This window comes from Lepidochelys olivacea (genome assembly GCF_965140295.1).
Source record: "Lepidochelys olivacea isolate rLepOli2 genome assembly, chromosome: 2".
NCBI lineage: Eukaryota > Metazoa > Chordata > Testudines > Cheloniidae > Lepidochelys > Lepidochelys olivacea.
Genome location: NC_140412.1, coordinates 5,478,435 through 5,549,353, shown reverse-complemented (window position 1 = coordinate 5,549,353; position 70,919 = coordinate 5,478,435). Strand labels below are relative to the sequence as shown.

The window sequence follows — 70,919 nt, the reverse complement described above, 5'->3', positions numbered from 1 at the left end:
GATGACTTCCTGAGGTCCCTTCCAACCCTGATATTCTATGATTCTAAGGATGTGGAAAAATTGGAAAGAGTCCAGCAGAGGGCAACAAAAATTGCAGTGTGGGAGGTTTAGGCTGGATATCAGAAAAAACTTTTTCACTAGGAGTGTGGTGAAGCACTGGAATGTGTTACCTAGGGAGGTGGTGGAATCTCCTTCCTTAGAGGTTTTTAAGGTCAGGCTTGACAAAGCCCTGGCTGGGATGATTTAGTTGGGGATTGGTCCTGCTTTGAGCAGGGGGTTGGACTAGATGACCTCCTAAGGTCCCTTCCAACCCTGATATTCTATGATTCTATGAAAGTTTAATCACAGCATGAAGGCTGTATTGTCCCCTGGAGCTCTGTGCAGTTCTCTACTGATATCAGGGGAGTGCGAAGGGGTGTGACCAGCCCTGCTCCCTATTGGAGTGGGGATGCTGTGGACTGAGGGGAGCATGAAGTCCTGAATGTATAGCCTGGGCCTTAGTCTAAGTTCAAACATGGGCACCAGCCAAATGAACGTGATGCCCTAGACTTACACAGTAAGTTACTAGTTCAAATCCTGGGCTTATCTGTAGCAATGCTAGGTGAGAATGAGTTTTTATTATTATTTAAGCTGATTATTATAGTGCCACAAGGCCGCAAATTTTTATCAGGGCCTCATTGTGCTAATTGCTACATAAATGTATACAGATGCACTCCCTGATCCAAAGAGCTGAGGATTGTCAGGCAAAAATGGAACGAGCTGGAGTTAAGGTTGTTAATGTACATTGACATCCAGGGTGCAAATACCCTGAAATGCAGTTCTGCTCTAAAAAGTGTCCCTGTAAAAACAGCATCATGGGTTTGTCTCCCGGTGATGCCTAGTCAAACTTAGTATACAAACCAAAAACAGATGCTTATTTCTAATTGCAAACTCGGCCTGAGATCTGAGAGTCAAGCTGTGCTCTTGTCCTTTTTATGCATCATCATCAGTAACAATGGTATCTGGGCCAAATCCTAGCCTCAGTGACACCCGTGCAGCCCCTTCCTCTTCAGATTCTGCTCTGTTACTCCCGTGCCTTAGTAATGTTGTTATAATTATTCTATTATAGTGGCATCCTGAGGCCTCCATTGAGATCAGGGCCCCACTGTGCTTGGCGCTCCACAGGCACTAGGGACAGTGCCTGCCCCAAATAATCTAAGTAGAAAAGGGATAGGAAGGGGACTGGAGGTACAGCAAGGTAAAGCTACTTGCCAAGGCCACGGGCAGAGCCAGGAATAGAACCTACATCTCCTGAGTCCCAGTCTGGTGCTTTATCCACTAAATAACACTGCTTCTCAATAACCTGGCCATCATTGCCTTGAAAGCTTGGCTCCGGCTCATCCTCAGGTTGCCACTTCTGACTTACCAACCTCCCCCGAAAAAACTAACCCAGCCCCGCTTCCAAGCCTTACCACCTTGCTCAAGCCACATGCTTGACTACGGCTGGTGCCCAGAGCTAGGGTCCTCCTGGTTTTGTGGAAGGCAGCAGCACTAGGACAGAAGGAGAGGTGTTCGCGCTCTCTCGTCTGTGATGTGTTCTGCTCCTCCAATCTGCACCTGGCCAGAAAACTCTGTATCATGAAGCCGGTGCAAGCTCATTCGATGCGTAGCACTTTGGAAGTTGAATTTGGAACTTGTCTAACCCTACTAGCTTAGCCAACACTGGAGTCTCAACCTCTACAGATCTCAAATCACGAGCCTCTACCATTTGAACTAACAGAGTAACTCCGCTAGCTGGAAGCAGTAAGAGACTCATAAACCTCTCAAATAGACTAGCTGCTAGCAAGGATCAAAGACCACTCTCCCCTGATGTGTGTGACACTTGCACTGCCGTGGCCCATGCTGTCACTGTTCTAAGGACGTGAGGGCCTGATTCTGATCTAACAATGGTGGCATGACTCCACTGGGCTGAAACTGATGTCAGAAAGAACAGAAGCAGGCCCTCGTTCTCCAGCAGCATTAAATGAATTGCTCCTCAAAAACTCATCAAAGACAAGATTGGGGACTTATTCCACATTGCAGATCTGTCCTAGGAGTCTGACACTGGCAATGAAAAGGAGGCTCGAGCATAGAGGTGGCCTATATAGCATGATTATCACCATGTAGTAATGATTCCTGCAGAGACCTGTCTACACTAGGGGCTCTCATTGAAGCAGCTGAATTGCAAGTAGCATCCTGGTGGGAGTTTTTTCCCCCCAATTCCCTAGTGCAGATGCAACCCTGATTTCCTCTCCTATGTTTCAGAATAGCAGCCGTGTTAGTCTGTATTCGCAGAAAGAAAAGGAGGACTTGTGGCACCTTAGAGACTAACCAATTTATTTGCGCATACGCTTTCATGAGCTACAGCTCACTTCATCTGATGCATAAAAGTGGAAAATGCAGTGAGGATGTTTTTATACACACAGACCATGAAAAAATGGGTGTTTATCACTTCAAAAGGTTTTCTCCCCCACCCCACTCTCCTGCTGCTAATAGCTTATCTAAAGTGATCACTCTCCTTACAATGTGTATGATAATCAAGGTGGGCCATTTCTAGCACAAATCCAGGGTTTAACAAGAACGTCTGAGGAAGGGGGGGGTGTAAGAAAAAACAAGGGGAAATAGGTTACCTATGTTTCAAGCCTTCCACAGTTTCCTCCTTGCAGACTTGCAGTGATAAGGGAAGAGCTCTGGTGGAAACCTGCCCAGAGTTTAATGTGACTTCATTATTTGCTATGTGAAAAAGCAGGTTAATATTTACATTGGTAGGGATGCTCCCTTTGAGAGGGCACTTATATGAGCTTTTGATTGAGGAAGTGACAGAGGCTCCCTGAGACTTATAAATAGCAACTGGCAAGCATTTTTGCAGATCCAATGTTTTTTTTAGTTGTACCAATGGGAATTAATCTGTTTGTCTCTGGGAACTTTTCGTTAGAGCTCATAAACCCCAGTGATGGGTATAGTAGACGAACTAAGATTGATCGATCTGATAGATGAATGGAGGATAGAAAGACAACACGGGAGAGATACCCATCATTTGTTCCCCATCTTGTCCTCCAAAGCCCTGGTGAGCCGCACCCTTCAGAGACTTTGGAACACAGCTCGATACCAACCTGGGAACGACTGAGCCTTTTCCCAAGTGGTTGACGATGGTGCTGCCCCGTGACGCCAGTCTGGGGGCGTCCTACAAATGGCAGTGAGTCACCATGCCCTGCCAGCCTAGCCCAATACCGTCTATTCTGCACGTAATTAGACAACATCAAATGTGTGTGTATTTGAAAAGAACAGCAAGAAGCCACTTCAAATGTCTTGCATCATCAGCTTAGCTCCCATCCCGGCCCATCCTCTCCACTCCTGGCATCTAGAGAGTCCCACTCAGGTTTGCTGCAAAGGTAACCACTAAAATCACAGACAAGGTCCTCTGCAGGGAAAAGCGCCTCATGGATGCAGGAGGCTGGGCTTTTTTAGTGCTTCAGACTGAGCTATACACAACGCCAATTCGGCAAGCCCTACAGAGGCTGTCTTCTGGGACTCACTGAGCTGCACTGCTGTGAATGTGCACTTGTGCCTCCCCCCCACACCTTTGGGTACGCACATGCCATGGGTGCATACAGTTGCAGCTGCAGGGAGGCAAGCAAGCCTGCTCCCTGAAAATCAGGCTTACAACGTATATGGCAGAGCAGTGGAGTCAAACAACTTCCCTGTACTACCTCTGCTGTAGCCAACCCCTGGTAGCCCTGAAGGACTTCAAGATAGGCGCCATGATGGTTGCAGCAGCCACTCAGAACTTCAGGGCAACAACAGAGAGAGAGTTAGATCGTCTTCCTCCAGAAACTCAGGCTCCTGCCACTTGAGACAAAGGAGAGTTCCCATGAGCAGCATAGGGCCAGTGACACAAAGCTGAGCCATTCTAATTCCAGCCAGTAGAGGACAGTGGTTTTAATACTTTCTAAGGCCAGACGGGACAATTGTGATAATCTAGTCTGACCTCCTTAATAGCACAAGCCATAGAGTTGCCCCCAAAATAATTCCCAGCACAGATCTTTTAGAAAAACATCCAGTCTTGATTTAAAGATTGCCAGCAATGGACAATCCACCACAACCTTTGGTAAATTGGTCCAATGGTTACTTACCCTGATTGTTAAAATGGTACACCTTATTTCCAGTCTGAATTTGTCTTGCTTCAACATCCAGCCATTGGATTGAGTTGTATCTTTTTCTGCTAGATTGAAGAGCCCATTATTAAATATTTGTTCCCCATGTAAGTATTTATGGACTATAATCAAGTCACTCCTTAACCTTGTCTTTGTTAGACTCAAGGAGCTCAATCTATTTAGCTCATTTCTATAAAGCATGTTTTCTAATAATTCCCACGGCTCGTCTCCAATTTATCAACAACCCTCTTGAACTGTGGACACCAGAATTAGGCACAGGATTCCAGCAGCTGTTACACCAGTGCCAAATACAGGGGGTAAAACAACCTCTCTACTCCTACTTGAGATTCCCTTGTTGATGCATCCCAAGATTGCATTAGCTCTTTTGGTCACAGTGGCACCCTGGGAGCTCATGTTCAGCTGATTATCCACTACAACTCCCAAATCTTTTTCAGAGTCCCTGCTTTCCAGGATAGAGTCCCCTATCCAGTAAGTATGGCCGACATTCTTTGTTCTCAGATGTACACAGTTACATTTAGATGTATTAAATCACATATAGTTTGCTTGTGCCCAGTTTAGATTTAGATTGCTCTGAATCAGCGACCTGTCCTCTTCATTATTTACCATTCACCCAATTTTTGTGTCATCTGCAAACTTTATCAGTGATGATTTTATGTTTCCTCCCAGGTCATTGATAAAGATGTTAAATAGCTTAGGGCTAAGCATCAATCCCTGTAGGACCCCACTGGAAACAGACAGACTCAATGAGGATTCCCTGTTTAGAGTTAGTTCATTTTTAGTCCGTTTATTGTGTGCCATGTTAATTTTATATCATTCTATTTTTTTAAATCAAAATGTCAAGCGGTATCAAGTCAAGCACCTCATAGAACTGTGGTTCTCAAACTTTTCTTTTTTTTGCGGACCACTTGAAAAATTGCTGAGGGTCTCGGCAGACCACTTAATGATCTTTCCAAACATTGTTTGTACCGTTAGCTAACTATTGTAAAGCACTTTGGATAAAAGTGCTATTATAAAAATAATAATAACAATAATAATAATAATAGCTGGGAGCCGGTATCAAGCGGAGTGCCCCAGGTGTTGGTCCTGGGGCCGGTTTTGTTCAACATCTTCATTAGTGATCAGGATGATGGGATGGATTGCACCCTCAGCAAATTCACAGATGACACTAAGCTGAGGGGAAAGGTAGATAAGCTGGAGAGTAGGGTTAGGGTACAGAGTGACCTAGACAAATTGGAGGACTGGGCCAAAAGAAATCGGATGAGGTTTAACAAGGACAAGTGCAGAGTCCTGCACTTAGGAAGGAAGAATCCCATGCACCGCTACAGGCTGGGCACCCACTGGCTAAGCAGCAGTTCTGCAGAAAAGGACCTGGGGATTACAGTGGACGAGAAGCTGGATATGAGTCAACAGTGTGCCCTTGGTGCCAAGAAGGCTAACAGCATATTGGACTGCATTAATAGGAGCATTGCCAGCTGTCATAAATATAAAGGGAAGGGGAAACCCCTTTAAAATCCCTCCTGACCAGAGGAAAAACCCTTTCACCTGTAAAGGGTTAAGAAGCTAAAGGTAACCTCGCTGGCACCTGACCAAAATAACCAATGAGGAGACAAGATACTTTCAAAGCTGGGGGCGGGGAGGAAACAAAGGTTCTCTCTCTCTGTGTGATGCTTTTGCCGGGAACAGGAAAGGAATGGAGTCTTAGAACTTAGTAAGTAATCTAGCTAGATATGCGTTAGATTCTGTTTTTTTAAATGGCTGATAAAATAAGTTGTGTTGAATGGAATGAATATTCCTGTTTTTGTATCTTTTTGTAACTTAAGGTTTTGCCTAGAGGGATTCTCTCTGTTTTGAATCTAATTACCCTGTAAGGTATTTACCATCCTGATTTTACAGAGGTGATTCTTTTATTTTTTCATAGAATCATAGAATCATAGAATATCAGGGTTGGAAGGGACCCCAGAAGGTCATCTAGTCCAACCCCCTGCTCGAAGCAGGACCAATTCCCAGTTAAATCATCCCAGCCAGGGCTTTGTCAAGCCTGACCTTAAAAACCTCTAAGGAAGGAGATTCTACCACCTCCCTAGGTAACGCATTCCAGTGTTTCACCACCCTCTTAGTGAAAAAGTTTTTCCTAATATCCAATCTAAACCTCCCCCACTGCAACTTGAGACCATTACTACTCGTTCTGTCATCTGCTACCATTGAGAACAGTCTAGAGCCATCCTCTTTGGAACCCCCTTTCAGGTAGTTGAAAGCAGCTATCAAATCCCCCCTCATTCTTCTCTTCTGCAGGCTAAACAATCCCAGCTCCCTCAGCCTCTCCTCATAACTCATGTGTTCCAGTCCCCTAATCATTTTTGTTGCCCTTCGCTGGACTCTCTCCAATTTATCCACATCCTTCTTGAAGTGTGGGGCCCAAAACTGGACACAGTACTCCAGATGAGGCCTCACCAATGTCGAATAGTGAGGAACGATCACGTCCCTCGATCTGCTCGCTATGCCCCTACTTATACATCCCAAAATGCCATTGGCCTTCTTGGCAACAAGGGCACACTGCTGACTCATATCCAGCTTCTCATCCACTGTCACCCCTAGGTCCTTTTCCGCAGAACTGCTGCCTAGCCATTCGGTCCCTAGTCTGTAGCTGTGCATTGGGTTCTTCCGTCCTAAGTGCAGGACCCTGCACTTATCCTTACTGAACCTCATCAGATTTCTTTTGGCCCAATCCTCCAATTTGTCTAGGTCCTTCTGTATCCTATCCCTGCCCTCCAGCGTATCTACCACTCCTCCCAGTTTAGTATCATCCGCAAATTTGCTGAGAGTGCAATCCACACCATCCTCCAGATCATTTATGAAGATATTGAACAAAACCGGCCCCAGGACCGACCCTTGGGGCACTCCACTTGATACCGGCCATTGATCACTACCCGTTGAGCCCGACAATCTAGCCAGCTTTCTACCCACCTTATAGTGCATTCATCCAGCCCATACTTCCTTAACTTGCTGACAAGAATACTGTGGGAGACCGTGTCAAAAGATTTGCTAAAGTCAAGAAACAATACATCCACTGCTTTCCCTTCATCCACAGAACCAGTAATCTCATCATAAAAGGCGATTAGATTAGTCAGGCATGACCTTCCCTTGGTGAATCCATGCTGGCTGTTCCTGATCACTTTCCTCTCATGCAAGTGCTTCAGGATTGATTCTTTGAGGACCTGCTCCATGATTTTTCCAGGGACTGAGGTGAGGCTGACTGGCCTGTAGTTCCCAGGATTCTCCTTCTTCCCTTTTTTAAAGATTTTCTTCAATTAAAATTCTTCTTTTAAGAACCTGATTGCTTTTTCATTGTTCTCAAGGTCCAAGGGTTTGGGTCTGTGTTCACCTATGCAAATTGGTGAGGATTTTTATCAAGCCTTCCCCAGGAAAGTGGGGTGTAGGGCTTGGGGGGATTTTGGGAGGAAAGACGTTTCCAAGCGGGCTCTTTCCCTGTTATATATTTGTTAGAGATGGTGGCAGCAATAAAGTCCAACGGCAAAAGGTAAAATAGTTTGTACCTTGGGTAAGTTTTAACCTAAGCTGGTAAAAATAAGCTTAGGGGGTTTTCATGCAGGTCTCCACGTCTGTACCCTAGAGTTCAGAGTGGGGAAGGAACCTTGACACCAGCAGATAGAGGGAAGTGATTATTCCCCTCTATTCAGCACTGGTGAGGCCACATCTGGAGTATTACATCCAGTTTTGGGTTCCCCCACTACAGAAGGGATGTGGACAAATTGGAGAGAGTCCAGAGGAGGGCAACGAAAATAATTAGGGGGCTGGGGCACATGACTTATGAGGAGAAGCTGAGGGAACTGGGCTTATTCAGTCTGCAGAAGAGAAGAGTGATGGGGGATTTGACTTCAACTACCTGAAGGCGGGTTCCAAAGAGGATGGAGCTCGGCTGTTCTCAGTGGCGGCAGATGACAGATCAAGGAGCAATGGTCTCAAGTTGCAGTGGGGGAGGTCTAGGTTGGATATTAGGAAACACTATTTCACTAGGAGGGTGGTGAAGCACTGGAATGGGCTCCCTAGGGAGATGGTGGAAGCTCCATCCTTAGAGGTTTGTAAGACCCAGTTGACAAAGCCCTGGCTGGGATGATTTACTTGGTGTTGGTCCTGCTTTGAGCTGCGGGTTATACTAGATGACCTCCTGGAGTCTCTTCCTACCCTAATCTTCTATGATTCTATAATCTGTTCCTCTCTGTTAGCACAAGATAAAATATAGATTTCCCCCATGTTGGCTGCAACACTTTTTGAGTTAGGAAATTGTCATCTATAATATTTAAAAATTACTGGCACCATGAGACCTCCAGCATTTGTCACTCAGATTGAAGTCCCCCATATTCCCACACAGCTTCCCCCCCCCCCATTATAGATAGGCATGTGAAGAGGCAGTCATCCTGCTCCAAAGTGTGATTTGAGGGTCGGTATCAGACACCAACTAATACCCCATCTTGTGATTTATCTGTTAGGACATTGATCCATGGGCATTCCAGATCATTGTCTTCTGAGTTATCAGTGACTTGGAAACAGATAATGCCATTTTTTACAGTGTGTCGCTCCTTATGCCTTGTGCCCACTTGATCTTTCCTAAATAGGTTATAACTATTCACGGTAGCACTCCAGAATCATCCCACCGGGTTTCAGTAATGCCATCTAGATCAAATGTATGCTCATAAATGATCAATTCCAATCCTTCTTGTTTATTACCCAGGCTCTTAGCATTAGTGTATGGGCAATTCAAGACTTTCTTGAGTTCTGAGCTCCACTAATGCCCTATTCATCATGGAACACAATGCAAATTCCTGAATTCAAAGCAGTTAATGGATTGGGATCTAGTTACCACCAAACCTCATCCTTGTTGGCCATCCTAGACTACTACACTCAATAGAGTTAATGACAAGGTCCTGTGCAAGATGATGTGGATCTGGTCCGATTTGGAGGGTGGGGCCGGTCTTTTGGGGGCACAGCTGGTCCTGCTCCTAGTCTCTGCCTCTCTGCCTGCAGGGAAGGCCAAGCAAGACGAGTATGAATAATGATGCAGTAAATAAAATGTAATAATGCTTTTCATATTTTTTTTTAATTTTTAAAATGCTTTAAATCCTCCCCAATTTCATACAAAAATGTAATTCAGGCCCTGGTGTCATAAATATAAAGGGAAGGGTAAACCCCTTTGAAATCCCTCCTGGCCAAGGGAAAGCTCCTCTCACCTGTAAAGGGTTAAGAAGCTAAAGGTAACCTCGCTGGCACCTGACCAAAATGACCAATGAGGAGACAAGATACTTTCAAAAGCTGGGAGGAGGGAGAGAAACAAAGGGTCTGTGTGTCTGTCTATATTCTGTCTTTGCCGGGGATAGACCAGGAATGGGGTCTTAGAACTTTTAGTAAGTAATCTAGCTAGGTACGTGTTAGATTATGATTTCTTTAAATGGCTGAGAAAAGAACTGTGCTGAATAGAATAACTATTTCTGTCTGTGTATCTTTTTTGTAACTTAAGGTTTTGCCTAGAAGGGTTCTCTATGTTTTGAATCTAATTACCCTGTAAGGTATCTACCATCCTGATTTTACAGGGGGGATTTCTTTATTTCTATTTACTTCTATTTTTATTAAAAGTCTTCTTGTAAGAAAACTGAATGCTTTTTCATTGTTCTCAGATCCAAGGGTTTGGGTCTGTGGTCACCTATGCAAATTGGTGAGGCTTTTTATCCAACATTTCCCAGGAAAGGGGGGGTGCAAGTGTTGGGAGGATTGTTCATTGTTCTTCAGATCCAAGGGTCTGGGTCTGTAGTCACCTAGGCAAATTGGTGAGGCTTTTTACCAAACCTTGTCCAGGAAGTGGGGTGCAAGGTTTTGGGAAGTATTTTGGGGGGAAAGATGCGTCCAAACAGCTCTTCCCCAGTAACCAGTATTAGTTTGGTGGTGGTAGCGGCCAATCCAAGGAGAAAGGGTGGAATATTTTGTACCTTGGGGAAGTTTTGACCTAAGCTGGTAAAGATAAGCTTAGGAGGTTTTTCATGCAGGTCCCCACATCTGTACCCTAGAGTTCAGAGTGGGGGAGGAAACTTGACACCTGGTAGTTCCTATAAGAAATGTGAAGGGTGAGAGAGTGTGATGGCTCCCTTTTGGTGGGAGCAGCACATGGCTGGTGTTTTGGTCAGCGTTGGCTTGTGTGATCTGGTTTTACCCACTGTGTTTTATTTTGTATTTTTCCTTCGTGTATTTGATGTACACGGGCGTGTGTTCTTTTTGCCCTAGAGCTTCCAGTGCAGGTGCTCCAGTCACAGCCGCCTCCCTCTGCAACTTAACCTTGTAAAGTCTGTAAATATAACCTGCGCAGCTGTGTGCTGTGTCAAAGACAACTTCCGTGTCAGTCGCCTGTCTTTCACAATCGTTTCCCATAGAGGCCCACAAATACGTTTGGTGCCAGGCTCACAAAAGGTTAATCCGGCCCTACTATGCAAACGGAGTTATCTTTAAAAAGATACAACAGCTCCCAGAGCCTCACAAATGAGTCACACCCAAGCTGTATTGCTCCTTTGCCATCAGGGCATTTTTTCCATGCCTGACGCCTGCCTCTAGTTTACCCTTAGCAAACCGTCCCATGAGTTTTGTTGCCAACCACATGAAGGATGGATTGTGACACTTCATTATTTTTCTTGCTGTCAGGTGTGAAGCGGGGGACACGGTGCTGTCCTCAGGTTTATTACCAAATCGCTGAAATAGAGGGGTTGTGTTTTTATTATGTCCACAAGTACTAGGCAGCTAATTCAGGATAGGCTGTCAGGCGTAACTGTTGTGCATTTGTTGATTAAAAACAACGTCGAGGCATGCTGAGATAAAACTTGTACCATAGTGACTTTGCTTCCCTCTCCCCCATCCTGTCTGTTTATTGTTGTCACAGACTCTAGTTCTGCAATGAGCTCAGGGATCTGCCAATATGGGATGTCCTTGCAGGATCAAGGCTCTAGATTGTACAAGAGGCAGGAAGCATGTTTCTACAGCACCCAGCGCAATGAGGCATCAGTCCTGATGGGGACATCTGAGTGTAACCGTCATGCAAATATTATATAATGGCCCAGATCACCCCATCCCAAGTGAAACCCATAGGATGGGAGGGGGAGCTATTGCAAAGATTCCCTCATGGAGATCCCTGCAGATTGCCCCATTGAGGAGTGATGTTTACCCGTCCCAGATACACATTCAAAAAGGGATACAGGGCCCAGCTAGACCCCAAAGCTGGTGGATGACCAGGGATCTGTGGAAGGCCAAGGTTATCGATGCTGAAGCTCCATCCTGTGGCACATCTCTGGCCCCCAGCAGGGACCTTTGCTCTCTGGCTGTGGCTGCCCCTGGGGCCCAGGTAGGGAAGAATTTCCAACCCAACTGTGGCCCTTGGGGGTGGCAAAGGATTGAAAACAACCCTTTCCCTGCCCCAGTTTGTGTGAGGGTCACCCCTCTCTGTGGTACAAAAATACCGGATATCCGGGATGATCCTGAGCCTGTACAAAGGTATACTGAGCATCCTGACAGACACCCCAGGGCAGCTACCTCAGAAAATGGATGCTCCTGGGAAAACCTGGACAGATGGCAATCCTAATTCAAGCCCTGCTGACCCCATGTCAATTTGCAGACATGATATAAACCCTCAGGAGCAGCCTACCCAACCTGCTCTATCTGGAGCCTAGGGTTCTAATCGCCGAGTCCTTCCCCAAACTGAACTGACTTTTGCTTCCCTTTCCAGACTCCTCACAGTTATTTGCCCATCTCCTGATGTCAAAACACTGTCCAGACACAAACAAACTTGGCCTCAGTCACAGGCTTCCCCATGAAGCAGTTAAGGACCATTATCCTCATTTAACTGAGGAGATTAAATGGCTTTTCCAAGGTTACCTAGGGAATCGGGTGCAGAAAACTGAACGCTGGTCTCTTGAACTTCAGACCTGTGATTTAAATGGCAGACTTCCTGCTGTCCATACAGATAGGCCCCCTTCATAACCGTACCTGGCCCTTACCAGGATTGCACCCTGCCTTTTCCTTTGCAGCTCGGGATAACCTTTGGAAGTCCAATACATATGCCGGGCACAATGTGTAAAATTCTGCACCCAGTGACGTCAAGGTGTGGTTTGCCATTGACTTCAATGAAGTCAGAATTCCACCCAGTGAGTCTTAGAAATCTATACATGGAGGAAGTGGAGAGGCTGGCCAGGTAGGATGCAAAGTCAACTGCTTACAAAAAACCCCAAAACTATATGGGGATATAAATTCATTTTCCTTTTCAATTACTCCCCTCTCTTCAGTTTCATTTGTGGCCGAAACTTGAAATAATTGCTGTACTGCCCTTGACCGCAAGTACCTGAAGCAATGTTGTTTATGGTTCTCTTCCGGCTACAACTGAGCTTTACTTCGGAGCTGGTTGGGACCTGGAGTTGCTGTTCCACTGGAAATTCCAGCATTTCAGAAAAAAAGATCGCTCTGAAGCAGAACAGAAAGCTGAAATTTAGCAATTTCCTGCATAATGAAAATTCTGGAAAAAAATAATCCAGGGCCATCAAAACATTTCATTTTGACTTAATCATTTTGATTCATTTCATTTAGACGTGTACAGTGAACCAAAACATTAAATACTATATCTATTATAATAAATAAAGTATATAAGTATGACATTAAAAGTAATATAATATTTTACTGTAAGATAAAAGCTGAAATGAAATTAAGCGTTTCATAGATTCATAGATATTAAGGTCAGAAGGGACCATTATGATCATGTAGTCTGACCTCCTGCACAACGCAGGCCACAGAATCTCACCCACCGACTCCCGCAATAAACCTCTCACCTATGTCTGAGCTATTGAAGTCCTCGAATCGTGGTTTAAAGAGTTCAAGGAGCAGAGAATCCTCCAGCAAGTGACCCATGCCCCATGCTGCAGAGGAAGGCGAAAAACCTCCAGGGCCTCTTCCAATCTGCCCTGGAGGAAAATTCCTTCCTGACCCCAAATATGGTGATCAGCTGAACCCTGAGCATGTGAGCAAGATTCACCAGTCAGATACTACAGAAAATTCTTTCAATATTGTCTAATGAAACATTTAAACCTTTTCTTTCCTTTCAAAAAGTTCATCAAGGCTGACATATACCTGCAAATCATTTCAATGAAACTGCATCTTTTGATGGAAACTGATCCCTTGAAACATTTGCAATCAAGTGTAGCTATTGTGTGTGCTTGTATTTTATTCCTCTTGTCACCAGCAAAGGGACAAGCTTGGATGAATTAATACATCTTTTCCACCTCTAATTTCTATGATTCTTTAGCCTGCACATAATTATTTGGTTAAAAGTTGTGCTCCTTGGCATGGCTGACACATAGAGGCGTGGAAACCTTGCAATTACAGTCGTTTGACAAATTTCTCATTCTACAATGTTAGAACTTGAAAAAGATCATCCTGTTTCTGCTATAAAGCCATGCTCTGTGTCACTCCAAAGCTTGTCTCGCTCACCACCAGAAGTTGGTTCAATGGAAGATATTACCTCACCCACCTCGTCTCTCTCATGACCACTAGATGGCAGGAAATTCTAGGGCCTGATTCATGGGTTGCCCTTTGCACCTTATGAAGTCTTTTGCTAAAGTGCAAAGTGAGTGTAAAATGCCACCACTGTTCTTTGGTACCGTTTGACACCCACTTTGCAATGATTGCACCCTGTGCAGGGCAATGGAGAACAAAGCCTCTCGTAAAAAGAAAAGGCGTACCTGTGGCACCTTAGGCCTTGGCTACACTTACAGATGTACAGCGCTGTGAGTTAAACCCGCCTGCGTCCCGCTGAGTAGGGACAGCGCTGCAGTCTGTCCACACTGCCAGCTGACAGCGCGCTGTCGTGGCCGCATTTGCAGCATTTGCAGCTGCATTGGGAGCGGTGCATTATGGGCAGCTAGCCCAGCATTCAAGGGGCTGCAACCTGCTTTTCAAATGGGGGTGAGGTGGAGTGTGACAGGGAGCGGTGGGGGAGGGGGAGAGAGAGGGTTTTTGGGGGGCTGAGAGTGCATCAGCGTGCTGTCTTGTAAGTACAGACCCCCCCGCCCCCCGCCTCTGTCTCACTCACTGAAAGCAAAGGGCAGCTCTTTCTTTTTTTCTCATGGACGAGATAAGCAGCTGCTCGCCGAAACGGACCCCAACCCTCCCCCCCCACACCCCCTCTCTCTTCCAGCAAACACAAGCTGTCGGCACTCCAAACGGCCGGCCGTCCTCTCACTCATTCCAAGCCAACAGGAGCCGGGGTTGTTTTCTAGATAAGCAGCCCCCGAAACGGAGCTTTGGAACGGCACAGCCAAACGAGAGAGGACGCCTCAGTTAAAAGGCTTATGGGGAGTTTCCGGAGGTCAGTCACCGCGTGATCACAGTACTCCCCGTTTACCCTGGAGCTGCAGCGTCTCAGCCAACGCGCAGCAGCTGTTAATCCTCTCGGGGAGGTGGAGTACCAGCAGCGCTGTAGCCGTGGAGACACAGCGCTGGACGTGCCTTGCCAGTGTGGACGGGGAGTGAGGTGCGGCGCTCTGGGTGGCTTTACTGCGCTGTAACTCGCAAGTGTAGCCAAGGCCTCAGAGACGAACACATTTATTGGAGCAGAAGCTTTCGTGAGCTACAGCTCACTTCAGCGGATACATGCAGTGGAAAATACAGGGGGGAGATTTTATATACACAGAGAACATGAAACAATGGGTGTTACCATCCACACTGTAACCAGAGTGATCAGGTAAGGTGAGCTATTACCAGCAAGAAAGAAAAAAAACTTTTTGTAGTGATAATCAAGGTGGGCCATTTCCAGCAGTTGACAAGAAGGTGTGAGGAACAGTGGGGGGAGGGGGGGGAAATAAACATGGGGAAATAGTTTTACTTTGTGTAATGACACATCCACTCCCAGTTTCTATTCAATTAGGCTTAATTCAATTAGGTTAATTGTATCCAGTTTCTGCAAATTAATTCCAATTCAGCAGTGTCTCGGTGGAGTCTGTTTCTGAAGTTATTTTGCTGAAGAATTGCCACTTTTAGGTCTGTAATCGAGTGATCAAAGAGATTGAAGTGTTCTCCGACTGGTTTTTGAATGTTATAATTCTTGACACCTGATTTGTGTCCATTTATTCTTTTACGTAGAGACTGTCCGGTTTGGCCAATGTACAAGGCAGAGGGGCATTGCCAGCACATTATGGCATATATCACACTGGGAGATGTGCATGTGAATGAGCCTCTGATAGTGTGGCTGATGTGATTAGGCCCTATGATGGTGTCTCCTGAATAGATATGTGGACACAGTTGCCAACGGGCTTTGTTGCAAGGATAGGTTCCTGGGTTAGTGGTTCTGTTGTGTGGTATGTGGTTGCTGGTGAGTATTTGCTTCAGGTTGGGGGGCTGTCTGTAAGCAAGGACTGGCCTGTCTCCCAAGATCTGTGAGAGTGATGGGTCGTCCTTCAGGATAAGTTGTAGATCCTTGATGATGCGCTGGAGAGGTTTTAGTTGGGGGCTGAAGGTGACGGCTAGTGGCGTTCTGTTATTTTCTTTGTTGGGTCTGTCCTGTAGTAGGTGACTTCTGGGTACTCTTCTGGCTCTGTCTGGCCTCTCTCAGGGCGGGTATGTCTACACTTGCAGAGTATTTGCCCTGTCAGTTTAATCAGTGATAGGGAACCAGTGAAAGTAAAACGCTGGTTTGGGTACTCACTTCATTCCTCAGGCATCCGAGAATGTTTACATTTGCAGCACTTCCATCACCAATGAGAGCAGCGCTCTTGGGCAGCTATCCCAGAGTGCAGCTCTCTCCAGTTTGACAATTGGTCTTGTGGGAAGGGGGTCCCTGCACAGCCCCCTCTCCCCAAACACTGATCAGCTCCAGTAGCTCACCATTGCTCCAGGCAGGGGATCGTTTGCTCCATGGAGCAGCCATTGTCACTTGCGAGATGATAAATCAGCACTTGCCAAGAAAACAGGAAGGGGAGTTTCAAAGTTACACTTCAGCTAGGCAAATACAGTCTTTGGTGTGAGTTGGTCTGGAACTTGGGAGACCATCGTTTGATATTTCCTGGATGACTCTTGGCAAGTCACTTACAGCCAGTTTTTTAAGATGCTTCCACGAGGCACCATTGGAATGTCCACCTCAAGCAACCACCGCTGACTGCGATTGTAACAACCGTCATTCACATCTATTCAACCTTTCATTAAAGCCAGAAAAGACAGGGAATAAACAGTTAAAGCATTTGAGATATAAAGTGTTACCAGTAAAGGCTTTCACTGTACTAGAGATAAGGTGCAAATATTTAAGAGTGAAGAGAATTAACCACTGGGACAATGTACCAAGGGTCATATTGGATTCTCCATCACTGGCCATTTTTAAATCAAGGTTGGATGTTTTTCTAAAGGATAATCCTTAGGAATTTTTTCAAGGAACTTCTCTGGCCTGTGTTAGATGAGATGACCACAATGGTCCCTTTCCGGACTTGGACTCTATGAAACTCAGCGTTGCCAACTCTCATGAGTCTCATGATGATTATTGTTTTCCTTAAAGTCCCAGCTCCTGGACTCAGGTGGAGATGGGATGATTTACATCCTTAAAGAAAAAGCAAGTTTCTAGCCCTTGTGGCTGTGGAGAAAGTTTCAAAACGTGACCCCAGGGCACCCGAAAGGCTCCAAAGGTGGAAGGCAAATAAAGAGAACCCCAAATCTGGTAGCTTTACATCATGTCATGATTTTAAAGCCAGTCTCATGATTTTTGGTGAGCCTGACTTATGATTTTTGAGCATTTGGGGTTGGCAACACTGGGAACAACCCACGCCCCTTATTCCCTTTTCCTTGAGCTGTATGGAGCCTTTTATACAGAGAGAGGCCTCTGCTTCGCTGTCTTTTAGAGGGGGTGGTCGCTGTTCTTCCTGGGGAAAAGAGTAACAGTTAGTGTAGATGGTTTGGAGCTACTGATGCTATCAGAGTCTGATTTAGATTTGGGGGGCGGGGTTGCATTGCTCTCAGCTTGTCTTAATGGTCACAGGCTCGCAGTGGTGTTGCAAAAGGTGACGTAGATTTGGCCAGCTCAGCCAGCAGGCGAAAAGCACGGAATAAAAAAGAGAAGAGAGAAGGAGGGTCAGGAAACTAACCTTGGAGGGGGAAGGTGACAGCAGGAGCTTGAGTCTCACGTCCCTGGTGTTGTTCGGGAATTAGCTGAAGCTGGTGGAGATGGTGATGGCTCTCTGGCTCAGTCTGATCAGGAGGCCGTTCAGGATCAGGATGACGAAGGTCCAACGGTGTCTTGGTGGGTCCTGGAGCACCACGAGACGGTGGGGGTGGCTGCCTTGCAGGTGACGTTCACTTTTTCCAGTCCACCCCACTCCTCTTATGTAGTGACTCTGCCCCGCAACCTATAACTCAAAACAATCCAATTTGTACCAGTCTTTCCTAAATAATTTTACATAACCGGTTGAGCTGGACTTGTGTTACTTTGAACAACTTAGAGAACAGGCCTCTGCTCAACCAGTATCATCACCTGTATGGGGAAACTGAGGCACAGAGAGGTGAAATGACTTGCCCAAGGTCACACAAGGAGCCTGGGGCAGAGCCAGGAGCTGAACCCAAATCTTCTGAGTCCCATGCCAGTGATTTAACCACAAAATTATCCTTACTCCTCCCATCGGAGCCTCTGCCCTGGAAGACCCTCTGCCTTATACCATTGTTTCTGAGCAGTCAGGAAAGCCAGGGGTGAGTCAGAATTTCAAGGCAACTATCTTCATTAAGCTGGAGTTAAGGTTGAAAGTGCATCTCAGTATCTTAAGGGTTAAAAACTATTGCTACAATTTTGTAGTTATAATAAAACCCCCAAATATTAGAATCTCCGTAAATTCATTTATATTAAAGTTAAGAGAAACCTAAGCAAGCCATTCAGCCAGTTTGAAGCTGGGCAGTCTTGTTTCTGTAAGGTTTGTCCCTCTCGAGTACTGATATAAACCCAAATGGGCTTTTGTCCTATCATCGTGGACGCACAGAAGAGGCTCTTCACAGAATGTGCTGTTCTGTCCCCACCAGCATGACCTCAGAGACACCACATTTGCGAGGTCACACCGTTATCACTCTGCAAAATGGCATCTTCCACGTGACATGACCCTGGATGCACCGTGCGTGCGAAGTCACGCCAATGGAGGCAGGGTGGCACGTCCTGCAGAATGGCGCCCTCCATGCAGCATGACCTTGCATGCCCTGTGCACATGAGGTCACAGCAGCAGGGACGGGGTCACACCAGCAGGGGTAGTCCCATCCAACCAAGGGGATGTTCTGTATTCTGGGGGTGCCTCAGTGGCCAACTTCTAGAAACCCCAAAGTCTGCAAGGACAGCAGTGCACAAACTGCCTGACACCAGCCTCCATTTATCCCTTCTTTGTTCCTTTCCTTGCCAGGGCCCGATCCTGAAGACCCTGACTCATTCAAGGAAGGATCAGGCCCGCTATATTGTAAGATGCAAGGGGAATTGCCTCAAGGGGTGTCACGGATTTAGCTGCTCTTTACGGGGAACCAGGGCCCAGTCTGCCCCAACTGCCTGATGAAGGCCCCACCAGGGGATAATCAGCTGCCCCGAGTGGCTGATTAATAAGGGTTACCCATGCTCAGTTAGAGAGCAGTCCCAAAGGGAGTTGGGAGACTCCTGTGAAGCAGAGGGCAGCTCGCAGGAGAAACTTGAGCCAGAGGGCTGAGCAGGGCCCTCTGGGGAACCCATCAGGACAGCGAGCCTCTCAGAGGAGCTCATGGAGACGGGCACCTCCTAGATAGAGGGCGGCAGTCTGCAGGCACCCAAAAGGACCTGGTCTCAGCCAGTGGTCGCCCAGACACAGGCTGGAAGCCCGGCCTCGCATGGATCACCTGCTTTCCCTGGAGAAGGGTCCCAGTGGACGGACTTCCAAGACGCACTGGCTCCAGAGAAGGACGTTTCTCCAGCAGGGGCAAGAGGCACAACCCCAGGGCAGAGACTGGAACCAAGGGAACCCCGGGGGAAGAGCCTGGGCAGAGGAGAACATGGCACTCAGGTGGGGGACATGGACTAAAATGACTGAGTCACTCGCCGGGATGTTGGGGTGAAAGTTTTGTTGATGTTCTGCCTGGGCTTTTCTGTTAATAAATGACACCCTCCCCTAGGGGGTGCTGTTTAACATTTAACAGGCTGTTTGGACTTGCCACTACCCTGGGTGAGGGGGAAACAAAGTAAGGGCTCGCCTGCAACACCACACCTGCCCGCATGGGGGCACTCTGGAATGACGATAAGGAGTTAAAGGAGCTTGCTCTGATGGCTGTTTTTAAACACAGCCGCAGGGTTTTCTGTCACCACTCACTGACGATGGAAGGCAGGAATCGGAGAGACGCTAATAACTAACCTACAGACTGACCCCGCAGCGGTTTTGCTCCCATAGCGTTTGCTCCAGTCCCATATGATACGTCTATGGGTGACTAGACTCAGGCTTCATCCTGTCCAGCCTCAGTCATACGGACTGAATCCGAAACGGCTTTGAGGGAGTAAAACGATACAAGGCAGCATCTGGTTGGTGGGACAAATTACAGCTACCACAGCTGGGAAGAACAGGTGAATAATCAACTCAAGTGTTCGTTCATGAGGGCCCATACTGGAGGGGGTATGGGGGCAGGCATGGGAGGTAAAGGTCTGTGGTAGGATGAAAAGTGTCAAGAGAGAGGGCGCTGATGAGAACCACAGAGCCGCTGTCCCAGGGAGCAGTTGTGCTGCACCCATGAGTGGATCTTTCGGCTAAGGGCATCTCACATACCCCGTTTTTCCAGCAAACAGACACACAATACATCTGGGCTCAGGCAAGAACGGGAACGTGTTTATTCAGGTGTGATGCTCACGGTGCGAGCACTGCATTCATTTTACATAAGAAAAGTCATCCAAGGAGCAGAATAAAGAAAACAATGTAAAAAACCAGAATCCAACCAGGGGTGAATGTGTCTGAGGTCTGTTTTTGGATCATGCCTTGCCGGCAGTCAGTCTGGTGCTGAGCCTTAGCGTGACGTGGATGGGAAATGTCTCTGCAGTAGCAAGAGGCAGGGGTCTTTAAGTATTCTGCTTTGGAGGTGGTTTGGGATAAACATTTTCTGGTGAGCTCTGACCTTTTTTTTTTTTAATCAGCCCTATCAACTGGGACTACAGGTATAAAAGCAGAAACCCTGCCAACATTATCCACCATTTCCTGATGGGTCAGGAGTGCAAGCGGGCATCTCCCCAGTGGGGCAGCACTGTTTAGTTGAGCTTCCCAGGCTTCCTGCACCCAAACCCATGGGAGCAGCCATCCAGATCTGCTGAGAGGCACAGAGGGGCACCTAGTGACAGCAGCAGGATTTCCTTGTGAACGGCAAGAGGGCAGGTATTGTCTAATGGGATCTGACAGAGAGTTTGGAAGAAAGGGCACCATCGGTAACCCTAGTATAGCTTTGCACAGAGAGGGGTTTGGTGTCTTGTTGGAGAAGCCGGAGCAGGTTCTTCAGGGCATCAAGTTCTTTTTTCCTGACCTGATCACAGTCCGGCCCTGATATAGACGAAGCTGGCCAAGATCGCCATGGCCAGCACCGAGTAGCTGACTTTCACGCTGCTGGCCCCGCTGATGTTGCACAAGAATGAACTGCAGCAGGAAACAGAGGCAGCTAGTATCCCTATGTTTATCCCAAAGCTGGGGCAAACTGAAGCACACCCCTTGGAGATGCTCTGCCCAGAATGTCTGCCTGTACCGGAAAAAGAAACAAGAGAAAGAGACTCAAGATTAAAATGTTTCCCAGAGTTCGGACAGGAGCTCCTTAGCTCTCCAAAGGAGATAATTGTACCGATGTAGCTAATCAATCCTGAGATGAGGAGGCCATTTCTCAGCAGTTAATGGCCTCACAGCCTGATCTCTGCCAGTGAATGCCCAGCCGTTAGAGGTCACTACTGCTATTATATACCATGAAAACAGCACTAGTCTCTTCCTAGCAGTTACAGACCCGTACGTAATAATCTGGGAACATCCCCTTCAGATTCCTGGCCAGGACGAGGGAACAGCCAATGAACCCTGAGAATCCATTCCAGATTGTCACACTCTGCCCACTGCATGCTGGGACAGGGCTTTGGGAGTTCAGTGGGGGCTGTGGGGACGCAGCACAGAGGTGACTGAGTCCTGTCTCCTGCTCTAGAGCGTCAGTGCTTTAAAGAGCTGGTAGTAGCTAGGTCACAGCAGAGCTCGTTAAGCAGCAGACACCAATATACCCAAAAAGGCTTCAACCTGGCCTCCTTTTGTCCATGCACAACCAGCCAGGCACTGGGATTGGAGCGTGCAAATTCTCTCACTTGCACATGCCAATAGCGGAAACTTGCACCAGCACGTGAGATGTTTGGTGCTTAAACCATCGCATGGCTTCCCCGGGCGTGAAAGGAGGCCAGACTGGGAAAGCAAGGCCCATAATGTCAGTTATGCAGGGCAGTTACAGCGGCCTGCCATCCAGCTGCTCTTGTTGTGATGTATATGTTGTAACACGCGATAGGCCATATGGGCCCAGTATAAATGCTGTGTGTTTGACATGAGGGCATGAGTTGAGTGCTGGCAGCTGAAGCAAGGAGTCACGGTTATGAGCGGTCAAGAATTGTCTGCACAAAAACAACTTATGTCCGTGGGGAATAGAAAGAATTAGCAGGAAGGGAATAACACCAGCTCTGCAGTTATGCAAGAATTGGGGGAAATGGAACGTCTTGGATTATGGCGGCCTGCCCACGCCTTGTGATCGGACTGAATTTCGACTGGCCGTCGGGATGTCCTTCGGATCTTCTGATTCTGGTGTAGCGTGAAAGGATTGTGAATGTGGAGCGAGTGGGGTTTATATTGTAATCAATACAAATATTTAGAGTATTATATACCAACACTGTGTCCGGTATCTTCCTGCTCCCCCATCCTGTAGGGAGGCCTCTACCAGAGCCTAACATTCTCATCCCCGGGCGAGTTCCCTGCACAACTCAATAGCCTGCCACTACTTTTGTTAACTGAACCACATGGCAAGTAGTATCAGTGAGCCTCCCCAGGAACTGGCTACTCACAGTCCGCTCAAAATGCAGAGGCTGGCAACGACATTTACACTTGTGTATAATTGCCACTGGGTGCAATCGGGCGCAGGAGGGGCACAGCTGGGAGACGTCCTTTCCCCTGCGGTCCAGGGACAAAGGCAGCCATCTTTTCCCCCCAACAAACCGGAGGGAAAGGGGGGTGGGCTCAATGCCACAAGAATGCAGCAGAGCAGAGGAGGCTGCTTCCCTGAGAACCACTGCTGAGAAGCAGAGGATCCACTGAGCCCTTTCTAACTGCTCCCTCGCGCCGTTCAAGGCTGGCAGCCACTCAGGCAGGCAGCCTCCTTCTCTTTGACACCCATGGTAGCCCCTGCAGGGCCGCTGAGGAGCAGGTGGGAACTCAGTCCCAGCCCTCGCCCACCTCAGCTGGGGAGCACCCACTGCTGGGGAGCATCTGCAGGACTGGGCTATAAAGAGCCTCATTTCAGGACTTCAGCCAAGGCTGGAGGGGTAGATATGGAGTCCCCCCCATTGGTCGTACGGGAAGCCTGACATTGCCTGCACTGCCCTCCGAGTCACTCCCTCGGCTGCGCCTACCATTCGGTTTCAAGGAGTGATTCCCCAGTTCCACATCAGCAATGTCCCATCCTTCCAGCAGAAGGAGGAAAGAAAACCTACTGATCTGGAACGGAAGCAGCACGTCATCTGGTAAAACGCTATGGAAAGACAATAGACAGAGCATGCCCAAGCTTACCAATTCCTGCACCAAGATACGTGGTCACACAGTAGTTTGCATCACTGGGACATATAGCTGGTGCCAGACAAGCCCAGTTGGAGGACTTTTCCTTACAGGTGAAGCACACCAGCGAGTGAGCTGCAAAAGGAAAACACAGCCCATGTTAGAGGTGTGCAGGAATATGTTATTGGTTCCTGGTCGACAGTCCCCATCCCTGTCACCTGCTGCTAATGAGCATCAAAATGGACCATATCCTGATGTTCTCAGCCACTATTTCAGGCCAAACTCTCATTGAACCCCACAATAGTTTTTCCTGTGCATCGATTACGGATTCAGAATTAGACCCACACGCGGGGGGCGGGAATTTTCAAAGGCAGAAATGACAGCTGGGCACCCAACTGCTATTTATGCCTCTGAAAAGTTCCCCCAACGCCCTCCGTGACACCCATTTGTAAATACTTTCTCAGCACGTTCCTTTCCAAAGCCAGAATGTTACAGACAGGAGCATAAGGAAAAACCAGCATGGACTTCTCAAGAACAAATCATGCCAAACCCACCTAATCTCCTTCTTTGACAAGGTTACCAGCTGAGTGGATAAGGAGGAAGCAGTAGGTGTAAAATTTCATTGATTTTGAGATAGTCCTACATGACATTCTCACTTGGGACAGTACCAACATAATAGTTGCTTATTTATAATTAAGTTAGGAACCTTTTTCAATTTTAAGGATCGTAATGCATCAGTGATTGCATTTACGACGTATTTTCCATATGCAGAGGATATAATTTCCTTTCCTAAATGTTGATTCCTGTGCTGATTATTATTTAAAGCAATAAGCTGATTAATTTTATGTTGGGTTTTATTAAATAGTAGGGTTATGTCACGCATATTATAAACAGTAAACATTGCTGGTTTTGTGGATAAGTCCTGGGTTGAGTCTAATGGTCCATTTTTTTGTGTTGGTGTGTTCTGTTCTTCGTGCTCAGACAACTATGCTATCTGGCTTTATGGGATTGTAACAGTTGTGATACAGCATGGCCAGAGGGCAGCAGGAGAGTGTTTTTTGTTTTTGTTTTGTTTTTTTGAAGCAGAAAAGAATTTTATTTGTGTAACACTTACAAAGAATCACCAAAAAGGATAAAGCAAAACTATGCAACAAAACAAAAGCAAACACAAGGTATAACACAGCAGACTTCAGGAGGGAGAAGTGTTCAGGCTAGCCTGGGCCCAGAGCGGAGGGGCTTCCTCGACACATGTGGTCTTCCACCCTCCTGAGTTACCTGGTGGCCTAGAGCGGGGGGCTTCCTCGACACTCATGGTCTTCCACCCCCTCGAGTTACCTAGTGCCACGCCCAGTGTCACCGATTATTCCTCTCCTGAGAGTGCCCGACAAGATGGGCATGGCTGCGGGGTGGGCGGTTTGGGGGTGGGGGGGACGTACACCCACGTGTGATAGGACCCCTCCTAGGTGACAGTGATGATGGTATCCACAGCGGCAACGGCTGGGGCTGGGGTCTCTCGCTCTTTCCCTCAATCAAAGGGTCAGACGGAGGGAACCAGACGGGGTCACCGAGCAGAGAACCTCGGACAGCGCCCACCGCTCTTCAAAGCAGGAGAGTGTCAGAAGGGAGCCTTATTCCCTGTAGAGGGAAGAAAGTTTGCTATAAATTAATTAAAGCACCTGACGCCAATAAAAGCACCTGAAACCAGTCACATGATAAAACCCCCCTGCTTCAATCAGACAAGGAAAGGAGTTGAAGCAGAGCAGACTGGTGTTGGAGCAGAGACGGTTTGGAGGAGTTGAAGCAGAGTGGATCGGCGTTGGAGCAGAGAGCGGTTTGGAGGAGTTGAAGCAGAGGGGATCGGTGTTGGAGCAGAGATGGTTTGGAGGAGTTGAAGCAGAGTGGATCGGTGTTGGAGCAGAGAGCGGTTTGGAGGAGTTGAAGCAGAGGGGATCGGTGTTGGAGCAGAGAGCGGTTTGGAGGAGTTGAAGCAGAGTGGATTGGTGTTGGAGAAGAAAGCAGTTTGGAGGGAAGCAGAGGAGAGTTTGGAGAAGTGCTGCGGCGGGCTAAGAAGACCAAGACCCTAGGTAAAGGGACACCTGGTTTGTGCAGAGGGAGAGCAGGAAGCCCCACAAGCTGAAGGGCAGGAGAGGGAAATAGCCCAGGGGAAGGAACCACTAGTTCTAGTGGTTTACCGCTATCCCTAGGGCCCCTGAGCCAGGACCCGGAGTAGAAGGCGGGCCCGGGTCCCTCCCTCTCCACTCCCCTCCTCTAGGACACTAGTGAAAAGAAACGGTGAAAAGAAAAGAAACGGTGCCCTGTAGTCCCACCCAAGAAGAGAAAACGCGAGACCCATCATAGTAGTGCCAGCAATTTGCCACAGTTTAGTCCCAAATTTGTGATTTTTGGCTTAGTCTTACCCTTAGAGCAACGATAAGGGTGTAGTAAATTTGAAATTTCAATGTTCATTTTATGGTTGCAATTTGCTGGGCTTCAGCTGGACTTCCTGGAAACTAAATGCAAAACGGTACCGTGAAATGCGTGCCAATAATAATGTCCAAAAGCTGTTACTGATGTCAAGGACAGTAAGCCGCACAGCCTCTGGATCAAAGGACTTGATTAGATTTGGCATCTTGGCTACTGTCGGGGCACAAGTGGGTGTGACCTGATTCAGGCGTCTGTAATTAATTGTGAGACACCAAGAGCCATCTGGTTTCTTCACAGGCCAAATAGTCGTACTACCTGTGTCAATAAAGACTCGATAGTCTTTTCTCTGTATGGGTTTGCTTGTTTTGGGCTAATATATCTCCTCCTTTTACAATAGTGACTGCCATACATCCACAATCATGTTTGTGTTTAGCAAAGGCATCTGCATGCTTGCGAAGTAACGCCTGTACCTTAGGTTGGTCTGCACGATTAGCCACTATTTTGTTTCAATCATACCCCTCAGGTTCAGCGTCCTCCCCTGGAGATACCCTGCCACACTCAGGTATGATCTGAGTCATCCTTTGCCTGTTCTACAGTAAGACACAACAATTGGTTACCCAAATTAAGAACACATCCCTGTTTGTATCGGAAATCAATTCCCAATAGGCAATTTCCTTCCTTTCTTAGGTGACCTATCTGTACTTCAATGGGTGTAGAAAGTGTGGTAACAACCTGATTACTTGCAAAAGTTGCAAGTGTTTTTGTACACCCTGATGACAGAAAAGAGGATCTAAGATCCTTAACATGGATAATGCTAATTGCTGCCCTAGCATCGATAATACTGAGATACTGTGGGTCTCCTGCTTGCATCCCTGCCTACAGGAGCTAAGACTATGCTCGGGTCAATTGGCGTCATGCTTAGTAATTCATACAGTACGCAGACAAATAATCTACGGGTTTTCCTTCTGTCTTTCTGGAGGCTGTCCACCGGAGAAGAGGAAATGGGTCAACCAAGGCCACCGGACAGTTTGAGTGTGCCAGGCCTTGGCCTTCCATCATCAGTTCATTCATGCGGGCTTGGAGTTTCTGGATATCCCATCGTTGAGCTTCAAGCATCTGCTGCACTGTCTTAAACATCATTACAACTGAGTCCTCATCTTTGTGGGGACGCAGTGACTTGGGTCTCTACAGGCGTGAATTGTTCTGTGTGGTATCTGAAAAGAAAGGAAAACGGTCCCAGGCCCCTATATGGGATCCAAATGCATAATCCTGTTGAGGGGCATGCCCAGGCTTACTACATGGGTTAGGGTCATTTTGCCAACGCTGGGACCTAGGGAATTTAGGAACACCTCAGCCTAACCCTGGGGTGGGGGGTTCCTCAAACCTCACAGTGAGATTAGCTCGTGGTTCCTGAAGTATTGCAACAGGGGCTTCATGCCGACCTATTTTAGGGCCTCCCTGAGAATATGCCTTGGCCAGTAAGGCTAATGCCTCCTTTAAAGGATCTGAAGATGTGAGGATCTTCTCTCCGGATAGGGAACTGGACTTCTATCCAAGCTTGAATTTATAATTTCTATGTTTTGACTTCTTTTACCCAAATTTATATTTTCCTCATCTGAGCTATCAAAACTTTCCACTGGAAATAATCCTGGATGAGCAGGATAACTTTTCATAACCTCTACGTCCTACACTCAAGGCATTTTTACACTGACGCAGGACATCATTTAGTCTAAGATCTAGTGTAGTAGGGTGTTCTACCGGTACACCGGGTGATACCAACATACACCAAAGGGGTGTAGAGGGTCCACGAAATTCTAGGGACCTAGGCAATGTTGATGATCGCCCAAAAGCCAATAATTGTCCACCCAAAGGGGCTGGATCTCCTGATCTATACGGTGCCAATGTAACATTGGGTGGAGGAGCAGGAATTGCATCCCTTGATTGTTGTATTTCTCTTTGTTTTAACTTAGATTATTACATTACAGGCGCTAGCTACTTGTGTCACTTGTGACATCTCATCTTCCAGTCCCTGAAAAATCACAGTCTCTAAAAGCACTCCCTTTTCACTATCGGGGCAGACACTAACAGAGGAGAGGATATCTCCTCCCCCTTTGCTCTGCTCATCTCATCTTTTCATAGAATCATAAAATATCAGGGTTGGAAGGGACTTCAGGAGGTCATCTAGTCAACCCCCTGCTCAAAGCAGAGTAAAATCCCCAGCTAAATCATCCCCGCCAGGGCTTTGTCAAGCCTGACTTTAATAACTTCTAAGGAAGGAGATTCCACCACCTCCCTAGGTAACACATTCCAGTGTTTCACCACCCTCCTAGTGAAAAAGTTTTTCCTAATATCCAACCTAAACCTCCCCCACTGCAACTTGAGATCATTACTCCTCGTTCTGTCATCTGCTAACTGAGAACAGTCTAGATCCATTCTCCTTGGAACCCCTTTTCAGGTAGTTGAAAGCAGCTATCAAATTCCCCTCATTCTTCTCTTCTGCAGACTCAACAATCCCAGTTCCCTCAGCCTCTCCTCATAAGTCATGTGTTCCAGTCCACTAATCATTTTTGTTGCCCTCCGCTGGACGTTTTCCAATTTTTCCACATCCTTCTTGTAGTGTGGGGCCCAAAACTGGACACAGTACTCCAGATGAGGCCTCACCAGTGTTGAATAGAAGGGAACGATCACATCCCTCCATCTGCTGGTAATGACCCTACTTATAGAGCCCAAAATGCCATTGGCCTTCTTGGCAACGAGGGCACACTGTTGACTCATATGTAGCTTCTTGTCCACTGTAACCCCGAGGTCCTTTTCTGCATAACTGCTGCCTAGCCATTCGGTCCCTAGTCTGTAGCGGTGCATGGGATTCTTCTGCCCTAAGTGCAGGACTCTGCACTTGTCCTTGTTGAACCTCATCAGATTTCTTTTGGCCCAATTCTCTAATTTGTCTAGGGCCCCCTGTATCCTATTCCTACCCTCCAGAGTATCTACCTCTCCTCCCAGTTTAGTGTCATCTGCAAACTTGCTGAGGGTGCAATCCACACCATCCTCCAGATCATTATGAAGATATTGAACAAAACCAGCCCAAGGACCGATCCTTGGGGCACTCCACTTGATACCGGCTGCCAACCAGACATGAAGCCATTGATCACTACCCATTGAGCCCGACAATCTAGCCAGCTTTCTATCCACCTTATAGTGCATTCATCCAGCCCATACTTCTTTAACTTGCTGGCAAGAATATTGTGGGAGACCGTGTCAAAAGCTTTGCTAAAGTCAAGGAACAACACGTCCACTGCTTCAACTTCATCCACAGTTATCTCATCATAGAAGGCAATTAGATTAGTCAGGCATGACTTGCCCTTGGTGAATCCTTGCTGACTGTTCCTGATCACTTTCCTCTCCTCCTGCTTCCGAATTGATTGCTTGAGGACCTGCTCCATGATTTTTCCAGGGACTGAGGTGAGGCTGACTGGCCTGTAGTTCCCAGAATCCTCCTTCTTCCCTTTTTTAAAGATGGGCACTACATTAGCCTTTTTCCAGTCGTCTGGGACTTCCCCGGATCACCACGAGTTTTCAAAGATAATGGCCAATGGCTCTGCAATCACATCCGCCAACTCCTTTAGCTCCCTCAGATGCAGTGCATCCGGCCCCATGGACTTGTGCTCGTCCAGCTTTTCTAAATAGTCCCGAACCACTTCTTTCTCCACAGAGGGCTGGACACCTCCTCCCCATGCTGTGCTGCCCAGTGCAGCAGTCTGGGAGCTGACCTTGTTCGTGAAGACAGAGCCAAAAAAAGCATTGAGTACATTAGCTTTTTCCACATCATGTGTCACTAGCTTGCCTCCCTCATTCAGTAAGGGGCCCACACTTCCCTTGGCTTTCTTCTTGTTGCCAACATTCCTGAAGAAACCCTTCTTGTTACTCTTAACATCTCTTGCTAGCTGCAACTCCAGGTGCGATTTGGCCTTCCTGATTTCACTCCTGCATGCCCGAGCAATATTTTTATACTCCTCCCTGGTCATTTGTCCAATCTTCCATTTCTTGTAAGCTTCTTTTTTGTATTTAAGTTCAGCAAGGATTTCACTGTGAAGCCAAGCTGGTCGCCTGCCATATGAACTATTCTTTCTACATATCAGGATGGTTTGTCCCTGTAACCTCAATAAGGATTCTTTAAAATACCGCCAGCTCTCCTGGACTCCTTTCCCCCTCATGTTATTCTCCCAGGGGATCTTGCTCATCAGTTCCCTGAGGGAGTCAAAGTCTGCTTTTCTGAAGTTCAGGGTCCGTATTCTGCTGTTTTCCTTTCTTCCTTGTGTCAGGATCCTGAACTCGACCATCTCATGATCACTGCCTCCCAGGTTCCCATTCACTTTTGCTTCCCCTACTAATTCTTCCCAGTTTGTGAGCAGCAGGTCAAAAAGAGCTCTGCCCCTAGTTGGTTCGTCCAGCACTTGCACCAGGAAATTGTCCCCTACATTTTCCAAAAACTTCCTGGATTGTCTGTGCACCGCTGTATTGCTCTCTCAGCAGATATCAGGGTGATTGAAGTCTCCCATGAGAACCAGGGCATGCGATCTAGTAGCTTCTGCGAGCTGCCGGAAGAAAGCCTCGTCCACCTCATCCCCTGGTCCGGTGGTCTATAGTAGACTCCCACCACGACATCACCCTTGTTGCTCACACTTCTAAACTTAATCCAGAGACTATCAGGTTTTTCTGCAGTTTCATACCGGAGTCTGAGCAGTCATACTGCTCTCTTGCATACAATGCAACTCCCCCACCTTTTCTGCCCTGCCTGTCCTTCCTGAACAGCTTATATCCATCCATGACAGTACTCCAGCCATGTGAGTTATCCCACCAAGTCTCTGTTATTCCAATCACATCATAATTCCTTGACTTTGCCAGGACTTCCAGTTCTCCCTGCTTGTTTCCCAGGCTTCGTGCATTTGTGTATAGGCACTTGAGATAACCCACTAATTGCCCCTCATTCTCAGTATGAGGCAGGAGCCCTGCCCTCTCGCGCACTCCTGTTTCCTCCCGGTATCCCACTTCCCCACTTACCTCAGGGCTTTGGTCTCCTTCCCCCGGTGAACCTAGTTTAAAGCCCTCCTCACTAGGTTAGCCAGCCTGCTTGCGAAGATGCTCTTCCCTCTCTTCGTTAGGTGGAGCCCATCTCTGCCTAGCACTCCTCCTTCTTGGAACACCATCCCATGGTCAAAGAATCCAAAGCCTTCTCTCTGATACCACCTGCATGGCCATTCGTTGACTTCCACCATTCAACGGTCTCTACCCAGGCCTTTTCCTTCCACGGGGAGGATGGACGAGAACACCACTTGCACCTCAAACTCCTTTATCCTTCTTCCCAGAGCCACGTAGTCCACAGTGATCTGCTCAAGGTCATTCTTGGCAGTATCATTGGTGCCCACGTGGAGAAGCAGGAAGGGGTAGCGATCTGAGGGCTTGATGAGTCTTGGCAGTCTCTCCATCACATCGCGAATCTTAGCTCCTGGCAAGCAGCTGACTTCTCGGTTTTCCCGGTTGGAGCGGCAGATAGATGACTCAGTCCCCCTGAGGAGAGAGTCCCCGACCACCACCACCCGCCTCCTTCTCTTGGGAGTGGTGGTCGTGGAACCCCCATCCCTAGGACAATGCATCTCATGCCTTCCAATTGGCAGAGTCCACATCCGCCAACTCCTTTAGCACTCTTGGATGCAGCGCCATTTTACATTACTAATCGCCTCCTCTATGATGACACTGAACTCTGCCTCCTCTGGTGCCACCCTGGGACTTCCTTTCCCTGTCTGCAGACTGCTGGTAGCTTCTGCGCTTCTAACTTCCTCTTTTGACTCTCCCTGTGGCTCCTGAGACTTAATCTCCAATTCCACTTCTAAAGGTACTATATTAGCCTGAGCTAATTCTCTCACCTTACTTCTAGTAATTGGCCCTGCAGATTTTTTTGTCTCCATCAGTTCCACCATGCCAATAGGGGTGGGAACCGATTCTTTATCCTCCTCTAACACATCTTCTATTTTTTTCAACTCTTTGATTCTTTTTAACAGTTGACCAAGGTCTGATGTATAGCTGTCCAGTGATTTTAAGCTGGCATCCAAAGTTTGCTGGGCTTTCCTGAGTAACTCTAATTTTTTTATTTAATTTCTTTCCCAGCGAACTATAAGCTACGAGCAGACATTTAACAGCTATTTCCTTTACCAGTTTAGCCTTTCTTTTTTTTTTTTCTGCTTTGTTTCTACATCAAATACCTCACTCACAAAACCCCAGGGTTACAATGCTCAGATATCATCTTGCTATTCCTCAGCTGTTCTAAACCATCTCCATGTTCCTGACTGTATTTTCTGGCAAAGTTTTCTAAAGCCAGACTGTGGGCAACTTCAACAGACTCTACTCTTGCCCTTGCTCCACTTACCTTAACACGTAACATAGAACTCATTTGAATTCTAAAATTTCACTAGCTTATATAATAAATTATAATGAACACTCTGCTGTTTTTACTCTGTAACTGAAGGTGTCCCTTCACTATACCCCAAACCGGTTTTTACAACTAGTTTAATAAGTCCCAAGTAAATGATAGAGGCGTCGGGGCACATTCCCCTCTCTTCCCTCGATGGCTCGTTGTTGATTGAGAGGTCTTTCCCTCTGTCGGGACCTGCCAAACAGCTGGGAAACACTGAGGCAGACAGATCAGAGGTGCAGCCTGGGAGAGTTATGGGGACTGAGGAACTGTACAAGTTCTGAGTTAGTGCGGCCTCTTGGCAGTAATTAATACATATATTTATCAACTCCCCCGCCACCATTAATGTGGGTCATCAGGCCCGATACTACTGCTAATATCTTATTGGTACCATTCGTTATAACTTCAACCTTTAACAAAGCCCCTTAAAAGGCACGTATCACTTTTAAAATAATAACACTATTACTTTATCTTGCAAGATTAAATTCAAAACCTCCAAAATAAAACTCTAAGTCAAACCACAGCACAGACAGGAAACACTGGATTGCTGCTGAGCCGCAGCCACAGGAAATCAGGTTCCTGTGTTCTTAAGAGTGAGTTAGCAAGCCATAAAATCTTGCACTCTAACTCTCTGTAACTTTAACTCTTTACTTATGCCTCAGGTGAGATTCTCAGGGGTCTAAGGATGTCTAGAATCCCTGAAAATTCCTGTCACACACTCCTCAAGTCTCCTGGCTGGCTTGCCAGTCTGTAGCCTGATTTAGGGTGTACTAATAATATTAATTTAATTTATCAATTTAATTCTTGTTTAATTTAGTTAATTAATATTAACAATAATTAATTATTAATATTAATAGTATTGGTTTTAGGCTCACCAATCTGTTTGATCAGAAGATAAAAGTTCTTGTCCCGAATCAGGCTTCACAGACTTTACAAACGACCCTCGGGGGTAGGACAGGAAGCTTACACTGAGACAGATATAGCCTTAAAGACTTTTTATTAAAATCAATAATAGTAAGTAAATGGTAAAATACTCAGAGTTACAACGTTACAATTGCATTACTGCTATTCAAAAGATACATATGATAATATAGTATTATATGCGACAAAGCTTTGGTTAATATACAGTAACTTCTCACTTAATGTTGTAGTTATGTTCCTGAAAAATGCAACTTTAAGTGAAACGATGTTAAACGAATCCAATTTTTCCCATAAGATTTCATGTAAATGTGGGGGGTTAGGTTCCAAGGAAATGTTGGGGGGGCAGACAAAAGGCATTATCTAGTGTACAGTACTGTACTGGACTGTGGTTGGGAAGTGCCCCTGGCTTACCCCACACAGGCACAGCCCGCTGCAGGCAAGGATGCTAGGAAGCACCTTCACAGCAGCAGCTTCCCCAGAGAAGAATCATAGAGAATCATAGAATCATAGAATATCAGGGTTGGAAGGGACCCCAGAAGGTCATCTAGTCCAACCCCCTGCTCAAAGCAGGACCAATTCCCAGTTAAATCATCCCAGCCAGGGCTTTGTCAAGCCTGACCTTAAAAACCTCTAAGGAAGGAGATTCTACCACCTCCCTAGGTAACGCATTCCAGTGTTTCACCACCCTCTTAGTGAAAAAGTTTTTCCTAATATCCAATCTAAACCTCCCCCACTGCAACTTGAGACCATTACTCCTCGTTCTGTCATCTGCTACCATTGAGAACAGTCTAGAGCCATCCTCTTTGGAACCCCCTTTCAGGTAGTTGAAAGCAGCTATCAAATCCCCCCTCATTCTTCTCTTCTGCAGGCTAAACAATCCCAGCTCCCTCAGCCTCTCCTCATAACTCATGTGTTCCAGTCCCCTAATCATTTTTGTTGCCCTTCGCTGGACTCTCTCCAATTTATCCACATCCTTCTTGAAGTGTGGGGCCCAAAACTGGACACAGTACTCCAGATGAGGCCTCACCAATGTCGAATAGAGGGGAACGATCACGTCCCTCGATCTGCTCACTATGCCCCTACTTATACATCCCAAAATGCCATTGGCCTTCTTGGCAACAAGGGCACACTGCTGACTCATATCCAGCTTCTCGTCCACTGTCACCCCTAGGTCCTTTTCCGCAGAACTGCTGCCTAGCCATTCGGTCCCTAGTCTGTAGCTGTGCATTGGGTTCTTCCGTCCTAAGTGCAGGACCCTGCACTTATCCTTATTGAACCTCATCAGATTCCTTTTGGCCCAATCTTCCAATTGGTCTAGGTCCTTCTGTATCCTATCCCTCCCCTCCAGCGTATCTACCACTCCTCCCAGTTTAGTATCATCCGCAAATTTGCTGAGAGTGCAATCCACACCATCCTCCAGATCATTTATGAAGATATTGAATAAAACCGGCCCCAGGACCGACCCTTGGGGCACTCCACTTGATACCGGCTGCCAACTAGACATGGAGCCATTGATCACTACCCGTTGAGCCCGACAATTTAGCCAGCTTTCTACCCACCTTATAGTGCATTCATCCAGCCCATACTTCCTTAACTTGCTGACAAGAATACTATGGGAGACCGTGTCAAAAGCTTTGCTAAAGTCAAGAAACAATACATCCACTGCTTTCCCTTCATCCACAGAACCAGTAATCTCATCATAAAAGGCGATTAGATTAGTCAGGCATGACCTTCCCTTGGTGAATCCATGCTGGCTGTTCCTGATCACTTTCCTCTCATGCAAGTGCTTCAGGATTGATTCTTTGAGGACCTGCTCCATGATTTTTCCAGGGACTGAGGTGAGGCTGACTGGCCTGTAGTTCCCAGGATCTTCCTTCTTCCCTTTTTTAAAGATTGGCACTACATTAGCCTTTTTCCAGTCATCCGGGACTTCCCCGGTACGCCACGAGTTTTCAAAGATAATGGCCAGTGGCTCTGCAATCACAGCCGCCAATTCCTTCAGCACTCTCGGATGCAACTCGTCCGGCCCCATGGACTTGTGCACGTCCAGCTTTTCTAAATAGTCCCTAACCGCCTCTATCTCCACAGAGGGCTGGCCATCTCTTCCGCATTTTGTGATGCCCAGCGCAGCAGTCTGGGAGCTGACCTTGTTAGTGAAAACAGAGGCAAAAAAAGCATTGAGTACATTAGCTTTTTCCACATCCTCTGTCACTAGGTTGCCTCCCTCATTCAGTAAGGGGCCCACACATTCCTTGGCTTTCTTCTTGTTGCCAACATACCTGAAGAAACCCTTCTTGTTACTCTTGACATCTCTGGCTAGCTGCAGCTCCAGGTGCGATTTGGCCCTCCTGATAACATTCCTACATGCCCGAGCAATATTTTTATACTCTTCCCTGGTCATATGTCCAACCTTCCACTTCTTGTAAGCTTCTTTTTTATGTTTAAGATCCGCTAGGATTTCACCATTAAGCCAAGCTGGTCGCCTGCCATATTTACTATTCTTTCGACTCATTGGGATGGTTTTATTCAATATCTTCATAAATGATCTGGAGGATGGTGTGGATTGCACTCTCAGCAAATTTGCGGATGATACTAAACTGGGAGGAGTGGTAGATACGCTGGAGGGGAGGGATAGGATACAGAAGGACCTAGACCAATTGGAAGATTGGGCCAAAAGGAATCTGATGAGGTTCAATAAGGATAAGTGCAGGGTCCTGCACTTAGGACGGAAGAACCCAATGCACAGCTACAGACTAGGGACCGAATGGCTAGGCAGCAGTTCTGCGGAAAAGGACCTAGGGGTGACAGTGGATGAGAAGCTGGATATGAGTCAGCAGTGTGCCCTTGTTGCCAAGAAGGCCAATGGCATTTTGGGATGTATAAGTAGGGGCATAGCGAGCAGATCGAGGGACGTGATCGTTCCCCTCTATTCGACATTGGTGAGGCCTCATCTGGAGTACTGTGTCCAGTTTTGGGCCCCACACTTCAAGAAGGATGTGGATAAATTGGAGAGAGTCCAGCGAAGGGCAACAAAAATGATTAGGGGACTGGAACACATGAGTTATGAGGAGAGGCTGAGGGAACTGGGATTGTTTAGCCTGCAGAAGAGAAGAAGGAGGGGGGATTTGATAGCTGCTTTCAACTACCTGAAAGGGGGTTCCAAAGAGGATGGCTCTAGACTGTTCTCAATGGTAGCAGATGACAGAACGAGGAGTAATGGTCTCAAGTTGCAGTGGGGGAGGTTTAGATTGGATATTAGGAAAAACTTTTTCACTAAGAGGGTGGTGAAACACTGGAATGCGTTACCTAGGGAGGTGGTAGAATCTCCTTCCTTAGAGGTTTTTAAGGTCAGGCTTGACAAAGCCCTGGCTGGGATGATTTAACTGGGAATTGGTCCTGCTTTGAGCAGGGGGTTGGACTAGATGACCTTCTGGGGTCCCTTCCAACCCTGATATTCTATGATTCTATGACTCATCGGGATGGTTTGTCCCTGTAACCTCAACAGGGATTCCTTGAAATACAGCCAGCTCTCCTGGACTCCTTTCCCCTTCAAGTTAGTCCCCCAGGGGATCCTGGCCATCCGTTCCCTGAGGGAGTCGAAGTCTGCTTTCCTGAAGTCCAGGGTCCGTATCCTGCTGCTTACCTTTGTTCCCTGCGTCAGAATAGGTGCCGACATTGCTGGGGGATGCTCCAGGCCCGCCTCTTCCCGTCCCTGCTCCACTCCAGGCCCACCTCTTCCCACCCCGCACTCCACCTCCTCTCCTGAGCACGCTGCATCCCTGCTCCTTCCCCCCCGCCCAAAGTCCTAAGCGCCACCAAACAGCTGTTTGGCAGCACTTAGGACTTTCTGGGAGGGAGGGGAGGAGTGGAGACACAGCACTTCCCCGCTCCTGCCCCTCCCTCCCAGAGAGTCCTAAGCACTGTTTGGTGGTGGGGGAAGCCCTGGGAGAGAAAGGGAGGAGGCGGAGAAGAGGAAGTTGTGCAATGCTCCCTTGTAAAGTCGCTGCTCTTCCACAGCATCTTACAAGCACTGGAAAGAACAGGCAGCCAAATGACATTATAAGGGAGCATTGCACAACTTTAAACGAGCATGTTCCCTAATTGAACAGTGACATAACCTTGAAACAACGTTAAGTGGGAGGACATTAAGTGAGGAGTTACTGTAATCACACCCTTCCTTGATAACCTGGTGGTAAGAGACACAGGACCAGCCCTGCGATTCAGGTTTTTTAATTACTGAGTGAGAGATGCAGTGCTCAGAAGAAACTAATACCAAGTGCTATTAAAACTAACTTAGGGTTTACTTGACTAACTTAAACTTAAAACCTAATAAACAAACTAAGAATAAAACGAAGGAAAACCTAGCTTAGCCTAGTTCCCTTGAAACTTAAAGTTTAAGAAGAACAAGTATAGCCTACTAATAGTAGTAGTCATAGTAGACAGAATAGAATAGAAGAGGAAGAGGAACAGAGATAGAGTAGAAAAAGAATTCTCTAGTGAGGTGGGTCACCTCTTTTATAAGGCACAAGTGCCAGAAATCCTTCCTCCTATCCCCAAATTTCATTTCTCACCCACAAAATGTTAGGGGATGCTTACTCCATAGGCTAGTATGTATGTGCGTACTGATGACATGTACATACGCACATAAGTTTCCTTGTGGTGTACCTGTTACGTCTGTGGCTACAACATTGAAAAAAACCCTATGCCATTCTTCCATTGTCTATTGGTCTAGATAAAAGGTCTTCGCTGTTTAGGTAAGAAGATATAAGTCAACTTTGCTTTCTGGGTAAAAGGTCTTAATACAGATATGCTAACTTTGCCTTAGCTTAACATACAGGATATGGCCTGTAGGTCTTTTGCATTACAGCCAAACTTATTTTTAATATAAATGTATAAACCTATTACAATACATCAAATACTTAAACTATAAGAAATTATATATATATATATATATATATGCAAGCAAGCAGGTTAATCCTATAGGCTACAAGAGGAAAGCCTCCCATTGACACAGCCTCAGATGGCACAATCCTCCGAGGAGCCCATGAATTAATGAATTAATTTCATGGTTCAATTCTGAGTCAGTACAAATGGCATCACAGAGATTCCACATTGATTGTCCCTCGGTGATTCTAAGGCAGATGATCTTAGTTCAGTTTGCATTCCATCAGTGCCACAAATTTAGCCTGGATCATTCCTGTTTACTCATCACCACTAATCTAGCTCAGGTTCTTATACAGCCCCCCCAATACCATAGCAGCTGAGTATCTCAGAATTTTTAATGTATTTATCCTCACAACACCCCTGTTTTTACATATGTTTTACCTATGTTTTTACATATGAAGAAACTGAGACACAGCGAGGCTAAGTAACTTGCCCATGGACATGCAGGAAGTTTGTAGCAGAACAGGAATTTAAACCTAGGTCTCTCAATACTACTCTAGTGCCTGATCAACCAGACCATCCTTCCTCTCACTAATAACCATTTTATGATCACACAACAATTCTGAGGATGTGTGAGCCAGAATAGAACCCAGCTCCACCCCCTCTCCCAGAGCTACGCTGGCAAACACGGTTAAAGAGGAGTGAAAATGATTTTTTTCGTAATTCCAAATACTCATGTTGAGTAGCTAGGTGCAATTTACAACACTGTGAGATATTACCCCTTTTGGCCACAGGGTCACACTGGGAGCTCATGTTCAGCAGATTATCCACCACGGCCCCACAAAGCTTTTTCAGAGTCACTACTTCCCAGGGAGAGTCCCCCCTCCTGTAAATATGGCCGACATTTTTGTCCCTAGATGTATACCTTTACATTTAGCCATATTAAAACACAGATTGTTTGCTTGCGCCCAGCTTACCAAGCAATCCAGATTGCTCTCGATCAGTGACCTGAGCTCTTCATTATTTACCACTCCCCTAGTTTTTCTGTCACCTGTAAATTTATCAGTGATGACGTTGTTTTCTTCCAGGTCACTGATAGAAATGTTAAATAGCATAGGGCCAAGAACTGATCCCTGCAGGATCCCACTGGAGACACACCCACTCATTGACGATTCCCCATTGACAGTTACATTGCGACACCTATCAGTGAGCCAGCTTTTAGGCCAGGTCTACACTACCACTTACGTTGCCAAAATTTACGCCACTCGCAGGTGTGAAAAAACAGCCCCCCATCCCTCCTGGAGAGACATCAGTTACACCGACCTAACTGCTAGTGTGGACAGTGCTATGTCACTCACCCGCCAACATAACTGCAACCACGTATTGCGGGTGGTTTAATTCTGTCGGCGGGAGAGCTCTGTCCGGTCGGCATACAGCAGCCACATGAGAGATCGTACCGAGGCACAGCTGCATCGGTACAGCCATGCCACTGTAAGCGCGCCAGGGTAGACGTGGCCGTAGTCAGTGTGTGCCATGCTAATGTTCTGTCAGCCTAGTTTTTTCATCAAAATCTCACACGGCACCAAGTCAAATGCCAGTACGAGTAAGTACATTACAGAGAAAAAACAGAAACAACGGGCTCCTGAAAAATAGCTAATAATAGAAAACGTAATGAAGAGAGAGGAATTATTTAAGGAGGCTGAGACTGAAACTACAGAACAAAGAACCTAAGCAATGCAAGCGCAAAAACCAATTGCCACCAATCAGATGATGGAACTATTTGCCAGGGGAAGAAGCTTTTGGTGCTCAGCTACTAGAGATGCTGACGAACTCATGAGATACAACACAACCCTCAGGTTTCAAAGTAGCAGCCGTGTTAGTCTGTATCCGCAAAAAGAAAGGGAGGACTTGTGGCACCTTAGAGACTAACCAATTTATTTGAGCATGAGCTTTCGTGAGCTACAGCTCACTTCATCGGATGCATTCAGTGGAAAATACAGTGGGGAGATTTATATACACGGAGGACATGGAACAATGGGTGTTCCCATACACACTGTAATGAGAGTGATCAGGTAAGGTGAGCTATAACCAGCAGGAGAGGGGGGAAAAAAAACCCTTTTGTAGTGATAATCAAGGTGGGCCATTTCCAGCAGTTGACAAGATATCACTACAGAAGTTTTTTTGTTTTTTGGGTTTTTTTCGCCTCTCCTGCTGGTAATAGCTCACCTTACCGGATCACTCTCGTTACAGTCTGTATGGGAACACCCATTGTTTCATGTTCTCTGTGTATATAAAACCTCCCCACTGTATTTTCCACTGCATGCATCCAATGAAGTGAGCTGTAGCTCATGGAAGCTTATGCTCAAATAAATTTGTTAATCTCCAAGGTGCCACAAGTACTCCTTTTCTTTTTACAGCCCTTAGGAAATGCCTTTGAGAACCACTGATCTAAGCTTGTCCCCTGCTTGTTCAGGGAAAGCCCCTGGCAGGCCGGACCGGTTTGTTTACCTGCCACGTCCGCAGGTTCGGCCGATCGTGGCTCCCACTGGCCGTGGTTCGCCGCTCCAGGCCAATGGGGCTGCGAGAAGCGGTGTGGGCCAAAGTACATGCTGGCCGTCCTTCCCGCAGTCCCCATTGGCCTGGAGCGGTGAACCACGGCCAGTGGGAGTCGCGATCGGCCGAACCTGCGGACACGACAGGTAAACAAACCGGTCCGGCCTGCCAGGGGCTTTCCCTGAACAGCGGCCGCACCGGCTTTGAGAACCACTGCCTTAGATAAAACCTGTGCAGTCTGACCTTGCAAAGAGCAGAGCTCAGCCAAGGCTTTCAAACCCCGACCCAAAACCCAGTGCAGTCAGTGGAAAGACTCCCGCTGACATTACGGGGCTTTGGATCAAGCCGTTACTGCCCACACCAGCTCTGTCTGTGTTCTCCAGGCAGTCACTGCTCTTCTTCAACAGCCCAGTACTTGGCACTCAAATACCACTTGATGTCTTCAAGGCAGGTTAATGTGTAGCCAGCTAAAGCAAAGGGAGTTTCTTGGGAGAGGCTCCTTATATGGCAAAAGGAATATTGAGAACAAAGCTCTGGGGACAAAGCTATCTGCAATAATCCCATTTGCCTGGCAAAGGGTGTCTATTGTCCAGGCACAGAGGCCAGCAGATTTCTCTCATGCTCTGGGCTTAATTTGATCACATACAAACTGGGACTCGGAAAATAACACACATCATGATGGGCTTAAATACTGCGGCGTAGAATCCAGAGTGAGTATCTAGAGGGGGCAGCTAAGATCATCTTAAGAACAGTGAGAAACCAACTAGTTCTTTCTCAGTGTGGACCCCACAGAACCAGAAACCCAGGTGGCTGGAGCTGGTCAGTTCTCTTGGGCTCAGGCTGTAGTTTACCCTGGCACCCGGTGCAGGTCTTGGGGTGACTTATTTATGTACATTAATGTGAGTAAACAGTAAGAGAGGGGGATAATACATTTGTATAGACAATCAAAAGACAACAACATCTGGGAGCATATAAATGGGGAAATCTTCGAACAAGTGAACATTCACTGGTTAATAACCGAGCCTGTTCTTCCTAGGATTTAGTGGCAAATAAATAAATAAATAAAAGCCTGTTCCACAAACACCTTTTATCCCTGGAGGTCTCCCAACCAAGTATCAAACCTCCCCAGACCTCCTTATTTTTAAAACCAGATGAGCTCAGGAAGAGTTGGAGGAGTAAAATTTATCCTCCATTAAGAATCAACCAGTGGCCCCTCCAACCGGAACCTACTGCTGTGACCCCCCTCCCATATTACTGGATTCCACCACAGCATTGTAAGATCGTAGGGCCTGAGTCTGATCTCACTTGTGCCGATGTTCCACTGCGCCAGCTTAATTGAATTCAGTGCAGTTACTCCTGATTTACTCCACTGTATCTGGGATCAATCAGACCCTTATGTTTTTAGCTGACCACAGTAGAAGAACTTGCAAAAGTTGTGGTTGCAAGAAAGCAATACTGAGAAGCACTGATCGCCCTGAGTAAAAGAGCCTAGCTCAGAGGATAACCGTATAAAAGATTTCTTTAAGAGACAACTAGACCTGTCTCTAGGGCTAGTCAGCCCCCGCTCATCCCCCTCTAGGCCTCTCAAGACATGCTGCTGTTGGAAGGAGCTCAGATCCACAGAACTGTGCTCTCTCTTGCATCCAGAGCACTGCATCCCCCTAAGCATCCTGAAATGGAGAAAATTTGCTATGCCTGCACTGAGCTATTTTTATTACATCCACACAAGCGAGTGCTCAAAAGGCAGCCAACACACTAGCCGTTGCTTCGCAGGACCAAGCAGCTGGCTGCAAAGGGGGGTTTGCAGACATGCCAGCTCCCACTTAAAGGTAGAGTCTTTGCCCACGGTGCTGCAAAAATCCCCCTCTGCCCCTGCCATTTCTAGCCGCTTCCCTGGCTCTTTGTCTGGCACAGAGGAATCATGAGCAGCATCTCACCTTGCTCCACACACAGAATCGCCACCAGCAGGGCGAGAAGAAAAGCCTTCATCTTCGGCCTGCCGTCACAGTGTGGGCAGAAGGGAAGCTGCTTCTTGGGGGGCTGGTTATAAAGGAGGATCTTGGTGTTTACCTTTGAAGGCAGTGCATGCAAAGACTGTGAGTTAGCGGGGAGGAGACAGAAGATTGATGGCTGGGTGTGGGATGTGCAGGGGAGTTTGCTCACGTGGTTTTTTTTCTTAGTTCAAGAGCAGCCAGAGGAATCAAGGCTCAGAGTCTTAACAGTATGCAGTGCCCCAGGAAATGTAACTGTGTTTGGTTTCATTTCCCCGCTGCAGTCTGGAGGGAGGAGGAAATGCATGAGCACTAAAGCATTACTGTGCCAAAAGCTTTTGCACAAGGAGATGGTTAATACACTGCATAAGCCAGACACCAGCGATGGAAAATCCCTACTCTATTGTCTAATCCAGTGATTCTTAACCTTTTCTATACCGGGTTCCAACAGCAAATAGGGTGGGGACCCTCTCCCTGCCTTCTAGGCACAGAGAGAGGGATGAGGATCACCAGTGCAGCTGGCCAGTACTGAGAAGCTCCATCCTCTGAAAAAGTTCCAGTTGGTGATAAATCTTTCTGTCCCAAATCTCCCAGCACCCTAGGCCACCTACCTCCTGGCCTGGCAGGCTGCTGGACTGCCCTGGCTCCATGATGCCTCCAGCTGCCCGACTCCCCATCGGCCCAGCTGGCTGTGCAGCCCAAGGCACCAAGGGGCGGGGCAGCCCCACAGAGCGGGAGGCAGGCAGCACTGGGAATTGGGGAGCTCAAGGAGTGGGGCAGCCTGCCAGGCAGGCGGATGGGAAGGCAGGCAGCAAGGAGTTGCAAGGAGCAGGGCAGGTGGGAATTGTTGGGCAGACCAGGAAGCTGGCTGTCTGGGGAGTCAGCGGTGAGGAGAGTCAGGCAGCCTGGCGGTCCCCAGGCAGCACCCGGGGAGCCAGCGAGCATGGGGCTCCAGGGAGCGGAGCAGCCCACCAGGTAGGGAGTCAGGAGAACCACGGAGGCAGACAGCTACATCAGGGATGGGGAAGGAGACAGCCTGGGGAGATGGATGCTCAGGGATTTGGGGAACCCGAGTTCCCATACTTCCCTCCAGGCGGGCTGCTGGGGAGATGGGTGGTGAGCTGGCAGGAAGTCAGGCCGGTTTCTCTCAGAAGTTTCGGCCAAATCGACGTGTTCCCACAGAACATTGTCAAACCCCAGCTTGGACGAGAACCCCTAATTTAAACCCATTTCCTTCCCAAGAGACTGCATCCTTCTCTTGGCTTTCTCCAGTCTGGTTTAAAATGCCCCAGAATATGAGGTTTCCACAGTTCTCTCATCATGTATTATTATTTAGTGCTGAATTCCCGGGGGCGGTGGGACTGGCCTCTGTATTTCTGTTGCCTGAGGCTTGTCCATTAAAATGGGTTCCTGTGACCTTTCCTTTATTTACTTTGCAAAGTCAAGCACGCGAAAGTTAGGTGTGATGAACCTGCTCCGCCAGGGGACTACAACTCCCATCAGTCCCTTCCCCACAGCGCTTCCCTGTCTCCAGGCCAGCTAGGAGGAAGGACCCTGAGCTGAAAATGATGGGGCTCTTTTGGGAGGCAGCAGCCGCATGGCTAACCAGGAGCTGCAGAGAAGCGGGATGCCAAGAACTGTCTGCAGACCTAGGTGTGGAACAGGCTGCGCGCTGGGCATTGCAGACGGGTGCTGGTCTGTGTGGGGCTTACGGGGGACCAGCAGCAGCTGGGCACGGAGCCAGTGCAGAGGGGCCCCAATGAGAGACACTAACGGAGCCTGGCCTGGAAACTTCAGAGCTCCTATTTGCTTGAATAGGGACTGGCCTGGAGACGGCACCCCATGCACTCGGTCTGAAGAGACCTGACTTGAGTGGACTGTCCCAGGGACTCAAACAAGAGCTGCTCTTGCTCACTGGGAACTGTAACTGCACAAAGGGTATTTGCAACCTTCCCTTTCCTGCCAGGCCTAGTAAAATACCCTTTCCCGTAGCCATGCCTCAGAGCGGTTACTGGGACCCGCCAGGGCTGGCATCTACACTGCTTGCCTCCAAGTCGCAGCACACCTGGCATGCTACTGGCACCCCAGGGTTTTTCCCCACAGGACAAGTGCCTCATTCAGTGCATCCAGGGATGGTCACACAGGGGGCAGAATTAAGTTGCTTGGGCAAGTAAAAACCTACCTGGCATTTGCTAGTTTTCGAGTGCTTGACTTTGCAACTTTAATGTAGTTTCTTGGGTGAGCTATTTAAGATTTAAATTACGGTAGCACCAGGGACCCCGATCAGGGCACAGGGATGATGCTGAGGGAGCTGCTAAGGGGGGCAAGAGCAGCGACAGCAAGAAAAGAGCCCTCGGGTAGGGTCTGCCTCATCCCACTTAATTGAGTTGGGGTGGTGGGCAGCAGCATTGACTGCATAGGGGCCAGGGGAGGCATTAGTAGAATTTGGGGCAGATGAAGCGGGGACTCTCCTCTTTCTCTACATCTCCCTCCACCTGATACCCCTGGCAGGGACCCTCTCCCAAAATCCCCAAGCCCCTCAGCTAGGACCTTCCTTTTTTCTGTAACCGACCGACTCAGGGCCTGCAGCAGGGCCAGTCTCTGGGCAACTTAATGAGCACATGAGCTGGCCTGCAGTAGGCTGCCTGATTGGCTATCTCCGCCCCACTGGTGGGAAGAGTCAGCAGACTGGCTATTAAGCCAAGCAGCTTCTCCTTCCTTCCTTGACTCACTCCAAGTAACCAGTCTTTGACCCTTGGCTCCAACTTCTGGCTACTGACTCCTGCTTTCACCACTGGGCATGACTCCTGCTGATCTATTTGTTTGACAGAGTGAGTAAACATCCCTAACAATAGGCTTCATAGTTAATAACCATCCTAATCAATTACAGCACAATGTGGAACAAAAACCAGATGTCCCGCAATTCGGCCGCTGGTCACAAGTGATGTTGGCTTGAGGTCACGCATGGGCAGGCTTGGGGGTCGAGAGCTGTTCTCTCTTCCGGAACTGCCAGCCACCGCTCAGCCAAGCCATTGCAAACTGGTTGGGAATTGTAGGTGCTGTGGCAGCAATGGGCCTGGAAGGTGGAGAGGCTGCAGCCTTACAAATCAGTTCAGGGAAGAGTCTGCCATGCATAAGGACCTGTGACAAGAGAAGGGATTCTAGGGTGATCAGATAGCAAGTGTGAAAAATCGGGATGGAGGTGGGGGTTAATAGGCACCTTTAAAAGAAAAAACTCCAACTCTAAAACTCTAAAAAACTTTTATAGGGACTGTCCCTATAAAATTGGGACATCGGATCACCAAAAGGAATTCTCATATGCTGCAGTTAATGCTCCAAACAACAAGACCACTATAAACATTTCATACATACATGGGAAGGACCTTCTTTAGTTCCTGGCCAGCACCTAGACCTTCATCACATTCTTTGCAATATCTCTTATTTATCCATGGTTTAAATCCAGCCATTGCAACTTTCACTTTCTCAATATCTAACCCAGGGGTTGTCCACCTTTTTCTTTCTAAGGCCACCTCAACAGGCTACAAAAACTCCACAGCTCACCTGTGCCCGAACACCTGTTTTTCTGCATATAAAAGCCAGGACCAGTGTTACGGGGTAGCAAACAGGGCTATCCCTTTGGATTGTGCATTATTTGTAGATGCTACCTCCTCAGCCCTTCCTCTTCAGGTAGGCAAATCAAGTCTTTGGTGTGAGCCAGTGGCTAGAATGCTGGTCTGGAACTTGTGAGACCATCGTTGATTGTCTTCTCCACCACAGATTTCCTGGGTGACTCTTGGCAAGTTACTTACAGACAGTTTTTTAAGGTGCCTCCACAAGGCTCCTTTGGAATGTCCACATCAAGCGACCACCGCTGACTGCGATTGTAACAACCGTCATTCACATCTATTCAACCTTTTATTAAAGACAGAAAAGACAGGGGAAAAACAGTTAAAGCATTTGAGATCTAAAGTGTTACCTGTAAAGGCTTTTACTGTACTGGAGATAAGGTGTAAATATTTAAGAGTGAAGAGAATTAACCACTGGACAACGTACCAAGGGCCATATTGGATTCTCCATCACTGGCCATTTTTAAATCAAGGTTGGATGTTTTTCTAAAGGATAATCCTTAGGAATTTTTTCAAGGAACTTCTCTGGCCTGTGTTAGATGAGATGACCACAATGGTCCCTTTCCAGCCTTGGACGCTATGAAACTTAGCGTTGCCAACTCTCATGAGTCTCATGATGATTATTGTTTTCCTTAAAGTCCCAGCTCCTGGACTCAGGTGGAGATGGGATGATTTACATCCTTAAAGAAAAAGCAAGTTTCTAGCCCTCGTGGCTGTAGAGAAAGTTTCAAAACGTGACCCCAGGGCACCCGAAAGGCTCCAAAGGTGGAAGGCAAATAAAGAGAACCCCAAATCTGGTAGCTTTACATCATGTCATGATTTTAAAGCCAGTCTCATGATTTTTGGTGAGCCTGACTTATGATTTTTGAGCATTTGGGGTTGGCAACACTGGGAACAACCCACACCCCTTATTCCCTTTTCCTTGAGCTGTATGGAGCCTTTTATACAGAGAGAGGCCTCTGCTTCGCTGTCTTTTAGAGGGGGTGGTCGCTGTTCTTCCTGGGGAAAAGAGTGACGGTTAGTGTAGATGGTTTGGAGCTACTGATGCTATCAGAGTCTGATTTAGATTTGGGGGGCGGGGTTGCATTGCTCTCAGCTTGTCTTAATGGTCACAGGCTCGCAGTGGTGTTGCAAAAGGTGGCATAGATTTGGCCAGCTCAGCCAGCAGGCGAAAAGCACGGAATAAAAAAGAGAAGAGAGAAGGAGGGTCAGGAAACTAACCTTGGAGGGGGAAGGTGACAGCAGGAGCTTGAGTCTCACGTCCCTGGTGTTGTTCGGGAATTAGCTGAAGCTGGTGGAGATGGTGATGGCTCTCTGGCTCAGTCTGATCAGGAGGCCGTTCAGGATCAGGATGACGAAGGTCCAACGGTGTCTTGGTGGGTCCTGGAGCACCACGAGACGGTGGGGGTGGCTGCCTTGCAGGTGACGTTTACTTTTTCCAGTCCACCCCACTCCTCTTATGTAGTGACTCTGCCCCGCAACCTATAACTCAAAACAATCCAATTTGTACCAGTCTTTCCTAAATAATTTTACATAACCGGTTGAGCTGGACTTGTGTTACTTTGAACAACTTAGAGAACAGGCCTCTGCTCAACCAGTATCATCACCTGTATGGGGAAACTGAGGCACAGAGAGGTGAAATGACTTGCCCAAGGTCACACAAGGAGCCTGGGGCAGAGCCAGGAGCTGAACCCAAATCTTCTGAGTCCCATGCCAGTGATTTAACCACAAAATTATCCTTACTCCTCCCATCGGAGCCTCTGCCCTGGAAGACCCTCTGCCTTATACCATTGTTTCTGAGCAGTCAGAAAAGCCAGGGATGAGTCCGAATTTCAAGGCAACTATCTTCGTTAAGGTTGAAAGTGCATCTCCGTACCTTAAGGGTTAAAAACTATTGCTACAATTTTGTAGTTATAATAAAACCCCCAAATATTAGAATCTCCGTAAATTCATTTATATTAAATTTAAGAGAAACCTAAGCAAGCCATTCAGCCAGTTTGAAGCTGGGCAGTCTTGTTTCTGTAAGGTTTGTCCCTCTCGAATACTGATATAAACCCAAATGTGCTTTTGTCCTATCATCGTGGACGCACAGAAGAGGCTCTTCACAGAGTGTGCTGTTCTGTCCCCACCAGAATGACCTCAGAGACACATTTGCAAGGTCACACCGTTATCACTCTGCAAAATGGCATCTTCCACGTGACATGACCATGGATGCACCGTGCGTGCGAAGTCACGCCAATGGAGGCAGGGTGGCACGTCCTGCAGAATGGCGCCCTCCATGCAGCTTGACCTTGCATGCCCAGCAGGGGCAAGAGGCACAACCCCAGGGCAGAGACTGGCACAAAGGGAACCTCTGGGCAGAGGAGAACATGGCACTCAGGTGGGGGACATGGACTAAAATGACCTAGTCACCCGCCGGGATGTTGGGGTGAAAGTTTTGTTGATGTTCTGCCTGGGCTTTGCTGTTAATAAGACACCCTCCACTAAGGGGTGCTGTTTAGCATTTAACGGCCTGTTTGGACTTGCCACTGCCCTGGGTTAGGGGGAAACAAAGTAATGACTCACCTACAACACCACACCTGCCCGCATGGGGGCACTCTGGAATGACGACAAGGGCTTAAAGAAGTTTGCTCATAATGGCTGTTTTTAAATAGAGCCGCAGGGTTTTCTGTCACCACTCACTGACGATGGAAGGCAGGAATCGGAGAGACGCTAATAACTAACCTACAGACTGACCCTGCAGCGGTTTTGCTCCCCTAGCGTTTGCTCCAGTCCCATATGACACGTCTATGGGTGACTAGACTCACGCTTCATCCTGTCCAGCCTCAGTCATACGGACTGAATACGAAAGGGCTTTTAGGACGTGAAATGATACAAGTGTTAGGTGAGAAAAGCTAAACAGGAGGCAGTTATGCCAACCGAACCAAAGTCAGGCTAAGAGAGGCTGCTGGGAAAGTCTCTGAAAGTAGAATGAAGGAACGTTTGTTTAAGTTACAGAGAGTGAGAAAAAAGGGGAGGCCTGCATTCCTGCATTTTTGGACCAGATGTGCTGGGAACAGTCCTTGAGATACAGAGGCGGTTGTTTTCCACTCCCTGCTCTTGTGTTATGTCTGTTTTAACTCCTCGTCTCCTGGTTGACACCCATACCGATAAGAAAGTTAGTGAAGCACTACAATTTGCTAAAAGTTATCTACAATAAGGGGAGGTAGATGTGCATGCATATAGAGAAAGAGGATTTTAACTAATATGGGGGGGCTGCTTTATGAATAAATCTGACGCGACGCGACTGTCTATAAAAACCTATGAGTTTTACTTAGAAGCTGGCTGGTTCTCTTTGGAGACGGGCTGCTCTCTATTGTTGTGTGCACTCTTCAATAAAGAGCTTTGTGTTCGGACCATGCTGGTGTTGCCTGTTTCTCTCTGGTCAGACAACGAACCGCGCCGTCTGGGGTTCGAGTCCTCGACACAAGGCAGCATCTGGTCTGGGGGACAAGTTACAGCTACCACAGCTGGGAAGAACAAGTGTTCGTTCATCTGGGCCCATACTGAAGGGGGGATGGGAGCAGACAGGGGAGGTAAAGGTCTGTGTTAGGATGAAAAGTGTCAAGAGAGAGGGCGCTGATGAGAACCACAGAGCCGCTGTCCCAAGGAGCAGTTGTGCTGCACCCATGAGTGGATCTTTCGGCTAAGGGCACCTCACACACCCCATTTTTCCAGCAAGCAAACAGACACACAATACATCTGGGCTCAGGCAAGAAAGGGAACGTGTTTATTCAGGTGTGATGCTCACGGTGCGAGCACTGCATTCATTTTACATAAGAAAAGTCATCCAAGGAGCAGAATAAAGAAAACAATGTAAAAAACCAGAATCCAATCATGCCTTCACAGCACTCAGTCTGGCGCTGATCCCTAGCGTGACGTGGATGGGAAATGTCCCTGCAGTAGCAAGAGGCAGGGGTCTTTAAGTATTCCGCTTTGGAGGTGGTTTGGGCTAAACATTTCCTGGTGAGCCCTGACCTTTTTTTAAATCAGCTCCATCAACTGGGACTACGGGTATAAAAGCAGAAACCCTGCCAACATTATCCACCATTTCCTGATGGGTCAGGAGAGCAAGCGGACATCTCCCCAGTGAGGCAGCACTGTTCATTTGAGCTTCCCAGGCCTCCTGTGCCCAAAAACATGGGAGCAGCCATCCAGATCTGCTGAGACGCACAGAGGGGCACCAGTGACAGCAGCAGGATTTCCTTGTGAACGGCAAGAGGGCAGGTATTGTCTAATGGGATCTGAGAGAGAGTTTGGAAGAAAGGGCACCATTGGTAACCCCAGTATAGCTTTGCACAGAGGTGGTTTGGTGTCTCGTTGGAGAAGCCTGAGCAGGTTCTTCAGGGCATCAAGTTCTTTTTCCTAACCCGATCACAGTCCGGCCCTGATATAGACGAAGCTGGCCAAGATCACCATGGCCAGCACCGAGTAGCTGACTTTCACGCTGCTGGCCCCGCTGATGTTGCACAAGAATGAACTGCAGCAGGAAACAGAGGCAGCTAGTATCCCTATGTTTATCCCACCGCTGGGGCAAATTGAAGCACACCCCTTGGAGATGCTCTGACTGGAATATCCACCTGAACCGGAAAAAGAAACAAGAGAAAGAGACTCAAGATTAAAATGTTTCCCAGAGTTCGGACAGGAGCTCCTTAGCTCTGCAAAGGAGATAATTGTACCGATGTAGCTAATCAATCCTGAGATGAGGAGGCCATTTCTCAGCAGTTAATGGCCTCACAGCCTGATCTCTGCCAGTGAATGCCCTGCCTTTAGAGGTCACTACTGCTATTATATACCATGAAAACAGCACTAGTCTCTTCCTAGCAGTTACAGACCTGTACGTAACAATCTGGGAACATCCCCTTCAGATTTCTGGCCAGGAGGAGGGAACACCCAAAGAAACCCGAGACTCCATTCCAGATTGTCACACTCTGCCCACTGCATGCTGGGACAGGGCTTTGGGAGTTCAGTGGGGGCTGTGGGAATGCAGCACAGAGGTGACTGAGTCCTGTCTCCTGCTCTTGAGTGTCAAAGCTTTAAAGAGCTGGTAGTAGTTGTTACCCGAAATTGGGCCAGCTAGTCAGCTTAGGGAGGACTAATGACCCTCTAGAGTTTGGCAGAAAGCAGCATGTTTGTTATATTGATAGCTAAGCTCAAAAGAAGGGGCGGGCGGGAGGGGTGTCACACTCACACTCGCATACTCACGCTCCCAGGACAGGCACAGCAGTGGAGATGTCTTGATTCTTCAAGGTAAGTGTATGAAGGTCAGTCTTCCCGAGGCACGATGGAATGCAATGCGGCGACCCACTGGCCAGGCGGTCCGGGCGAAGGGCCTTCTCGGGAGGTACAGGCTGGTGAGTGCATTCCTGTGCACATGGCCTCTTCCACTTTTAAGGACCTGCTCCTCATGGCCTGCGACTAGAGAGGACTTGGCCGCATCTGGTTGCTCACACTCCACCTCAGACAGTGTCCAAGCAGGGTCCATGCATTGGGTGTGTGATCGCTGCCTAATTAGAGTCCCAGACACCTTGTCTACCTGGGAACTCTTCTGATCTTCCAGCTGTTCAACCAGCCCATTCATCCCACAAGCATTCCGGGAGGGAGGGGGAGGGAGGGGGAGGGAGAAAGCCACTTCACAGTAATTCAAAGAGGGAGAGGAGACAAAAGAGGGAAGGGGGGGGGGGAAGCGTAACAGACCTTTTGAGCATAGAGGTTATACAGAGCCTAGTAACACAGAGCACACAGATCACTGCTGTTCCTACAACAGTAGCTAGGTCACAGCAGAGCTCATTAAGCAGCAGACACCAATATACCCAAAAAGGCTTCAACCCGGCCTCCTTTTGTCCATGCACAACCAGCCAGGCACTGGGATTGGAGCGTGCAAATTCTCTCACTTGCACACGCCAATAGCGGAAACTTGCACCAGCACGTGAGATGTTTGGTGCTTAAACCATCGCATGGCTTCCCCGGGCGTGGAAGGAGGCCAGACTGGGAAAGCAAGGCACATAATGTCAGTTATGCAGGGCAGTTACAGCGGCCTGCCATCCAGCTGCTCTTGTTGTGATGTCTATGTTGTAACACGCGATAGGCCATATGGGCCCAGTATAAATGCTGTGTGTTTGACATGAGGGCATGAGTTGAGTGCTGGCAGCTGAAGCAAGGAGTCACGGTTATGAGCGGTCAAGAATTGTCTGCACAAAAACAACTTATGTCCGTGGGGAATAGAAAGAATTAGCAGGAAGGGAATAACACCAGCTCTGCAGTTATGCAAGAATTGGGGGAAATGGAACATCTTGGATTATGGCGACCTGCCCACGCCTTGTGATCGGACTGAATTTTGACTGGCCAACGGGATGTCTTTTGGATATTCTGATTCTGGTGTAGCATGAAAGGAGTGTGAATGTGGAGCGAGTGGGGTTTATACTGTAATCAATACAAATATTTAGAGTATTATATACCAACACTGTGTCCGGTATCTGCCTGCTCCCCCATCCTGTAGGGAGGCCTCTACCAGAGCCTAACATTCTCATCCCCGGGCGAGTTCCCTGCACAACTCAATAGCCTGCCACTACTTTTGTTAACTGAACCACATGGCAAGTAGTATCAGTGAGCCTCCCCAGGAACTGGCTACTCACAGTCCGCTCAAAATGCAGAGGTTGGAAATGACATTTACACTTGTGTATAATTGTCACTGGGTGCAATCGGGCGCAGGAGGGGCACAGCTGGGAGACGTCCTTTCCCCTGCGGTCCAGGGACAAAGGCAGCCATCTTTTCCCCCCAACAAACCAGAGGGAAAGGGGGGTGGGCTCAATGCCACAAGAATGCAGCAGAGCAGAGGAGGCTGCTTCCCTGAGAACCACTGCTGAGAAGCAGAGGATCCGCTGAGCCCTTTCTAACTGCTCCCTCGCACCGTTCAAGGCTGGCAGCCACTCAGGCAGGCAGCCTCCTTCCCTTTGACACCCATGGCAGCCCCTGCAGGGCCGCTGAGGAGCAGGTGGGAACTCAGTCCCAGCCCTCGCCCACCTCAGCAGTAGCAGAACCCACTGCTGGGGAGCATCTGCAGGACTGGGCTATAAAGAGCCTCATTTCAGGACTTCAGCCAAGGCTGGAGGAGTAGATATGGAGTCCCCCCCATTGGCGTACAGGAAGCCTGACATTGCCTGCGCTGCCCTCCTCTGAGTCACTCCCTCGGCTGCGCCTACCATTCGGTTTCAAGGAGTGATTCCTCAGTTCCACATCAGCAATGTCCCATCCTTCCAGCAGAAGGAGGAAAGAAAACTTACTGATCTGGAATGGGAGCAGCACGTCATCTGGGAAAACACTATGGAAAGACAATAGACAGAGCATGCCCAAGCTTACCAATTCCTGCACCAAGATACGTGGTTACACAGTAGTTTGCATCACTGGGACATATAGCTGGTGCCAGACAAGCCCAGTTGGAGGACTTTTCCTTACAGGTGAAGCACACCAGCGAGTGAGCTGCAAAAGGAAAACACAGCCCATGTTAGAGGCGTGCAGGAATATGTTATTGGTTCCTGGTCTACAGTCCCCATCCCTGTCACCTGCTGCTAATGAGCATCAAAATAGATCATATCCTGATGTTCTCAGCCACTATTTCAGGCCGAACTCTCATTGAACCCCGCGATAGTTTTTCCTGTGCATCGATTACGGATTCAGGATTAGACCCACACGCGGGGGGCGGGAATTTTCAAAGGCAGAAATGACAGCTGGGCACCCAACTGCTATTTATGCCTCTGAAAAGTTCCCCCAACGCCCTCCGTGACACCCATTTGTAAATACTTTCTCAGCACGTTCTTTTCCAAAGCCAGAATGTTACAGACAGGAGCATAAGGAAAAACCAGCATGGACTTCTCAAGAACAAATCATGCCAAACCCACCTAATTTCCTTCTTTGACAAGGTTACCAGCCGAGTGAATAAGGGGGAAGCAGTAGGCATGATATATCCTGATTTTGACCCAGTCCTATATGACATTCTCATAAGCAAAGCAGAGAAAGGTGTTCTAAATTAAATTCCTATAAGGCAGGTGCACAACTGATTGAAAGACTGTTATCAATGGTTCCATGTCAAACTGGGAAGGCGAATCCTGTAGGGTCCCGCAGTGGCCAGTACTGAGGATGCTTATTACATTTGCAGAGGACGCCAAGCTGGGAGGGGTTGCAAGCACTTTCGAGAGCAGAATTAGAATTCAAAACGACCTTGACAAATTCGAGAATTGGTCTGAAATCCACAAAGTGAAATTCAAGGAAGTTAAGTGCGACGTACTACAGTTTGGAAGGAAAAATCAAATGCACAGCTACACAATGGGGAACAACTGGCTAGGTGGAAGCACGTCTGAAAAGGAGCTGGGGGTGTGATACAGTTCCAAAAAAGGCTGATATCATTGTGGGGTGGATTAGCAGGAGTGTTCTCTATAAGACAGAGGAGGTAACTGTCCTGTTGTATATGGCACTGGTGAAGCCTCCGATGCTGTACTGTGTTCAATTCTGGGCACCAAGCGATGTGGACAAATCAGAGAAAGTCCAGAGGAGAGCATCAAAAATGATAAAAGGTTTAGAAAACTTGAACATTTTACAAACTTTTTTTGTAAACTTTTTAGGGCATGGCTATACTGGAAACTTCAAGGCCTTGTCGTGGGAGCGCTCCCACGGCACAGCTTTGAAACGCGAGTGTGGTCGGTGCGAGCACTGGGAGAGAGCTCTCCCAGCGCTCCTAGTACTCCACCTCCACAAGGGGATTAGCTCCCTGCCCTCGGAGCCTGTTTACACTAGCGCTTTAAAATGCTCTGACTTGCTGCGCTCAGGGGGGTGATTTTTCACACCCCTGAGCCAGCAAGTTAGAGCACTGTAAAATGTAAGTGTAGCCAAGCCCTTATGAACTTTTTTGTAAACTTTTTAGAAAACCTGAACTTTTTACAAACTTTTACAAAACTGGGCATGTTTAGGCTTGAAAAAAAAAAGACTGTGGGGGGAGTGATCACAGTCTTCAAACATGTTAAGATCTGCTATAAAGAGGACAGTGATCAATTGTTCGCCATATCCACTGACAGTAGGACAGGAAGTAGTGGGTTTAATCTGCAGTAAGGGAGATTTAGGTGACATAGTAGAGGCTAATATGCATGGGGGAAACAACTCCTTCCTGGCTAGAGCCTATATTTCATAAGGACTAATTTCCAAAGAGACAGATACCAATGGATGGTGGGCAGCAATCGAAATATGACCTCACACTGGCTCTGACAAATGAAGTGTGAATGACATGATGTGTTATTTATTGATGGGTATCACATAGAAGACCAGAGAATTCATTCTGACTTGCCGAACGAGCTTGGTTATTATTACAATGCCAGAAGCATGCTAGGTGCTTTATAGAAACAAACAGAGAAGCACAGTGCATTTCCTAAAGAGTTAATAGAGCAAATTGGACAGGAAGTGCTGTGTGAGGGTGACAAATAAGGAGGGGATGGGTTAAGGAAGAACAAGATCTGAAGCATTAAGTTCATCCCAGGGCTTGATTTTGCCACTTTGATGTAACAATCCCTCCACGGGTCACCAGCAGAGCTTGAACCCAGGCCTTTCAGCAGCACAACACAGACCTTGACCACTGGCAGGGAACTGATAACTCCAATTAGAAGCAGTAGTGGGCTGTTATCCTCTGCGGCCCAGACACTAGAAGAGGATGCAACGTGCATTTTACAAGCACGTGCTCTGCCTACACTGGGGAGTGCCTTACTCACATGACTCCAGTGGGGCCAGGTGGGGAGTAAAGTGCTCTTTACAACTGCTCATCGTTTTTTAAAGTTGACAGGTAGCTGAGCAAAGGTGGGGAGCAGAGAACCTCTTCTCCAGCTCTCCCAGCACACCCACCTAGCAGTGGGCAGGGCACGCTCCGATCTTGGTTTTGGCTACAACACCCACGGACACCCCACAGTTCCAGTGAGAGCGGTGTTAGGATATAATGACAGGTTTCAGAGTAGCAGCCGTGTTAGTCTGTATTCGCAAAAAGAAAAGGAGGACTTGTGGCACCTTAGAGACTAACCCATTTATTTGAGCATAAGCTTTCGTGAGCTACAGCTCGCTTCATCGGATGTTGATCAGGTGGTTCCGCAGTTTCTGTGAGAGCGTGTGGCACGAGCTGTCAGCATAGTCTGTGTGGTGTGTAGATTGTAACATGATTCTTTCCTTTTTAAGAAAAGGAGGACTTGTCACACCTTAGAGACTAACCAATTTTGAGAATACAGACTAACATGGCTGCTTCTCTGAAAGCAGTCATTATGCAAGGCACTGCATTTAGCCGTATGGAGTGGAAATCAACTTCATGAAAAAACTCGCACAGATGCAGACAGACATCATCTTCCTTTCCAAATGCAAGCAGACGGACATCGTGCCAAACGGACTGAAGGTAAAAAATCCATTACAATCTACACACCACACAGACTATGCTGACAGCTTGTGCCACACGCTCTCACAGAAACTGCGGAACCACCTGATCAACATCCGATGAAGTGAGCTGTAGCTCACGAAAGCTTATGCTCAAATAAATGGGTTAGTCTCTAAGGTGCCCCAAGTCCTCCTGTTCTTGTTAGGATACAGATATTCAGGCCTGTCTGTAAAGGCCCATACTCTTAAGAATTTAAGTGTATTCTTATCACTTAGCTAGTTATAGAGGTATAAAAGAGAGAATCAAAATCACTGTCTGCCAGTGGAAGGGCCTTCTCTTACTGTGACAGTCTGAGGCCCTGTTCTTAGGCTCAGGCCTTTGGCTAAGCAGCAGAGGCAGCCATAAGCTGGGAAGCGACCGGTCACCTCCTCACATTCCAACCTAGTCACATTGAAAGAAGGTGCTATTGGGCTGTTAGAAATACAATCCTGTCCTGATAATGCCGATCGCCACCAGAGAAAGGGAAGAGCCTAGAGGATGTTTAGCTTGATAGTTTTCTGTTCTGTAAGAACTCACTTATCAATAGATATAGCTGGGAAACCCTTATGTTTTCATAGGTGTAGCGGTGATATCCTCACTTCTGTATTGTTTTGTCATTATAGTTCCCACTTTGCTGTTGTTTGTCTGAATAATCTCTGTCTGGTTCTGTGATTGTTTCTGTCTGCTGTTGTCAAGGTTCCTTCCCCACTCTGAACTCTAGGGTACAGATGTAGGGACCTGCATGAAAACCTCCTAAGCTTACTTTTACCAGCTTAGGTTAAAACTTCTCCAAGGTACAAATTAATTTTACCCTTTGCTCTTGGATTTCCACTGCCACCACCAAACATTACCTGGGTCTACTAGGAAACATAGTTTGGACACGTCTTTCCCCCCAAAATCCTCCCAACCCTTGCACCCCACTTCCTGGGGAAGGTTTGGTAAAAATCCTCACCAATTTGCATAGGTGACCACAGACCCAAACCCTTGGATCTTAGGACAATGAAAAAGCATTCAGTTTTCTTACAAGAAGACTTTTAATGGAAGTAAAGGAATCACCTCTGTAAAATCAGGATGGTAAATACCTTACAGGGTAATTAAATTCAAAACATAGAGAATCCCTCTAGGCAAAACCTTAAGTTACAAAAAAGACACACAGACAGGGATAGTCATTCTATTCAGCACAGTTCTTTTCTCAGCCATTTAAAGAAATCTTAATCTAACACATACCTAGCTAGATTACTTACTAAAAGTTCTAAGACTCCATTCCTGTTCTGTCCCTGGCAAAAGCAGCATACAGACAGACACAGACCCTTTGTTTCTCTCCCTCCTCCCAGCTTTTGAAAGTATCTTGTCTCCTCATTGGTCATTTTGGTCAGGTGCCAGTGAGGTTACTTTTAGCTTCTTAACCCTTTACAGGTGAGAGGATTTTTCCTCTGGCCAGGAGGGATTTTAAAGGGGTTTACCCTTCCCTTTATATTTATGACAGCTGTATAATTAATTTTGCTGGGTGTAAACCAATTAAGGTGGTGGGATATAATTGGTTACATAATCATGTTACAATATGTTAGGATTGGTTAGTTAAATTTCAGTAAAATGATTGGTTAAGGTATAGCTAAGCAGAACTCAAGTTTTACTATACAGTTTGCAGTCAATCAGGAAGTAAGGGGGGAATGGGAACAGGGAATGGGGGTGGGGAAATTGGAATCATGTTTTGCTAAGGGGGGGAATGGGAACAGGGACACAGGTAAGGCTCTGTGGTGTCAGAGCTGGGAAGGGGGACACTAAGGAAGGAAACTGGAATCATGCTTGCTGGAAGTTCACCCCAATAAACATTAAATTGTTTGCACCTTTGGACTTCGGGTATTGTTGCTCTCTGTTCATGCGAGAAGGACCAGGGAAGTGAGTGGGTGAAGGAATAAGCCCCCTAACAAGCGGGGGCATGATTAGGCCACAAGCCCTCCAGCATACATGCCATAGGTGATGAACACTGGGCTCTTCCCCACCAGTCACCTTGATCTAGCCCAGTGGTTCCCAAACTTTAACAACCTGTTAACCTCTTTCATGAAAATGTTAAGTCTCACGAACCCCCTCCTAAAAATGAATATTTCCAGGGATTTTCTCTTTTACCTGAGTATAAATTATAAAAGCAGTGATCTTGGAAATATAAAATTTGTTTTTATGACATGCTTATTACATACTATTTATTAATTATTTATCATTACAGTATTTTTATTACATTATGAAAACAGCCTCCAATATCTCACTTTCGTAACTTGTATCACTTTGAATAAGTCTGTTATAAGACAAGGCTCCTACGTTTCATCAAGGAGTATCAGATGTGAAACAGCATGAAGGTATTTAAGAAGCCAACTCAAAGAATTCCTCCTACACAAGCATTCAGGTCTTGAGCACTCCGGGCAAACAACGCACGTTACAACAAAGCTTAAACTTGTTCTTCATAATAATTTTAAAAACAAAACTAGCTGCCTATTTAATTTTAAAAACAGCAAAAAATATCCACCTCCCTTTCCATTTCTTATAAGGAGTCTTGAAGTTTAAATCTCACGCATGACAGATATATTTGCTTTGATCTGCTTAGCTCTTGGAAGTCCAGGGGCTCCAGGCTACTGGCCCCGTGCTGCTCGGGGTTCCTAGGGACAGCTCTGTCCACCATGAGGGAATTTTTTTCCCAAGAACCCCCTATAACATTTTGCGAACCCCAGTTTGGGAACCACTGATCTAGCCCTACCCCCAAGTGGCTCCAGGACCCTCCATGAAGCCAGCACCTTCTCTTCTGCTTCTTCTTCATTTGATGAAAAGACGGGCAATATTTTGAAATGCTCCTCAGTAAAGTGAGCGAAGGCAGAAGACCGGGGCTCTGATCAGCGGCTGAACACAGGTGCGGTGCTTTTTGACGGTTCCGTCATTTTTTTAATACAGACATTGGGATTATTGGCTTATTGGCCCAGCTGCACTTGAATGGCTACGTGCACTTCGGGGGTCACTGTTTATTATTACTGAGCACCCAGACTGTAAGATCTTTGTGCTGTGTTTATACAGCACCTAGCGTAATGTAGTCCTGGTTCATGACTAGGGCTCCTAGGAGTCCAGGATCGAAGCAGAAAAAAACAACAGATGCTTTATCAAGAGACACTAATTGAACTACATGAGTGGGAGGTCTGGAGAATGCAGCTAGAACAAGCCAAGACCGGTTTTCAAACAGCTCCATCCCCATCACTTCATAGCAAGAATATGTAGTTACACGCATGGCATCATCAGCTCAAAACATCACTGCCTGATCCTGAAGGGAGGGGCTGTTTTCCTAGCAAGTCTGCAGAACAGTTTAAACTGCAGCTACCTGGCAGGATTACAAGCCACAGGTCGGATTCAAATCCCATGGAAGCCAGAGGAAAGCCTCCCATTGACACAGCCTCAGATGGCACGGTCCTCCGAGGAGCCCATGAATCAGTGAATTAATTTGATGGTTCAATTCTGAGTCAGTACAAATGGCATCACAGAGATTCCACACTGATTGTCCCTCGGTGACTCTTGGCTACACTTGCAGATGTAGAGCGCTTTGGGTTAAACCAGCCTTCGTACAGCGCAGTAGGGAAAGCGCTGCAGTCTGTCCACACTGACAGCAGAAAGCGTACTGGTGTGGCCACATTTGCAGCACTTGCAGCTGCATTGGGAGCAGTTCATTATGGGCAGCTATCCCAGCGTTCAAGGGGCTGCAACCTGCTTTTCAAATGGGGAGGGGAGGGCGGGGGGTGTTGTGTGTATGTGGGGGGAGAGAGAGTGGGTTGTTGGGATGCTGAGTGTGTCAGCTTGCTGTCTTGTAAGTACAGACCCCCCTCACTCCCCAATCCAAGGCTTCTCATGCCTGACTAATCTAATTGCCTTCTATTAGACGAGATAACTGGTTCTGTGGATGAAGGGAAAGCAGTGGACGTGTTGTTCCTTGACTTTAGCAAAGCTTTTGACACTGTCTCCCACAGTATTCTTGCCAGCAAGTTAAAGAAGTATGGGCTGGATGAATGGACTATAAGGTGGATAGAAAGCTGGCTAGATTGTCGGGCTCAACGGGTAGTGATCAATGGCTCCATGTCTAGTTGGCAGCCGGTATGAAGTGGAGTGCCCCAAGGGTCAGTCCTGGGGCCGGTTTTGTTCAATATCTTCATAAATGATCTGGAGGATGGTGTGGATTGCACCCTCAGCAAATTTGTAGATGACACTACACTGGGAGGAGAGGTAGATACGCTGGAGGGTAGGGATAGGATACAGAAGGACCTAGACAAATTGGAGGATTGGGCCAAAAGAAATCTGATGAGGTTCAACAAGGACAAGTGCAGAGTCCTGCACTTAGGATGGAAGAATCCCATGCACCGCTACAGACTAGGGACCGAATGGCTAGGCAGCAGTTCTACAGAAAAGGACCTAGGGGTTACAGTGGACGGGAAGCTGGATATGAGTCAACAGTGTGCCCTTGTTGCCAAGAAGGCCAATGGCATTTTGGGATGTATAAGTAGGGGCATTGCCAGCAGATCGAGGGACGTGATCATTCCCCTCTATTCGACATTGGTGAGGCCTCATCTGGAGTACTGTGTCCAGTTTTGGGCCCCACACTACAAGAAGGATGTGGAAAAATTGGAAAGAGTCCAGCAGAGGGCAACAAAAATGATTAGGGGACTGGAACACATGACTTATGAGGAGAGGCTGAGGGAACTCGGGATGTTTAGTCTTCAGAAGAGAAGAATGAGGGGGGATTTGATAGCTGCTTTCAACTACCTGAAGGGGGGTTCCAAAGAGGATGGCTCTAGACTGTTCTCAATGGTAGCAGATGACAGAGCAAGGAGTAATGGTCTCAAGTTGCAGTGGGGGAGGTTTAGGTTGGATATTAGGAAAAACTTTTTCACTAGGAGGGTGGTTAAACACTGGAATGCGTTACCTAGGGAGGTGGTGGAATCTCCTTCCTTAGAAGTTTTTAAGGTCAGGCTTGACAAAGCCCTGGCTGGGATGATTTGGTTGGGGATTGGTCCTGCTTTGAGCCGGGGGTTGGACTAGATGACCTCCTGAGGTCCCTTCCAACCCTGATATTCTATGATTCTATGATTCTTCTCCTGTAATACCTACAATAAAAAATGTCTGTACTAGATTCCCAGATTTATAAGATCATTGTGAACATCTAGGCTGACCTCTTATAAAACACAGGCCAGAGAACTGCCCCCAGAATAATTCCTAGAGCATAGGTTTTAGAAAAACACCCAATTTTGATTTAAAATTTGCCAGTGATGGACAATCCATCATGACCCTTGGTAAATTGTTCCAATGGTGAATGACCCTCACTGTTACAAATTTATGCCTTATTTCCAGTCTGAATGTGTCCAGCTTCAACTTCCAGACATTGGATATTGTTATCGCTTTCTCTGCTAGATTGAAGAGCCCATTATTAAGTATTTGTTCTCTGTGTAGGCACTTCCAGACTGTGATCAAATCACCCCTTAACCTTCTCTTTGTTACGCTAAATAGATTGAGCTCCTTGAGTCTACAGCTATAAGGCAGGTTTTCTAACACTAAACATTTTCGTGGCTCTTCTCTGAACCCTTTCCAATTTACCAACATCCTTCTTGACTTGTCGATCTTCAGAACTGGACACAGAATTCCAGCAGCGGTCACACCAGTGGCAAATATAGAGGTAAAATAACCTCTGTACTCCTACTCAAAATTCCTGTTATACATCCAAGAATCACATTAGCCCTTTTGGCCACAGGGTCACACTGGCAGCTCATGTTCAGCAGATTATCCACCATGGCTCCACAAAGCTTTTTCAGAGTCACTGCTTTCCAGGGAGAGTCCCCCCTCCTGTAAATACGGCCGACATTCTTTGTCCCTAGATGTATACCTTTACATTTAGCCATATTAAAACGCAGATTGTTTGCTTGCGCCCAGCTTACCAAGCAATCCAGATTGCTCTCGATCAGTGACCTGAGCTCTTCATTATTTACCACTCCCCTAGTTTTTCTGTCACCTGTAAATTTATCAGTGATGACGTTGTTTTCTTCCAGATCACTGATAAAAATGTTAAATAGCGTAGCGCCAAGAACTGATCCCTGCAGGACCCCACTGGAGACACACCCACTCATTGACAATTCCCCATTGACAATTACATTGCGACACCTATCAGCGAGCCAGCTTTTAGGCCAGGTCTACACTACCACTTACGTCGGCAAAATTTACGCGGCTCACGGGGTTGAACCCACCCACCACCACCCCCCCACACACACCCGGAGAGACATCAGTTACACCGACCTATCTGCTAGTGTGGACACTGCTATGTCGCTCACCCACCAACACAGCTACAACCACTCACTGGGGGTGGTTTAATTCTGTCAGCGGGAGAGCTCTGTCCGGTCGGCACACAGCAGCCACACGAGAGATCGTACCGAGGCACAGCTGCATCGGTACAGCCATGCCTCTGTAAGCGCGCCAGGGTAGACGTGGCCGTAGTCAGTGTGTGCCACGCTAATGTTCTGTCAGTCTAGTTTTTTCATCAAAATCTCACACGGCACCAAGTCAAATGCCAGTACGAGTAAGTACATTACAGAGAAAAAACAGAAACAACGGGCTCCTGAAAAATAGCTAATAATAGAAAACGTAATGAAGAGAGAGGAATTATTTAAGGAGGCTGAGACTGAAACTACAGAAAAAAGAACCTAAGCAATGCAAGCGCAAAAACCAATTGCCACCAATCAGATGATGGAACTATTTGCCAGGGGAAGAAGCTTTTGGTGCTCAGCTACTAGAGATGCTGACGAACTCATGAGATACAACACAACCCTCAGGAAATGCCTTAGATAAGACCTGTGCAATCTGACCTTGCAAAGAGCAGAGCTCGGCCAAGGCTTTCAAGCCCCGACCCAAAGCCCAGTGCAGTCAGTGGAAAGGCTCCCGCTGACATCACTGGGCTTTGGATCAGGCCGTTACTGCCCATGCCAGCTCTGTCTGTGTTCTCCAGGCAACCACTGCTCTCCTTCAACAGCCCAGTACTTGGCATTTAAACACCATGTGATGTCTTCAAGGCAGGTTAGTGCGTAGCCGGCTAAAGCAAAGGGAGTTCCTTGGGAGAGGCTCCTTGCATGGCAAAAGGAATATTCCTGTTGCTGAAGGACAGGGGTGGGCAAACTTTTTGGCCTGAGGACCACAACGGGGTTTCCAAACAGTATGGAGGGATGGGTAGGGAAGGTTGTGCCTCCCCAAACAGCCTGGCCCCCACCCCCTATCCGCCCCCTTCCACTTCCCACCCCCTGACTGCCCCGCTCAGAATCCCCGACCCATCCAACCCCCCCCGCTCCCTGTCCCCTGACAGGCCCCCTGGGACTTCCACGCCTATCCAATCCCCCCTGTTCCCCGTCCCCTGACACTCCCCCAGAACCTCCACCCCATCCAACCTCCCCCGCTTCCCCTGTCCCTAACCGCCCTCCGGAACCCCACCCCCTATCGAATCCCCCCTGCTTCCTGTCCCCTCACTGCCCCAACACCTATCCACATCCCCACTCCCTGACAGTCCCCCGGGATTCCTACACCTATCCAATCGCCCCTGTTCCCTCTCCCCGACTGCCCCTCCCCCCAGGACCTCTGCCCCATCCAACCTCTGCGCCGCCTTACCATGCTGCTCAGAGCAGAAGGAGCTCGCAGCCCCGCCACCCGGCTGGAGCCAGCCACTCCGCCCGTGCTGTCCGGCAGGCCAGCGTGCGAGCGGCATGGCGCGCTGAGGCTGCGGGGGAGGGGAGAAAGCAGGGGAGGGGCGGGGGGATAGCCTCCCTGGCCGGGAGCTCAGGGGCCGGGCAGGACGGTCCCGAGGGCCACATCAGTTTGCCCACCTCTGCGGTAGGGGCAAAGCTACTTGCAATAACCCCATTTGCCTGGCAAAGGGTGTCTGCTGTCCAGGCACGGGGACCAGCAGATTTCTCTCACGCTCTGGGCTTAATTAGACCACATAGAGACTGGGACTGGGAAAATAACACACTCTCTGGGTCCACTTGGTTGAAATCACGATGTGTTTAGACACTCCGGTGTGGGATCCGGAGTGAGTATCTAGAGGGGGCAGCTAAGATCATCTTAAGAGCAGTGAGAAATCAACTTGTTGTTTCTCACTGTGGACCCCATGGAATTGGAAGTGTTCTTGATTTCTGAGCCAGGAACCCAGGTGGCTGGAGCTGGTCAGTTCCCTTGGGCTCAGGCTGTAGTTTATCCTGGCACCCGGTGCAGGTCTTGGGGTGACTTATTTATGTACATTAATGTGAGTAAACAGTAAGAGAGGGGGATAATACATTTGTATAGACAATCAAAAGACAACAACATCTGGGAGCATATAAATGGGGAAATCTTCAAACAAGTGAACATGCGTTGGTTAATAACCGACCCTGTTCTTCCTAGCTTTAGTGGCAAATAAATAAATAAATAAATAAATAAAAGCCTGTTCCACAAACACCTTTTACCCCTGGAGGTCTCCCAACCAAGTATCAAACCGCCCCAGACCTCCTTATTTTTAAAACCAGATGAGCTCAGGAAGAGTTGGAGGAGTAAAATGATCCTGCATTAAGAATCAACCAGTGGCTCCTCCAACCGGAGCCTGCTGCTGTGACCCCCCTCCCATATTACGGGATTCCACCACAGCAGGGGTGGGCAAACCGCAGCCGCAGGCCAGGTCGGGGTTGCGCAACTGTATGGAGGGCCGGGTAGGGAAGGCTGTGCCTCCCCAAACAGCCTGGCCCCTGCCCCTTATCCACCCCCTCCCACCTCGCGCCCCGCTCAGAATCCCCGACCCATCCAACTGCCCCCTGCTCCCTGTCCCCTGACCGGCCCTTGGGTCCCCCTGCCCCTTATTCAACACCCTCCCCCGCTCTCCACCCCCTTACCATGCCGGAGCCAGCGCCATGCTGCCCGACAGGAGCGGTGGTCCTGACTGCTGCCCGCGCTGCGGCATGCCTGCGAGGGAGGAGGGACAGCGGGGGAAGGGCCAGGGGTAGTCTCCCTGGCCGAGAGCTCAAGGGCTGGATAGGACGGTCCCGCGGGCCGTAGTTTGCCCACCTCTGCACTACAGCATTGTAAGAACGCAGGGCCTGAGTCTGATCTCACTTGTGGCGATGTTCCATTCCTCCAAATTAATTGAATTCAGTGCAGTTACTCCTGATTTACTCCACTGTATCTGGGATCATAATCAGACCCTGATGTTTTTAGCTGATTACAGTAGAAGAACTTGCAAAAATTATGGTTGCAAGAAAGCAATGCTGAGAAGCACTGATCGCCCTGAGTAAAAGAGCCTAGCTCAGAGGATAACAGTATAAAAGATTTCTTTAAGAGATGACGAGATAGGTCTCTAGGGGTAGTCAGCCCCCGCTCATCCCCCTCTAGGCCTCTCAAGACATGCTGCTGTTGGAACAAGCACAAATCCAGATCCACAGAACCGTGCTCCCTCTTGCATCCAGAGCACTGCATCCCCCTAAGCACCATGAAACTGAGATAATTTGCTATGCCTGCACTGAGCTATTTTTATTACATCCACACAAGCTAGTGCTCAAAAGACAGCCAACGCACCACCGTTGCTTCGCAGGACCAAGCGGCTGGATGCAAAGGGGGGTTTGCAGAAGTGCCAGCTCCCACTTAAAGGTAGAATCTTTGCCCACAATGCTGCAAAAATCCCCCTCTGCCCCTGCCATTTCTAGCCGCTTCCCTGGCTCTTTGTCTGGCACAGAGGGATCATGAGCAGCATCTCACCTTGCTCCACACACAGAACCGCCACCAGCAGGGAGAGAAGAAAAGCCTTCATCTTCGGCCTACCGTCACAGCGTGGGCAGAAGGGAAGCTGCTTCTTGGGGGGCTGGTTATAAAGGAGGATCTTGGTGTTTTCCTGTGAAGGCAGTGCATGGAAAGACTGCGAGTTAGCGGGGAGGAGACAGGAGATTGATGGCTGGGTGTGGGATGTGCAGGGAGTTTGCTCACGTGGGTTTGTATCAAGAGAAGCCACAGGAAACAAGGCTCAAAGTCTTAACAGAATGCAGTTCTCCAGGAAATGTAATTGTGTTTGGTTTTGTTTCCCTGCTGCAGTCTGGAGGGAGGAGGAAATGCAGGAGGACTAAAGCATTACTGTGCCAAAAGCTTTTGCACAAGTTGATGGTTAATACACTGCATAAACCAGACACCAGCGATGGAAAATCCCTACTCTATTGTCTAATCCGGTGATTCTTAACCTTTTCCATATCGGGTTCCAACAGCAAAAAGGGTGGGGAGCCTGCTTCCTGCCTTCCAGGTGCGGAGAGACGGACGGGGGTCACCAGTGCAGCTGGCCAGAACAGAGGAGCTCCCTGCTCTTAAAAAGTTCCAGTTGGTAGTAAATCTTTCTGTCCCAAATCCGGATGAAAAGTTAAAAGCTCAAGGGGGTGCAGAGGGAGGGGACTGAAAAGTCTAAGTGTTTCAGACTTTTAAAAATGGTTTTTAAAAAGCAAAACACGTTCCCAGAATGCCTGGCTAGCTCGCTCTTCAGCACCCTGATCTCCCAGAACCCTAGGGCACCTGCCACCCAGCCTGGCAGGGTGCTGTGCTGAACTGGTTTCTTGATGCCTCCAGCTGCCCGACTCCCCATCGGCCCAGCTGGCTGTGCAGCCCAAGGCACCAAAGAGTGAGGCAGCCCCGCAGAGCGGGAGGCAGGCAGCACTGGGAATTGGGGAGCTCAAGGAGTGCGGCAGCCTGCCAGGCAGGCGGATGGGAAGACAGGCAGCAAGGAGTTGCAAGGAGCAGGGCAGGGGGAATTGTTGGGCAGACCAGGAAGCTGGCTGTCTGGGGAGTCAGCAGTGAGGAAACTCAGGCAGCATGGCAGTCCCCAGGCAGCACCTGGGGAGCCAGCGAGCATGGAGCTCCCGGGAGTGGGGCAGCCCACCAGGTAGGGAGTCAGGAGAACCACGGAGACAGCCAGCTGTCCAGTGGTAAGGGAGCCAGCTCCCTCAGGGACGGGGTAGCAGACAGCCTGGGGAGATGGCTGCCTGGGGATTTGGGAAACCCCAGTTCCAATACTTCAGTACAAGTGAGCTGCTGAGGAGCTGGGTGGTGAGCTGGCAGGAAGTCAGACCGGTTTCTCTCAGAAGTTTCGGCCAAATCAACACGTTCCCACAGAACATTCTGATATTGTCAAACCCCAGCCCGAGCGAGAACTCCTAATTTAAACCCATTTCCTTTCCAAGAGACTGCATCCTTCTCTTGGCTTTCTCCAGTCTGGTTTAAAATGCCCCAGAATGTGATTTAGTTGGGGTCCTGCTTTGAGCAGGGGGCTGGACCTGTGTTGAGTGGGGGGCTGGACTAGATGACCTCCTGAGGTCCCTTCTAACCCTGATATTCTATGATTCTAAGTTTCCACAGTTCTCTCATCATGTATTATTATTTAGTGCTGAATTCCCGGGGGCGGTGGGACTGGCCTCTGTATTTCTGTTGCCTGAGGCTTGTCCATTAAAATAGGTTCCTGTGACCTTTCCTTTATTTACTTTGCAAAGTCAAGCACGCGAAAGTTAGGTGTGATGAACCTGCTCCGCCAGGGGACTACAACTCCCATCAGTCCCTTCCCCACAGCGCTCCCTGTCTCCAGGCCAGCTAGGAGGAAGGACCCTGAGCTGAAAATGATGGGGCTCTTTTGGGAGGCAGCAGTCGCATGGCTAACCAGGAGCTGCAGAGAAGCGGGATGCCAAGAACTGTCTGCAGACCTAGGTGTGGAACAGGCTGCGTGCTGGGCATTGCAGACGGGTGCTGGTCTGTGTGGGGCTTACGGGGGACCAGCAGCAGCTGGGCACGGAGCCGGTGCAGAGGGGCCCCAATGAGAGACACTAACGGAGCCTGGCCTGGAAACTTCAGAGCTCCTATTTGCTTGAATAGGGACTGGCCTGGAGAGGGCACCCCATGCACTCGGTCTGAAGAGACCTGACTTGAGTGGACTGTCCCAGGGACTCAAACAAGAGCTGCTCTTGCTCACTGGGAACTGTAACTGCACAAAGGGTATTTGCAACCTTCCCTTTCCTGCCAGGCCTAGTAAAATACCCTTTCCCGTAGCCATGCCTCAGAGTGGTTACTGGGACCCGCCAGGGCTGGCATCTACACTGCTTGCCTCCAAGTCGCAGCACACCTGGCATGCTACTGGCACCCCAGGGTTTTTCCCCACAGGACAAGTGCCTCATTCAGTGCATCCAGGGATGGTCACACAGGGGGCAGAATTAAGTTGCTAGGGCAAGTAAAAACCTACCTGGCATTTGCTAGTTTTCGAGTGCTTGACTTTGCAACTTTAGTGTAGTTTCTTGGGTGAGCTATTTAAGATTTAAATTACGGTAGCACCAGGGACCCCGATCAGGGCACAGGGATGATGCTGGAGGAGGTACTAAGGGGGGCAAGGGCAGCCACAGCAAGAAAAGAGCCCTTGGGTAGGGTCTGCCTCATCCCACTTAATTGACTTGGGGTGGGGGGCAGCAGCATTGATTGCATTGGGGCCAGGGGAAGCATTAGTAGAATTTGGGGCAGATGAAGCGGGGATCACTCCTGCTTCTCTACACCTCCCTCCATCTGATACCCCTGGCAGGGACCCTCTCCCGAAATCCCCAAGCCCCTCAGCTAGGACCTTCCTTTTTTCTGTAACCGAGGGACTCAGGGCCTGCAGCAGGGCCAGTCTCTGGGCAACTTAATGAGCACATGAGCTGGCCTGCAGTAGGCTGCCCGATTGGCTACCCCGCCCCACTGGTGGGAAGAGTCAGCAGACTGGCTATTAAGCCCAGCAGCTTCTCCTTCCTTCCTTGTCTCACTCCAAGTAACCGGTCTTTGACCCTTGGCTCCAACTTCTGGCTACTGACTCCTGCTTTCACCACTGGGCATGACTCCTGCTGATCTATTTGTTTGACAGGGTGAGTAAACATCCCTAACAATAGGCTTCATAGTCAATAATCATCCTAATCAATTACAGCACAATGTGCAACAAAAACCAGATGTCCCGCAATTCGGCCGCTGGTCACAAGTGATGTCGGCTTGTGGTCACGCATGGGCAGGCTTTGGGGGTCGAGAGCTGTTCTCTCTGCCGGAGCTGCCAGCCACCACTCAGCCAAGCCATTGCAAACTGGCTAGCGAATTGTAGGTGCTGTGGCAGCAATGGGCCTGGAAGGTGGAGAGGCTGCAGCCTTACAAATCAGTTCAGGGAAGAGTCTGCCATGCATAAGGACCTGTGACAAGAGAAGGGATTCTCACATGCTGCAGTTAATGCTCCAAACAACAAGACCACTATAAACATTTAAAACATACATGGAAAAGCCTCTTTTAATTCCTTGCCAGCATCTAGACCTTCATCACATTCTTTGCAATGTCTCTTATTTATCAGTGGCTTAAATCCAGCCATTTCCACTTTTGCTTTCTCAATATCTAATCCATGCAAATCAATCAAAGCACACAGTGATTTCAATTTCAAGACATCTGGAGAGCTGATGGAACAAGATTGCTGACAAGCTTTTGTAAAACTTGTAGTTCCTCTCAGAGAATCTCCTTTGCAATTCACCCCTGGTTTCATCAATCAGGTCATGATGAATCTGAGACCACTGATTGGTACCCGCATTCCAAAGTGTCATTGAGCAAGTGCTCCGTGACTATCAAACCTTGACATTTTGGGGGGCAGTATTTTGGCTATTTTGCTGGCACAAGCGAATGTTGATGCTTCATCACATGCGTCTTTCAAAACAGAGGGCTTGAATGAAATCTCTGAGGACAAAACCTTCAAATGTCTCTTTATTTTATTGAAGTTCTTCAAAGGTAACTAATCAGTTCAACTCCTTTCGTAAGAAGAAAAGGAGGACTTGTGGCACCTTAGAGACTAACCAATTTATTTGAGCATGAGCTTTCGTGAGCTACAGCTCACTTCACCGGATGCATACTGTGGAAAGTGTAGAAGATCTTATTATATACACACAAAGCATGAAAAAATACCTCCTGCCACCCCACTCTCCTGCTGGTAATAGCTTATCTAAAGTGATCACTCTCCTTACAATGTGTATGATAATCAAGGTGGACCATTTCCAACACAAATCCAGGTTTTCTCACCCCCCCACACACACAAACTCACTCTCCTGCTGGTAATAGCTTATCTAAAGTGATCACTCTCCTTACAATATGTATGATAATCAAGTTGGGCCATTTCCAGCACAAATCCAGGTTTTCTCACCCCCCCCCCCACACACACAAACTCACTCTCCTGCTGGTAATAGCTTATCTAAAGTGATCACTCTCCTTACAATGTGTATGATAATCAAGGTGGGCCATTTCCAGCACAAATCCAGGGTTTAACAAGAACGTCTCACAGGGCGTAATAACATCAGCCACACTATCAGAGGCTCGTTCACCTGCACATCCACCAATGTGATGTATGCCATCATGTGCCAGCAATGCCCCTCTGCCATGTACATTGGTCAAACTGGAGTCTCTACGTAAGTCTCTACGTAAAAGAATAAATGGACACAAATCAGATGTCAAGAATTATAACATTCATAGA

The 70,919-nt window shown here is 47.9% G+C and overlaps 2 protein-coding genes and 1 long non-coding RNA gene across 3 annotated transcripts; all 3 read right to left on the bottom strand.

Annotated features, from left to right (window-relative positions):
- Positions 1 to 14,419: 14,419 nt before the first annotated feature.
- LOC311516201 lies at positions 14,420 to 19,986 on the bottom strand. Its single transcript, XR_014710362.1, has 3 exons — positions 19,107 to 19,986; positions 17,357 to 17,617; positions 14,420 to 16,420 (listed from the first exon to the last, which is right to left on the bottom strand). It is a non-coding gene; the product is annotated as an uncharacterized lncRNA (long non-coding RNA).
- A 73-nt stretch (positions 19,987 to 20,059) lies between these two features.
- Positions 20,060 to 42,416, bottom strand: LOC311516200 (lymphocyte antigen 6E-like). Its single transcript, XM_084620020.1, has 3 exons — positions 42,206 to 42,416; positions 23,033 to 23,152; positions 20,060 to 20,972 (listed from the first exon to the last, which is right to left on the bottom strand). The coding sequence occupies exons 1-3, from the start codon at positions 42,255 to 42,257 to the stop codon at positions 20,767 to 20,769; spliced, it is 378 nt and encodes a 125-aa protein (XP_084476146.1). The 5' UTR covers positions 42,258 to 42,416; the 3' UTR covers positions 20,060 to 20,766.
- Positions 42,417 to 49,632: 7,216 nt separating this feature from the next.
- On the bottom strand, positions 49,633 to 66,356 carry LOC311515409 (lymphocyte antigen 6E-like). The gene is made up of 3 exons (XM_084618420.1): positions 66,137 to 66,356; positions 53,284 to 53,403; positions 49,633 to 50,504 (listed from the first exon to the last, which is right to left on the bottom strand). The coding sequence occupies exons 1-3, from the start codon at positions 66,186 to 66,188 to the stop codon at positions 50,299 to 50,301; spliced, it is 378 nt and encodes a 125-aa protein (XP_084474546.1). The 5' UTR covers positions 66,189 to 66,356; the 3' UTR covers positions 49,633 to 50,298.
- Positions 66,357 to 70,919: the final 4,563 nt, after the last annotated feature.

Bases quoted from the DNA above. Each gene is read 5' to 3' on its own strand.
- LOC311516200 (XM_084620020.1), bottom strand. From the start codon at position 42,257: ATGAAGGCTTTTCTTCTCGCCCTGCTGGTGGCGATTCTGTGTGTGGAG. The intron at 23,153-42,205 runs GTGAGATGCTGC...TTCCTTTTGCAG, and splicing joins GATTCTGTGTGTGGAGCAAG to CTCACTCGCTGGTGTGCTTC. The intron at 20,973-23,032 runs GTAAGCTTGGGC...TTTCCGGTACAG, and splicing joins GTATCTTGGTGCAGGAATTG to GCAGACATTCTGGGCAGAGC.
- LOC311515409 (XM_084618420.1), bottom strand. From the start codon at position 66,188: ATGAAGGCTTTTCTTCTCTCCCTGCTGGTGGCGGTTCTGTGTGTGGAG. The intron at 53,404-66,136 runs GTGAGATGCTGC...TTCCTTTTGCAG, and splicing joins GGTTCTGTGTGTGGAGCAAG to CTCACTCGCTGGTGTGCTTC. The intron at 50,505-53,283 runs GTAAGCTTGGGC...TTTCCGGTTCAG, and splicing joins GTATCTTGGTGCAGGAATTG to GTGGATATTCCAGTCAGAGC.